The sequence below is a fragment of the Ursus maritimus genome, unplaced genomic scaffold (genome assembly GCF_017311325.1).
Source record: "Ursus maritimus isolate PB19 unplaced genomic scaffold, ASM1731132v1 scaffold_3, whole genome shotgun sequence".
NCBI lineage: Eukaryota > Metazoa > Chordata > Mammalia > Carnivora > Ursidae > Ursus > Ursus maritimus.
Genome location: NW_024425563.1, coordinates 88,690,061 through 88,746,763, shown reverse-complemented (window position 1 = coordinate 88,746,763; position 56,703 = coordinate 88,690,061). Strand labels below are relative to the sequence as shown.

The 56,703-nt window shown below is 42.2% G+C and overlaps 1 gene segment (V, D, J or C); it reads left to right on the top strand.

The window, feature by feature from the left end:
• Positions 1–13,891: 13,891 nt before the first annotated feature.
• Positions 13,892–53,813, top strand: LOC103674700. The segment is given in 7 exon segments: positions 13,892–14,289; positions 14,377–14,681; positions 36,702–36,765; positions 42,302–42,631; positions 44,153–44,281; positions 50,601–50,648; positions 53,215–53,813. Coding segments are annotated over 7 exon segments (1,080 nt in total).
• Positions 53,814–56,703: the final 2,890 nt, after the last annotated feature.

Genomic DNA, 56,703 nt, shown 5'->3' with positions numbered 1-56,703 from the left:
TGCTGGTTGGGACTCTGCAAGCAGTGACTCGGGTGTTGAAAAATGAAATAAGGACAGTTAAACCACAGCCAACTAGCTCACTTCCAAAAGGCCGCAGGTAATGGGAAGCACAGACCCATCTGCACACGAACGCTCCTGCTGTCAAACATCCTGTCAGGCTGTGGGTGGGGGTCCCCCTATTTATACCAAGTTCATTCCAGCAGCTGCTACGTGAGTTGGGGTCCTATGACCAGGACTGTGGCCGCACCCTCAGGCCACTCCAATGACACTGTTCTGAAGGAAACAGCCCGCAGGCTTGTAGCACTAGGTGGTTCCCCACATTCCACCCGGATCTGCGCTTTTCCACGGCAGGTGATTTACTGAGGCTGGGACTTTCGGTCTCATTGTGTCAGTGTAGACAGGGTGACACGAGACCCGTGCCCGTGAAGCTACCAGCACAGGTAGACCGCAGACGGCACAACAGCAGGTGCTTCTTTCCTCACAAGAACACAGACATAGGGAGGCTCTGAGTGCAACTGTGTCATTGAATGTCATAGACTGAGTCATCTCACTCCCTCTACAGGGACAGGTTACTCTAGAGTCAGTCTGAACAAGGCTCCATAGAAGACACGAACATTACATTTGATGGGGTCCAAGAGGAGGGCAGTTCAGGGATGTGAGCACAAAGAACAAGTGTCCCCGCCCCTTCCCCACCTAAGACATGACATTGACAGCCTGGGAAAGAAAGATTTGTGCAACATTTAAAGGACTTTTATCTGATAAAGGACTTTTATCTAGAATGTATAATGAACTCCCACAACTCAATAAGAAGATAAACAACATAACTTTAAAAAAATCATAAAAAGCTTAAAATACACATTGTATGATTTAGTTTATTTTAATTGTCCAGAAAGGATACATTTATAAAACAGAAATCTAATCAGTGGTTTATCTAGGACTAGAAGTAGGAGCAGGAATTATGTGCAAATAAAGGAAATTTTGGATAATAAAACTGTTCTGCAATTATACTGTAATGTTGGTTAAAAAAGTATAAATTTACTGAAAAGCATGCAATTGCACGTTTACAATGAATGAATTGTATGCTATGCAAATTACACCAAACTAAGGCTGGTTTCTTAAAAAAAATCAAGGATAGGTAATATCCTCACCTGTGATGTATCAATACTTCTCAAAATTTTTATTAAAAATTAGAAAAATTCGTTTCTAATCTACTGAGTATATATAAGGCCACTCTATAAATTGATCATGTAAGCAAGAACAGTTCATACACATTATAGGTATTCTTTTTTTTTTTAAAGATTTTATTTATTTATTCAACAGAGATAGAGACAGCCAGCGAGAGAGGGAACACAAGCAGGGGGAGTGGGAGAGGAAGAAGCAGGCTCATAGCAGAGGAGCCTGATGTGGGGCTCGATCCCATAACTCCGGGATCACGCCCTGAGCTGAAGGCAGACGCCCAACCGCCGTGCCACCCAGGCGCCCCTAGGTATTCTGATAATAATCGCATGGGGCCCCAGGGTTAGCCAGACTGTCCCAGGCAAACAGCATGTGTGTTGGTTACTTTCAGAAGGTGTCAAATTCCTATTTCAGTGCCTTCATCTAGATTTATTGGCAAAGATTATATGATGCAATTGAGCAATTCTTCATTTTCACTCTCTCCGTGACTCAGGAGGTGACAAACTACCTTTTCCTCAGCATCACGACTGGCTCACATCATGTCTGACCCCACATAACACCTTCAGCCAATCGTCCGACAGAGGACTGTGCTTCCTCGTTCCTTCCACTGAATACAGGGGAAGCAGGACACGGTGAGCAACACGCAAACCTGCAAACACACCCCCTTCATATCCTTTCAAAGTACCTCTAACAAAAAGTGCTAATTTTCCAAATCTCTAAGATTGTAAACGTCAAGCCATTCCTTTACAAGGAAAATGCTAACACTTTATTGTTGGTGCCCCCGATGTCTCTCCTTCTCTCTTCTCACCCCTTCCTTCCGCAGCCACACATCTACTCCGTGCCGGAGCCGTGCTAGGGCTGGAGAAGGACAGTCAGGAGAAGGCAGGCAGCCCCAGACGCCCGCTCCTCCCCCAGGGGCCCATCAGCCCTGGATCCGTCCCAGGGCAGCAGGAGCCCGGACGCCTGTCCTGTTGCATCTGTAGCCGCTGGCCTCACGACCCAGCTGTGCTTTAGGGTGGAATCTTCTTTTTTTCCCAGCTGTTGCTGATAACATTGCTCTTATTTATTTATTATTATTATGTCCAGTTAGCCAACATATAGTAAGTACATCATTAATTTTTGATCTTGCATTCAACGATTAATTAGTTGCATGTAACACCCAGGGCTCATCACCGCACGTGCCCTTCTTTTCTAGGCACCTTATTCCAGTAATAGTTTTTAATTTTAATTCTTTCCTGACTTGAATGTTCACACAATGGACGTATAATACAATAGTAAATCCTTTTGCACACTCCTTCTCTGCCTGCTGCTTACCTGCACTTTGTCTTGAACAAAGCAGCACCCAGCACAGCACCCTGACCCTGTTCTAGCTCAGCTCCGTCGTCCAATGAAACGGTAATGCTCCCAACCACCACTAGGTGGGGGTAAAAGTCAGAGGCGGGAAGTACAGGGATTGAGAACTGGAAGCTTGATGAAGCATTCCTCTGAAGGTATTCCTCCTGTTATTATTATCCTGTGGCTCTGAACTTCTAATTATGTAAATCATTAGTACCGGGAATTTTTATTAGTCTTACAAAATAAAGGTATGCAAGGCATGTGCTTAAATGTGAGCTTCCTTCTTTCAAAGGAACAAGTCCTATGGCATATAAAGAAAATCTCCATGAAATACCCCTCATAATAAAGTAGGCAAAGGTTTAATACTTATTTGAGTTTCTGCTGGCTGAGAAAGAGATTTTCTGCTAATCCATATGTGTATTTCATCCGATCTACCCTTTCCTGTTTTAACCTGCTTTTAGATCCAAACATGAATATTCCAGAATATTGTGTTACTTGGAGTTCCCCTGATTCACTGCCCCATTGCTGTGACTCTGATCACTAACATGAGTCTCCCTGCCTGGAATCTGATTAACTACGGGGTGTGTGTGTGTGTGTGTGTGTGTGTGTTCCATTACTTTCTAAGCTCAACGCTGGGAATACAATAACACCGTCTCTAACTCAGGTTGCTATCCCAGTGGTAGAAACAGGCCAGGTCAGGGCTGAGGGGGTGCAGCCAGCACAGATGACAGGGCTGGGGAGAGTTCCTAAGGAAATGCAGAGTACACCCTCCCAGCAGCAGGGGGCAGGGTGGGGAAGGATAGGAAAGCAAGCTGAGCAATGGCCTGAGGGTTTTGACACACAACATTTTCAGCAAAATTAAGAAGGGAACACAAGGAGACAGGACCAGGAGGTTGGAAAACTGGGGTAGGATGGCGAAAAAGGTGCTTTCTGCCAGACTAAGGACCCACGACTTCCTTAATCCTTTCTGCCAATGAAGGATGTGGGGCAGGAGAAGATGGTGATCAATGAAGCATTCCCATTAATACTGAAAGGCCCCACATGGATCAGCTGTGAGCGTGGACTCCAGCACTGAGCCGGGGTTCAAATCCTAGCTCCACCTCTTACTCTTTGTGACTTTGCACAAATTATTCCCTTCTCTGTGCCTCAATCTGCTCATCTCTGAAATGGGCTGATGAGACGTTCACCTCCTAGACGGGGTGAGGAACCCATGGAACAACGCAGCTGGTGATCCCAGGGACACGGAGGTGCTGGCTGTTTCTGCTGTTGGAATGTCCTCCCCCTCCCCCTGCCCCTGCCCCGGGGCTCACACTGTCTTCTAGGGAAGCCTGGCCTCACAGCTCGAGAGAGGAGCCACGTTCTCTCCCCATCCTGTCCTCCGCCTGCTCTGGATGTCTGCTGGGCCCACTGAGGATGGAGCCCGAGACCCACGTCACCCCCCGAGTGCAGCTCCATTCCAATCAGGACTTCCAGGGTCTTCCTTCAGCTCGGTCCCTAGCTGCTCTCAGGAGACTACCCTGGGGAGACACTTACTGGTTCCTCTTCTGCCTCTTGAGGTGACACTTTGAAATCCAGGAACCATGTCCCAGTCCAGGCAAGGAGGAATGAAATGATAGGCAGCACGTAGCCGAAAGCCCCTTGGGAGAAAAGCAGGAAGGACAGACGTGACCAGGAGAGGGAAATGCAGTTCCCAGGAGCTCACATTGGAAAACGAGGCTTCGCCATTATAGACGGTGATGGTACAGAACATGGGGGAGGCTGCACCTGTGACAGGATCACTTTGGAATAAAAGGCGCAGGTCACTGCTGTCCTCAGATGACAAACACTTAATCCAGCACCATTCGAATTAGACATTTTACGTTGGGAAGGCACCTGCTCCCAAAAGACACCCGTTTGAGCCAGAAGCTCCTAATGCCTGGAAAAGCTCTGCCAGGCCAGCTCCTGCCCACGTCACTCTGTCTCCAGCCCCTGAACGTGCACGGGGCCAGCGTGGGCTTCTCCGTGGTGCCCGATCCTTCCCTGGCTGCTGCTGCTCTCCCTCCTCCCAGGTTCTAGCAGGCTAGTGTGCTAGGAAACTAAGTTTTGTCCCCACAAGGTGCAACAGACTAAGGCACTGTCCCCACAGCAGGGACCCCTGAAATGCAGAGGCGGGGCTCCCCCTAGTGGTTGGGGAGCCCAGAGATCATCCCACAGGACCTGGGCCTTGTCCCTCACCCCCAACTAGGATTCCCAGCAACATGACACCTGCCCAGAGTGTTGCCAACAGTAGCCTGACTGACAGCATGGGGGTCAGGGGACATCGGGTGTGAAGCTCTGTAAGTATTAACATAGCTGCAGAGTCAGCATTTGTTAGCAGATCACAACACACACACATACACACACGAACACGCACACACCACAGCCACGGTGAGCTTCCTGGAAGAGGAGGCATTTTACATTCTGATACTCATTAAGTTTATATGCTGACACCAGGTGCAATGTAGTCCTAACGTCCATGCGTCACCATAAATCTGACAACCTTCATAATCAGCAATTTCCTCTCTACCAGGTACATTTTTTTGGTCAATTTTATTCTGACATTTTAATTTATAGGCATATAACACTAATAGATCACTTCACTTCTCCGCCAGCACCCCCTCGGGTTTTTACTGAATTCCGTGTAAAATCCATACAACTCCCTTCTTCATTTACCCAGTAACTGATAAAGTCTCTACCGAGCTGCTCCGTGTTCTGAGTCGGCTGCAGGGATCGTCTGTACACGTGCAAGGAGCAAATAAAGGACAGACTGAGGGATGATGGGTTCACAGAAGTCTACACACGCTGATGCAGGATCGGCCCGAACTCGAATCTCAACCTGAATATCACGAGGAATGGAGAATGCTTCCATGGGGCAGGAGAGGGGCACGTTTCTTTAACAGGACTCCGTAGTATGCAAAGTATATTGTCCACAAGAGATTGACTGCAAAATTGAGAATCTCTAGTTAATGAAAATGCTTTAGACAAAGTTCAGATAATAGAGAGATTAGCTGAGGATGTTTGTAACAGCTAAAACTCAGAAAGGATAAATACCTAATAGACATAAATTCATTTAAGTCAAGAATTAATTAATAATAATTACTATAATGTAATTAATTTTATTAATTTAATGTTATATCATTTTTCTTTATTTGTATTTATAATGTATTTGTAATAATATAACTTATATTATATATGTGTATTTATTTGAGCTTATAAGATTAATAAATTTGTGTTAATAATAATGATAATAATAACTAACCACCTTTATCAGCCGGCCCGCTCCTAAGTGTTCTGCATGTGGTACATTAGTTCATGTTCATGAGCCTGTGCGGCAGCTGCGGGTTTTCCTGTCTGCAGATGAGGAGCTGAGAAACAGCGGCGGGAGCGCTGACTCCGGGGCTCCCAGGCAGGACACGGGGGGCCGGCCACAGTGCGGGGGGCCTGGCTCTGTGGTGCGCTCCAGCCTCTGCGAGCCGGCTTCCCATCGCGGCACCCGCAGCCCACGGAGAAGCTCGTCTCCGAGGGAGACCCTCCGTGGACACCAGGGATACACAGAGACCCTCGGCTTCCTCCTCATCACCCAGGACCCCATACCCTCCTCGAACAACATGATCCCGCGTGGGAGCCGTCAGGCTGGTAAACACGTCGCTGTCGGAAAACACAGCACGGACCGTGTTTATGGAGAACGCGTGTGTGTGTTTCCTGGGACCTGCAACCCCGGGATGAGATTCCCGGGGAGCTGCTTGCTGCCCGCGTGCAGAGCCCTGAGCTGTGGGCGACAGCCTTGCTGGTGACAGCCAGCCTGGGAGCCGGACGAGTGTCTGTCACTGTCAGTGAATGAATTCATGCAGTGGCTGCGGCCAGTGGCTCCAGGACCAGCACCGAGGAGCAGTGGACTGGGGGACAGACTGATGGGCAGACATGGATTGACGGGAATGGTGTGTCATTTATATAAACGTAGATAGGCACTATTCACAAGCAAGTCTCCGTAGTTCTCACAGGCACTTAAGACACCAAGAGCATCAATCAATTCTCTCATTTGAGGCTGGGAAATGGGGGCCTTGCAAGAATGAGACGCTTACGAACAACTATCAGGCACACTGAGTACAATCAGAAGAACAGGATTCCTGCCTAATATTTCTGGGCTCTTCCATCACTAAGCTGTCTTTGCCCTAATAGACTTCACTTACCTGGGGAACAATACAGACTATAAGGTGTATGACATACCGATCCTGGCCAGCAGGGGGAGCTAGAAGTCAGTGCAGAAAAAAAGCAAAATACCAGATTTTTAAGCAGGAAGCTCATTATCAAAACAAATGAGAAGTGTACAAGATCACATTTTGCAGTCAAAACAACAGCTCTGTGAGGACAGAAATCAATCCCGAAATTACAAGCAGAGAAGCAGGTTATGTAGGACACAGCCTTCAAGAGCCTGGCTAACTTGAAATTCTTGGTGTCCTTTTTCTTAGCTGGGCAATCTCAAGTAAATTACTTGAACTGCGTAAGCCTCTGTCTCATCTACAGAATGGGATGAATATTACCTTTATGCTTGCAGGGAAAGAATCAGTATGTACCATGTCTGATAATAAAGTGTATTTGTTATTATTTAGTGGATCAATGATTTCTGTTATAACTTGAACAATTTAGTCTCTCACAAAAGGCAGCAATTATTTTTTTTAAAGATTTTATTTATTTATTTATTTGAGAGAGAGAGAGAAGGAGCAGTGGGGAGGGGCAGAGCAAGATGGAGAAGCAGACTCCCTGTTGAGCAGGAAGCCTGATGCTGGGCTCTGGGCTCTATCCCAGGACCTGGAGATCATGACCTGAGCCTAAGGCAGATGCTTAACTGACTGAGCCACCCAGGCGTCCCCAAAGGCAAGCAATTACTAGCTTACAATTGCTGAAAGAATCTCTCCCACGTTCTGCGGTCCAGCACTGTTACCTGAATGACTGCTCTCCAAGAACAGCTTCTGCTCCTTGCTCCCTGGCATGTGAGAGATTCTTGAGTTCTGCGACCTCGCTGAAAGTTTCCTCATGACCCCTTACTCTCTAGAGCTTAAAAGAAATTCTTTCTTTCTGTCTTTCTCTCTTTCTGTCTCTCACTCTCTGTATTCATATATGTTGAATACATATGGAATGGATGATGTCATGGGTTTGGGATTTTGTTAGACTTGGATTTGAATCAGGTCTCCATTACTTACTTCACCCTGAGGAGGTGAAACATTGAAATATTCTAACTAGCTGGTCTGTCAAACGTGGCTGTTTTAACTACCCTAGCATGGTATTATAAGAAACAAAAGGTTGTAAGAATCACACTGTACTTCAGGCTGACTGATAGTGTTTATTTACAAAGCAACTAGCTTGGTCCAATCCCAGGTCCATGATGGACGGTGTCTACAGAGTGAGCATTATTATTCCCATTTTCAGTGACTTTCCCAAGGACACACATCCTCCAAGTGGCAGGGCTTGGCCTGGAGCGTCATTCTGTCCTTGTCAAAGCAAGAAGTCCTCCCAGAGTTAGGAGGTATCATTCAGTCTCTCCAACGTGTCCCATTTTGGAGCTCCGGACTGAGAAGGACGTCTCCCCTCAGCGCACATTGATCAGATGACATCTTGGCTGCGTGGAGAGCTGGGCTCCCAGGCTGGGCCCCGTGACTGGACCGTTCCAGAGGCCAGCAGGTCTGGGAGGCTGGCAGGCACGTGCAGTGGGTCTGAACCTGCCGTTCCCTGCAGACCACGAGCACCTGGCAGCCGCAGGGCCTGTGGGAAAAGCAGGCAGGGTATGAAGCTCTGGTTGAGGTTCTGAGCTCCCCTGGACTCTTCTGGAAACTGTCCTGGGCCAGCCCTGCCACAGCACCAGCAGGAGATGGGGCTGCTGTCTGGGAAGCTGCGGGGCGGCACCGAGGAGCACAGGGCCCAGGAGCAGGAACTGGGCCCTTGTTTGGCTTCCTGTCTCCCCCACTATCACCCCCTATTTCAGTCCAGTGTGTTGAGTCGTGATTTGCATAAAGTCACATTCCCATCCAAGTCTCAGCCCAGACTGCGTGAAAATACTGTTCGCTGACAGTTTCTTCTTTTTTTTTTTAAAGATTTTATTTATTTATTTGACAGAGATAGAGACAGCCCACGAGAGAGGGAACACAAGCAGGGGGAGTGGGAGAGGAAGAAGCAGGCTCCCAGCGGAGGAGCCTGATGTGGGGCTCGATCCCATAACGCCGGGATCACGCCCTGAGCCGAAGGCAGACGCTCAACCGCTGTGCCACCCAGGCGCCCCAGTTTCTTCTGATCTTCATGCAGGAAAGACACACTGTGTTATTCAGTCTCAGTGACACCCCATAAGAATCTTCTAAAACCCACACCATATATGATCTTACACGTATATATTAAACAAATAGCATCTTCCAGGCCTTTGTCCTAGTGCTCTTGACACAGAGGTATGTGTTCATTATGACCACTATTGACCTGTCTGGCTGCAGTCATGAAACAACATAAAGAGAGAGACCCGTTCAGAGGTCATGAACTCGTAGGAGATTCTAATAATTCATGATAAATAGACTGTTTCTCCTACTGTTTCTAGGTAACATGTCATGACCCACTGAGATAGAAACACAAGCACTAGTGTGTATGTGATGACAGTGTCCCCAGGGCAGCAATGCTGATGACAGGTCTTCCGTCACCGCCAGCATCATTCTGATGTCATGTTGTGTGCCAGGTGCGATCATCAGGAGAAGGCGAAGGAGTAAATGTGTATCTGTGAACTTTGGACCCATCCTGTCACCATAATGAGCACAGACCCACGGGCCTCCATCCCACAGGCCCCAGAAGACGCGACAAGATGACCCGAGAGAAGAGGGACAACAGACAGAAGAGGCTCATATGAAGAGATCTCTGAGAGGAGAGAGACAGAGAAATGACACAGACAGAAAGACATAGATTTTAGTTACTGCGACCATGAAAAGAGGTAGGAAGATAGAGATAGAACGTAAAATACATAAGGGAGATGTAAATAGATGAAAGAACTATGGAGTAGAGATGGGCTGACAGATGTCAGGAGACAGAAGTACTGAGACAGACATGAGACACAGAGAGAGACACAGAGACAGAGAGATCAGGAGGAGACAGAGGAGAGATAGAGAGAAATACAGCAGGAGAAGGAGACCCAGCTAGAAGGGGAGATGAAGAGAGAAAGACGCAGGGGGACGGACAACAATAGGACAGGAGACAAAGAAAGAGTGTGGACATAGCCATGGGGACAGAGGGAGGTGAGGAGGGGGAGCAGTGCGGGGAGGGACAGAAGGGCAGCAGGAGCAGCACCAGTGCCAGTGAGGGAGCTGGGGACCCCTGGGGACAGTGTCTGATCCAGTGTCTCATTAGGGGGTGCCTGGGGGCGATTTCCTAATTCTCGAATTCTCTCTGATTCCTCCTGCACTTAGCGGTGGTAATAATTCCATGGAGAAGAGCTGTCATTCGTAAGCTCTGTGTAGCCTGAAACAGAGTCTATATGGAAATGGGCAGATAAGTGGCTGATTCTTTTATGATTGTGTTATTTCTGTTTTCAGTCATTTCTCAACTGAGCCCTGGTACTTGGAGTAAGGAGTGGCATTTGATGCCACAACATAGACATTACAAACGCTCATACTTCTGAATAATTATTGCTTTCAGTTCTTTTAGTGGTTATCGAGAAATGGAGTAATTTTTAGAGAAATGAATTCAAATTATAGATCACAAAGTTTTTACTAAGCCATAGAAATTGTATATATGCATTTTTCTCTTACACTGACATCTTTGTGCCTAACACTACTGACATGAATTTAAAAATATAAATATAAAAAAATTATAATCACCACTAACAATACTAGGCCCAGAGGATGAAAATTAAGATTTCTACCCACCCCCAACCCGCACCAGCACCTCTTAGGGTAAATTGTGCTGATTGAATAAAATCTAGTTCCAATATTATACTCCTTTCATTTGTGTAGGTTTATAGTTTCTTTACCATGCTGTTAGAGATTTCTCTTATTACATCTTTGTCTTAAGATGACTGTTTAAGTGGAATACTCTTTCCACTGTGGTGTGACGACAGTTTTTTACTTTCTTAATTTTGAAACCACGAGTCTCCTAGCCCAGCAGGGATTTTCCAGGACTGCAAGACATCGAGCTAGCCTGGGAGAGTCTGCTCTCAGAGCTGCTCCTGGGGCAGCCTCCTGGCCCCGGCACATGGGGTCCCTGAGCAAAGGACGGTCACCCCGAGTCCCTGCCCTTCCCCACCTCCCAGCTTCTGTGATGATGTTTGTTATTTGTACTTTTTGATCATAGCCAATCAAATGGGTGTGAGGTGATATCTCGTTGTGGATTTGATTCGCATTTCCCTGAACTTCGGATAAATAACAAATAATTTTGTAGTGTATGTCCAAATATTGCATAGCAATTTGTACTTTTGTTCCTAGTAAATCTGGCAACCCTATGTGAGGCTGCCATTTTACCTGAGGAGAAACAGGAATTCTCTACTAAATTAATTTACTCTGTGTGAGCCTGTACACACATACACACCTATTTAGCTTTGAGGAGAGTCAACTGTGGACCAACGTAACGCATCCTAATTCCTTCTAATAAAGCCGGTTCAATGATTATCAGATTTGCTCAGCTATTTAAAGGAGTTGGTTGTGAGGACTGACCAAGGAGACTGACTCTCATTTTCCGTTGACTGAGAAGACTAACGTGTGCCTCAGAGATTCTATTATCTTCAGGATTATGAAATCGAGGTTAGTGCTTGAAAGGGGTCTGGTCCCGTGCCTGAAATGTAGCGGGTGGTCTGCATGTAGTGACTGAGTTTGAAAGGCCAGGTCCACTCAATGACAGGTGCACACAGTACAGAGAAGGGGGTGGGAATTCTAATCCCTCCTCAGCTGCTCACGGTCCTGTCATATTCAATGAGTCACCTGCAGTCGGGAACTGTTTTCTCATCTTTAGGGATGAGGAACAATGAAACTCCAGGAATGAAGGCCAAAGAGGAAGTCCTTCCTCTGCCCTTTGGTTCTTCAGCTGGTATTAGAATCAAGTGATATGAGACCAATTTACAGGAGAAAATCAAATTTAATAGGCAAGAGGCAACAGGAAGCTTGTATGAGCTAAAGCAAGAGGCAGGGTCTGAGGACACAAAGGGGCCAGGAGCAAGAGGGTGAGAGGAGATGTTTGGAAGAACAAGGTTGCCCTATTATGCAGATGAGTTCCTTAGGCAAAGGGGAGTCTGTTAATAGCTGTCTTGCTGCCACGGGCTCTCCTTTCCAGTGTAAGTTTCTACAGTTCAGGGGGAGGCAGAAGTTTTCCTGCATCTCCTGGGTTTTGATTATTTTAACTCAGAATAATCTTTATGCTGAAGTGGTCCATCAGGAACAGCCTGCCCTGGGTCCCCTACACTTTTCTTCTTCAAGTTCTAAGTTTCTGTGAACCCATAGCAAAGTGCAATTTTCCAGTATGACACTTATGACTTGGTTTTTAAAATGGGTTACCTATCTAACAAAAAACAAATGATTTTTCTAGATTTTTAATCAACACAAAGTATTATAAAGGTGTAAGTTGAAGATTAAAGAAAGAATACTTATGCACAGTCCTCTCATCAAAATATATCAATGCCTTTATCCTGTTCTGGGTTTTCCGAGCTTGTCCTGTTCACTAAGAGTTGACATCACGTGGACTAAGGGAAGAAGTCAAACAGGATTAGATCTCAGATTCTCCATGGTCAGAAGGGAGCTGTCCCAGGTCAGGGAAAGCAAGCCAACCTCTCAGAGGTTCAGTGGAAATGTCCAAGCTTCAGCACCTGGCTCTTTGCCCAGGGTCTGCCTGAGTCCCCACCTGCTCTGGCCTCCCCGCCTCTCCCCTGGGGCCGAGGTCTGGGGCCATCAGAGCAGTTTCATTCATGGCAGGAGCAGGATGACCTGGGGGGACAGGAAGTGCTGTTCCCCCAGGAGCCACTTGATTTCTCTCTTCCTGGAGACCAGTGGGGTCTTGCTCAGAACCCTCCACTCTCCCCATGGTGGTGGTGGGGAAGCCTGGGCTACTCTTTCTGTCCCGTTCAAGAGTTTTCTCCTATTATTTTTTTAAACATGTGTCAATTTCAGAGAAACATGACCTCTCAGGACCATTTACAGAAGAGCACACAAGACCAGGGAGAGAACGAGGACCGGAAAACAGTTGTCACCTGTTGAAATGCATTTCCAGGCCCAGGACGGAGGCGCTCCTGCCCGGATGCCAAGTCAGCAAACTGAAACTTAGGTGACTCCTGTCCCTGTAAATGCTGCCCTTGACCAGAAATGCAGTATATCCCAGCCAGCCAGGCCCCAAACATCAGGAATCTGTGATAAGATCAGATATGCAACCCCAGCCAATCAACCTAAACCAGATACTCTCTCCTCATTCCCTGACTGACCCGCCAGCCTTGGAAGGAAATCCCTGACCTCCCAGCTCACCCTGCCTGTTCCCAGTTTGCTGCTTCTAAGTCTTCACAAAACTCCCTCTTGCCCTGAATCCCTGGGGCAGAGGGCTCCCTGCTTGTGAGACACTGAGCTCCCCAACCCATGGATTGCTCTCCTTTGAATAAAGGACACCACACTCTACACACTGAATTGTTTCACTTTTGTTGTTTGACACACCCAGGGGAGTATTCGTGTGGAGGTCTGGCACAGACTTCATTGCACTAAGGCTGGTCATGGCCAACAGGTGTTGAGCCTTTGATGGCAGTGTTTGAAGACAAATGGGAACAGTCATTGAGAGAAACAGAGTTTTCAGTGCTGACAATGTGAAATAAAATTTACTTTCATGAAAGAATAGATGGTTGTGGATTTTTCTCCCCAAAAGGAAGATTTTCATGTTGGTGAAAATCTAGAAAATAGAGAAAGGAGGAAGGAAAAATTTCACCCAGTTTCTCACCCCGCACATTGCTCGCCTGCTATACTAAGACGCTTTCCACCTGTTGTTTTCTTGTCACCCCCATTGTCATCTCTTTCCCACTTAACTTTGTAGCACAGCTGCCCTAGACACCTGCTGAGGGTCTGAATGAGGGGCCTGGAATATTCTTTTGACAGAGTTTGTAATCAATACCTCACCAACTCAGCACAAAGCCTGCGTTTTGAGACTCTTGAGCCTTGAATCCTGGTTATAGCTCGGCACGTCTGCCTTTCAGTGTTCGCCAAGAGGAGGAGCTCAGGAACTGGGTCTGGTAGTGGGTGTGAAGGACCCAAACCTCCCCGCCCCAGCCAAGTCCCCTTCCTGGCCATCCCCACTGCCCTCTCCCCTGAGGCTGACAGGTATCATTAGCATAACTAATCACCATAACTATATGCAGGACGCCCTGCTATACTTGGGATAACCGAAAAGGAACCTTCATTTCAATTGGAAGGCAATGCTACCTTTACTTCTCAAAGCTTCATTGCAGATGCATTTCTCAGCTGACCCTTCTTGAGACCCTGTCTTTACCACTTCTGAAGATCTGACATTTGAACTGCAGGACGTGGTCCCGCCCCCTGACCCTCACTGTCCCTGCTCTCTGGGCCCCTCCCACCCTCCCTCTCCCCTTTCTCTCAGCAGTATCTGCTGGTACCACCTGGAAGCAGCAGCTCAGCCCCTATCCTGCCCTCTGCCACCCACCCCCGTGGTCTTCTCCCAGCAGGTGCAGCCACAAGGTCACTTGGGCTTCTGACCCCATGGCAGAACTCAGAACCATGCTGGGTCTCCTTGCTATCCTGTGGGTCCTCCTGTTTCCCGGTGAGTCTTGACTCCCTCTTGCTTGCCAGGTGTGGGCGCTGCCCTGAGGCTTTGGCCACCCTGACCTCATCATGATCCCCCTTACAGGCAGACTGGCAGGGATTAGACTGGAGCAACCGGCCTTGGTCGTGGCACGCAGTGGCAGCTCGGTCACCCTGTCCTGCAGAGCAAATACCAAAGTCAGCTACATCCACTGGTACCAGCACCAGGAGGGCAACGCTCCCCGGAGGCTCCTCATAGTGGCACTATTTTCGTCTTACGTGCAAACAGATTCGGTTCTGAAAGGGGACAAGGTCACTGCCAGGAGGGGCTCAGATGGCAAGAGCTGTAACCTGTTGATGTCGAAGCTGGAGAAGAGCGACGAGGCCGTGTACTACTGCACTGCCTGGGAAGCTCACAGCCCTGCATGCCTTCCTGGTCCCAGCACAAAAAGGTCTCTGACTCCCTGGGCAATGCGTGGCTGGCACCTTCCACTGGCTCTGGGTCCCTGGGGTTGCTCTGGGGTCAGCCCTCAGCACCCAGGACTCTCGCTAACGCCCCCTCCGCAGGTCCACTGCACAGAACCCCAGAGACCCAGGGAGCTGTCCTGTCCAGAGGGACTTCTCTGAAGATCGTCCAGCGTGGATTTTCTGAAGCATCTGGAGCAGAATCTGTGCTGCTCACGGCAGGAACCATGAGCCACTAGCCACACGTGGCTCCTGAGCACGTGAAATGTAGCTAGTCCGCTAGTCCAAGCGGAGATGGGCTCTTTGTGTAACATACAAACCATTATTTTGAAGACTCAAAAAGAAGACAAACTATCTCTTTAATAGTTTCTATATTGACTGCATGTTGAAATAATATTTATGATATCTTGGACTAAGTAAAAATAGCTTTACTTGTTCTTTTAACCTTTCTTTGATGCAACAGATAGACCATTTTTAATTTGTGTCTCAAACTGATGACTTACTTTTATTTCTATTGGACAGTGCTGTTATAGACTGGTGATTTAAGATTCTGACCATGTCCCCTGAATAATGTGCAAATAAAATATTGTGTAAATGGTGTCAAGTTTGAAGGACTCTCTGGAGATTTACCACAAAATGGTTATAAGCTGAGACTGGAAGTCACCTCCTGATTCCTGTTTCTAAGTTGCTGCCCTGCCGATTTTTAATTACTTTGCAGTGAGTGCAGAGTCAGCGAGCAGAAACACAGAAAACAATCTCACTGACTTCCCAGCACCCTCACGCCCTGCCACGCCTGGCCCTTAACGCCTGTGTGGGGACATGACCCTCAGGCAGGTCGATGTATCAGCCCTGGACGAGACCTGAGTCGCTTTACCTTCTGCTTCTCCCTGAATGCTGCCCCATATGGGATTTGGGGTCCAGATTCCCTAGACCTCTGTTCTCTGACCTATAAAATAAGGTGGTTTAACTGCCACAAATATAGGACCGATTTCTGTATTAAGTTAATATTATACAAATAACATATCACTATGTTCACTACCTTCGTATAAAGTTAGTCAAATTCTTGAAAACCCTATGCTTCTATACGTGGGGAAGAAAAAAAGCTCTTCCTGGAGGTCTAAGCTGAATGAAACCCATTTTCAGTTGAAAATTCAAAGTCCAATTACAGCTTAATCACATTGGTAAAAATGATTAACGAAAGGAAAGTCTACGTGCTCGGAAGGAAATTGGTCCCTCAGACTCATTAACTTCTCATCTGTCTCCCTAAGCTTCTGTTCTTGTCGTGGGAGATTTATATTTAACACATGCCTGCTTGTGAAAAAGCCTAACACCCCTACCCTCTACTGAAGGCTGGCTCAAGGCTAAGACCTCCTATGCAGGAAGGGGTGGGGGAGGAGGGGCAGAAACTTACCTTTGCTCTGTTTGGGGGATGCTCCTTATTTATCTTCCCCATCTCCTAATACAACTGAAACTTTTCCTCTTGTTACACCCTCTCAGTGCCTGACTCCACAGAGGCGTGACTCTGAGAGCTGACTATTTTAGTTTAATTAGAGAGTAGCTAAATATTGAGGGCATTCTCATGAGAAGTCATCCCAAGTCAATGTAAATCTGAATTTTCTACATGGTTCTATATGTCTTGCTTTTGAGGTACGACCTGGAAGGACAGTGGTCTTGTGCATGGATCAAAAAGCCATTGTGGTGGTGGGGGTAAATTTGCAGTCATTTCCTCCTCCTGCCCTTGTCCTTGTGGATAAGATGAGCCTCACCAAGGACACCTGGGCCACACACAGTAAAGCCAGAGCAGCGAAACCAACCAGCCCTCCCGTCCTAAGTAAACTTTTGCCAATGAAATGTTTGTTTACATGTCTGATTCATAAAGACACTGAAAGCATCTTACTAGAATGTACAAGACCTAGAAAGCACAGTGGCCACTCCATTAATGTCTGTTGAACTGAGATTCGTATTTTGACTATTATTGAGGGGCTCCTGTTAGGGCTTGCATGTGGGATTTTACATAGATACACGCTCAACATGTCCTGATGATTTGGGCTCGACTCAGTTGTTTTCATATCTGGCGTGGATGAGACACAATAAGTTTAAATAATAGAACCAACATTATGTTATCAAATTAATGCCAAATAAAGTCTAATAACATCTTCAGAATCACAATTTTCATAGTTCCATTATCCATTACCAGCCGCCCACACATACTATTAGCATGGGAAAAGTGATGTCTCTTACCTCAGAGTCACCTTGTGAAAACCGTAATTTTAAAAATTTCCAGGCACACCTGGAAATCCATGTTGACTGTTCTGATTTCAGTCTGCTTTATGTTCTGCCTGGAGAATTAGCTCGGAGGCACAACCTGGGACAGAAGAAAGTGCACAACTTGTAGATGTCACCTCTACACATTGGGATCAGAATAGTTTTCTCTTTATCACTACTGTGGTCCCCAAGTTGTCTCATAGAAACCTTGTCTCACTTTTGAATGTTATTTTAAAATTTATTGGATACAGAATTCACACGTTTCATAATATTAAAAATCGCTGCATATTCCTGAGCGTCTAGAAACAACATGTGAAATCTGATGGTTAGAAAGGCCTGTAACTGGCTCTGTCTTGATCACTTTTCTCCCCTCTTCTCAAAAAACCTTGTCTTCTTTTATAAAACAAAATCTTACTTTCTCTCCTGATTGCCATTGACATTCTGCCAAGTTAGAGACAAGGTTCACACTTGGGAGAGCCCAGAGTAGCTTCTGGGAAGAGTGTGTCTTTTCCTCTGTGTAGGACAGATACCAGGTACTACAGAGGGCTGCACAAATCTCAGTCTTCTTGTTAACACTGTACTGTACCTTCCTTGCTGTTTTTAAGTCTCTTTTGCCCACATGCAGTTTCAGGAATGAGATCCCCTCAAGCACAATTGATTACAGAGATGCACGTTACTGTGATTTCATTCAGCAAGACGGTCTGGCACTTTTATTGGTGAAAACATGATCTGTTAGCTTTCATGGAAGGTTGCTGGCAATTAGGTTCACGTGATCTTCACCCGGAGACTGAGAAGAAGATAGATTTTCAAGTTGGATTCTGTGTGTTCCCTTCTTTGGGGGCATAGATTTTTCTCCCAGGCAAGGGCAGGAGGGGATGCTGAGGGGTATAAATGGTGGACTTTGCTGAATGCCTTCTGTTTTCCCCTCAGGATTTATTCTCCTCATTTCTCCACCTTGCTCAGTGCTCCAGGAGGCTAACCCCTATGGACTATAGTAACGGGTATCTTTGCTCTGATTTCCATTGAATGTTGGCCACTAAGAGTTGAAGTTCAAAGGAATTTGGCCTTGTTACTTGACAAAAAACATTCAATCCCTCATTCCTGGGCACTACATTTCCAGGACCCTGAATCCAGTGGATTCTCCCAGTGGATTAAAAAGGAATGGCTAATCCCACCTGCACCTCTTGGTTCCTGAGCATGAACCTCTGGCTCTGGGGTAGATGGCGCCATATGTCGGACCCAGGGAGGTTGCAGCCAACCCAAAGCCACTTGTCATAGAGGGAACCCTGAGCTCACTGCTCCCACTTCCCAGTCTCCTGCTGATGCTCCCACTGACTGCTTCCAACAGCAACCAGAAGATAAGGAAGACCACAGATGGAGTCTGTGAGGGTCTATCTAGTAATGCCCAGGGCAAGATAAAGAGAGGTGGACAGTCCATCTGCAGGAGCAAAAGGAGAAAATTAAGCAGATGGTCAAATAAGTGGTTATGCTTGTCCCCAGATTAGTCAAACAGTTTGGAATAGGGGAATAAGGGGAAGATTGTATCTAAATTGATTCATGTCACTTTCCACAAAGCCACCAAGGTCCCATCTGTAACAGAACAGCATGTGCCCTGTCCCGTCAGTAACAACACAGGAAATGGGACAGGCGTTGAAGGTTATCACTAAATTCTATGCTTAGTTGATGAACTAAGAAAAGTGCATGTAGATTATTTGTAATTTTTTTGTCCTTCAGCTAAATCAGGGATTCCCAGGTATTTGTCTACTTATTAAGTAAATCATCAACACCTAAGTAGAATTAAAAAAAATAATTTAAAAAGACCTATTTATAGATAAATGATTATACTGTTTTATGAACCAATATTACGATGAATCCAATTCTGTGTTCTTGATGTCCTTTAACGTAATAAACAGATGTACAGTAGTGAACCAATCCTAACTCTTATTAAGACACTAGAGAAATGCCTGCCACTTTCATAATGTCAGCTAAAATCCCACCTCTCACGTTTGTTATAATTAATCTATCTTTTCTGTTCTTCCTTAACCTGCTTCCTTGTACCGATGAGTCAACACTTAATTGTTTCAGTCACAAGCTGATCATTCCTATCTACTGAAGTTCTGTTGCATTTTTTTTAATTTCTAAATTGACGTTACAAACTAATTACCAAAAATCTGCAGTTACATTCTGAAAGTGGTAGAATTAGCATTTGGAGTCCACAGCTCAACAGATTTCTTTGATTTCTTTTCTTCGCTCAGCTAAAGGAAAAGAATTAATCATGTGTACAGAGTTGCATGTATAGTCATTGTCTCAAGGAGCTCAGTTCCATATGAAAATAAATACATATAATGTAATGCTCTATTAAGAAAATAATAGCAGGGACACCTGGGTGCTCAGTCAGATAAGTGACTGTTGATTTTGGCTCAGGTCGTGATCTCGGCTCCTGAGATCAAGCCCATTATTGGGCCAGTCTGCACTGAGCATGGAGCCTGCTTGAGGTTCTCTGTTTCCTTCTCCCTCTGCCTCTCCCTGCTCCCACTCTCTCTCTCTAAAAAAAGAAAGAAAGAAAGAATATAATAGCCACTTTTTAGTGAAAACTCCTTATGTCCTAGGCACTGTATTAAGCACTTTATATATTTTTAATTATGCAACGTCTCTGTATCAGAGGAAAGAGGAAAGGGAGTCTGATGCCTGACAATTGTTCTCCCACAAATGCCACTAATTGTGCCCCGGATGTCTGGTTTTACACAATCACCTATTGACTTGGTTTCCCATTTACAGACTGTGAATGTTGAAATGGTCTGATTGTCTCAGGGAGAAGAAAGATGCCCAGAGATATTCAGAATTGTGAAAAGCTCAAGCTGAGGATGCTGGCAATGATGAAAAAGGAACTTATATCCATTTATCTCCATTGGCTGCTAGAAAATGTGGAAAGTTGCTCAGAATATAAAGTAAAATGAAACAAGAAGAAAACAAAACACTAACTATATTGCACCTTTAACTTGTACTATATCCCACAAAATAATATTTATGTCCATATCTGCCAGAAGAAATCTAGAAATTCATACACGATAATGGAAAGAGTTGCTGATCGTGGCGATAGGCTCATGGGAATTTTTTTTTTTATCATCTTTATCTTTTTTCTCTAAGTTTCTTCAGGGAAGATCTTTGCCCGCATGTCCTACTTAGCAGCCCTGTGACTTTCCTTGAGTCATGCGTCACTCCTCTGTCCCTCACTGTCCTGATCTATGAAATGAAAACTACAAGCATCGATATCATGTGATTGCTGTGAAGACGGAAAAGGTGAAGGACGTTTAGAAAAAAAAAGTCTGACAAAAAATACTCATTAAATATTAGCTCTTCTGAAGGTTAATATTTATTAACAGGAAATATTTTGAACTATTATACTGAGAAAGTGTGTTCATAAAATGGTTTCTGGCACGTAGAAATCATTCCCATGTCTAGAGAAATCAAGATCCTTCCATGGTTCCTTCCCATTCATGGCAAACAGTCTTCTAAAGACCACCAGCCTATTCTGAGATGGACACAGCAAGCAAGGGACCTATAAAAGACAGTGAGTGCCTTCAGTCCCTGCAAGGCTGCCATTAGCATGATAAGGCCAACAACCCACATTCATCAACTACTTGCTTCCGCCCCCCATAAGTCAGGCCACACCCTCCTAACACTGAGCCAGGAGGCATCCTGCAATGAGGTCCCCACTGTCCTGTCTTTTCCTTTAGGACACAGCCTGGCAGACAGGATGTCACTTCTCCAGGCATTTATCTTCTTCTCCTTCTGGGCTCATGAGTCACATTCCCAGACCATTTCAGTCTAGGTGAGAGAACACGGAAATTCTGTAATGTTTCTTATATTATCAGAAGTTCATTGGAAATTCTCTTCTTTTACTTCCAGCTGGACTTGGGCTATCAAAAGTGGAGTAGTTCTAGATATCCATTTCCACAAAAATAAAGAAAAATATTGACATATATTGCAAGAAATCCAGCTTAAGTTTTGAAATGGAAGTCATTCCTTGGTAAGGGCAGAAACCAAATCAGACTTTAGGGCATCCAGTTTTTGTGAGGTTGACAAAAATCCCAGCTTAAAGTCATGTAGGTGGGAAGAACAAAGTTGAGGCAACAACGTACTCTCAAAATTTTACTTCAATTCTTAGCATAAATTTCACAGAAAAAGAAGATATGGCCATTTATTACAGGGCGGGAAGGTATCCACAGACGATGCAGACACAAGATCTCCTCCTTGGGCTGTGCCATCCACATCCTTCCCTACAGTGGCAACCACAACCAGCCCTCCAGCTGGGCTCCCAGCCTCAGCCTCCCCTGGCTTGCAGTACTTCGGAAGCTTTCTAGAAAGCCAGCTTGGAATATATCTGCACATTAGTTTAGCTGACCCCAGGAAATGTTCTTCCAAAGGGTTCTTTGACACTATTTCCCAATGAGCTAACGTCCTCTGTGGGGACAGAGAGCACACAGGCTCTACCACTGTCTATCATCTCACCATAAAGAGACTCAAGTATGTAGGTAAGGTTCAGGCTAAGAGAGGGAATCATGGGATGTCATTATTACAGCATTTAAATAAGTCCCTCTGTAATATAATCATTATTGGTCCACTTTATGACAAAAGAAATTAAACCTTAAGGAATGTAGGCTTAATGTTCAGCCATAAGGCAGTAAGTCCATGCTTTCTGACCTGAACTAAACAGTTTGAGGACTACAATTCCTTAAGTGAACTCTAGGGGACCTGGTGAATTCACACTGGAGCAAAGCCCTTTCCCTGGCAGCTGTGGGGAGGTTTGTGCCAGCATGATGCCATCAGAATAGAGCTCCAAATTCATTGAGGCTGTGAGATGGACCACCATATTGGACAAACCATTGAGTCTCCCTTTGAAAGAAGAGAGAGAACCTGGACCAGAAGAGCTAAACTGTGTGTGTGTATGTGTGTGTGTGTGTGTGTGTGTGTGTGTGTGTGTAAGTTCTCTCTCAGTGTTCTCCCTTCTGAGCACATGTTAGCTCCTGTAACCCACACCACCTAAATGTTCTGCTCCAGTGTCATCCACAAGCATGTCTGACTCCTGAGGTAACCGAAATACTAAGGGGTCAGTGACTTGTCACCCACATCAGCTGGCTCCTCTTGACTGTTGTACTAAACCACTTCTTCACTGCAGGACAACCCAGAGAACAATACATTGTCCCCCACAGGAGAGACAGACTGATATTAAACACTAACTAACACAAATTAGTATGATGTGCTCAAACACATGTTCAGGACTTGAGTGATTAGGTGTCTTCAGAGAATAAGTAAAATATCAATAAACTATCCGTTGGCTTTTCAATATGAAAGAGTGACAAGACCCTTATTTTCTATTTCTAGTAGTACTGTATGCAGTGGGCTTCTTGTAGGAATGTGGATATCTCCTTGCAACTTTCCTATATGAACTGTTCACCTTAATGATGAATTCCCCAAGGAACACGAACATATTCATCCCCTTTATCCCCTATTTCAAAGCCCCACAGGCTATTGTTCAACTTTGAGATATACTGGGGGAAAGAGGGATTTGCAGGCTGGGCAGACACAAGAGATGGAATTAGATACATGATCCTTCAGCCCTTCTTCTCCCACCTCGGGTGGACTCAGGTTCTTTGATTGTCATTTTAACTCACACTGTTCAGGACCATGACAGTTCCTTTTTGGGGGGACCACTGTCTTCTTGAGCCTGAACAGAACCTTCCTAGTCCCCTATATTTTTTATGGAAGCACATTGGAGGCTAGAACCTGAGTGGAACACACTGAGTGCAGGAAGACAAGCCTTTTTCAAAAGGAATGCATCGAAAGTGGGAATTCTGCTTGTCAAGAAATCTTAACTACAGTATTGCTTTGTTCGCAAGATGTCTTTCCTAAACTTGTTTTCTCCTGTCACATACAGAAGACCAATGTACCTCTGTAATATAGTGTTTTCAGACAAGCAGATCTCGGGAGACAAGTGTTATATCAGCTTTTCAATACGAAAGCTAAAAAAGTTAGTGAAAATTTCAATGATAAGCAAATGGATAGGGCAAATAACTTATGCTGCATTCAAGTGATGGAATACTGTGAAGTCATTGAAAATGGTATTTTTAGATTTATTAATAAAAGTGAAATGTTTCCATTCAAATATTAAAAAAATATATATAATTCAAGTAACTATACATTAAATCTCAAATCCGTAATGCCTCTCTTGGTGGAAGAAGCAAAATGAAAGGAAATATTTGGGTTTTAAAACAGCCTTTTCCTTGACAGAGAGGATGGATTATTTTCTTCCTTCCTTTCTTTTTTAGTAATTTGATATTTTCAAAACCAGGTACTATAGGAATTTTTACAATAAAAATATTATTTCACATTTCATATTATTCAATATTATTCATATTATTTCAATATTATTTCATATTTCACACAAAATATTATTTCATTTTTTCTTGTTTTTCAATATAATAAATATATGACTTGAAAGCATCAGAAAGGACTTCTTGTCATTATACATAATATACTTTCTGCTCATTATCATTTATCACGCACACATACTTCTTTTTCATTCTCATTTTTAGACTGATAATGTAACTTTTTCAAGTTTGGAAAACATTTATTTTGTCAAGTATAGATGTAGAATCTGAGACCAAAAAAAAAAAAAGATTCAATAACTCAGTTGACATCCAAAGAGTTAAGTAGTATAGGAGGGTGTCTATTTTCATAAGTCATTTAAATAATATTCACAAGAACTTTTAAGGACCTGAAAAATTTTCAAACTACAAAGTTAACTAATGGTTTAAATGGCAAAGGAGGGTAATAATTATCTCTGGCAATTAAAAACGATATTCTCATAGATTATTTAAAGACCTGCAGTATTGTTCACAGTAATAAATTAACCCAAATCAGAGAATATAAAGCCAAATATACAAAATTCACTTAAAAATGTATATTTATATATCAAATACGAAGCAATCCTATTTCTATTCATAAATACATAGAGAAAATTCAAAGTGAAAGTAAATTATGGATACCTTGTATTGTCATTTTTATATCTCAATTAATTCAGATTTTCTTTATGGAACTACTATTACTTCTATCCATTCTCATATTTATAGGCTCTGTGTCCTTACATGAGTCTCTTCTCTTTGTCACTGTCCTCATTTGTGAAATGGAGATTAATCATAACAGCTATTTCATGGGACTGTGGAAAGGAGTAAATAAAATAATGCAAGAAAACATTTAGAACATTGCCTGACAAATAGCAAGTCTAGAATGGACAGAGGATGGGTATTCATTGTCAAGCTTATCATGACATATTACACATAACACTGCTTTGAAGATGACCATCTTCATCACGTGACATCACGCTCATGAGACAGTAGCAAGGCCCAGGGTGAGTAGAAGCTGGTTTCCAGAGACGGCTCTGACCCATGTATGCCCAGCAATTGCAGCCTCGTCCCTTCTTGGAGGGACCCAGATTATAAATGAAATCTGATTTCTCTGAGTCCTAATCTGCATGGTAACATCTCAATTAACTTTACAAACACCACAATACTCCAGTGCTTGTGCACATGGCATATTCAGTAACATCAATGAGATATTTCAAGGTCTTATTGTTGTTTTGTTGTGCTGTGTTAAGAAGAGTAAAGGTCAGGTTTCTTATCCAAACCCTGAATCACTATCAAATCAGAGACAGATAGATATTGGGGCTGATCCCAGGAGGCCTGTCCTCCTGTTCTGAGCAATGTTTCTGCGGCATGGGATTCCAGGGGGAGTGGCTGAGTGGGTGTGAGAATCATCCTGCCAAACCCAGACAGACACATTCATACCAGGAATTTCTTTCCAGATTGGAAACACTCTCACCCCATCTGCCCAGCACTCACAAGGCACAGGAAGCCCCAGACCTGCTCATATCTGTGGCAGATCATAAAGAACCCCAGGGAACTATCTAAGCCACCGCTTCTTCTAAGAAATCAACCCCCACCCCTCCTGTCACTGGCCTGACAAGTCCTGCTACCAAGTACCTCACCTCTTACCTTGTCACTGGGAACCCAGCCAGGACAATGAGATGCCACTGATGGGAACAGTCAGTTCTCATCCCTTTGCATATGAGTGCCCCAGTCACTTCACTCTACAAGATATACTACCAAAATTATTATTATTATTATTTAAAGATATATATATTTATTTTAGAGACACGGGGGGAGGGCTAAAGGAGAAAGAGGATCCTTAGGCAGACTCCCTGCTGAGCATAGAACCCTACCTGAGGTTTGATCCTAGGACCCTGAGATCATGACCTGAGCCGAAATCAAGAGTTGGCTGCTTAACTGACAGAGCCACCCAGGGACCTCAAGAAATTCTTTAATGTTACCTTTTCCATTATCATTTGTTCATGGGAATTTCTTTTCTTTACTTGGAGTTGACCTTGGGCAAGTAAAGTTAGAACAACCTGAAATATCAAATTAGAGGGCCCACATATATTGGAAAGTATGCACTGAGCATATTAACAAAGCAGCCATGCACTTGTTCTGGCAGAAACCAGACCAGGGATAGAATAGCTAACATTTGCCTTGACAAACCTTGGTCAAGGTTGCTTAGGTGGGAGGACAACAAACTTCTACTTTAACCTTGAAAATAAATTTCTTAGTGCAAGGAGACGAGGCCGTGTACGACTGTGGCTGCTGGATTTGGACCCACAGCATCAGCGTTGCCAAGAGAAGCTGCACAAGAACCATCTTCAGGTCTGACCCACCCACATCCTGCTCCATGCGGGCGACCACGGAGGCTGCGCAGCTGGGTGGCAGCCTGAGCCGCTCCCTCTGCGGTATTTCCTGAGCATGGCAGGCAGACATCGTAGATTCTGCTCACACAGTGAGCCACATTGAATTCAGCAATTATGTCCCGAATTAAAGCAATTTGATATCATTTCCCACTAAACTGAACTGTCGAGGACCTCTGAAATAATAGGGTGGATATTTCAGACAAAAATCCATTTGTCTCCTAGAGTCAGAGAATTCTAGTATCTGAATGGTTCAGAATGAAGACAGGAGAGGGGTATACATTTTACATAAATATTTCTTGTTATTATGACATTCCAAATTTACTCATGGGCATTGTAGTTTTTAGACGTAGAAAGATCTTTCACACATAAAAACTCCATGCCTTTATTAGTAACCTGTGGCCATGCTAAAGGAATCTCCTAACCCTCATATCTGTAACTAAACAATCAGCTATTTGGGAAGTGGGAGAGGCTGAGGTATAAATCCTGTACCCTAGAGGTAGAAGCAGTGCCTCACTCCACATTCAGGGCTCAATGCTAGGAGAAAACCAGCACTGCTCCAATGGAACAGGCCCCTGAGCATATCAGGTGTCTCCAACATGGTGGATATGCCTCTAAGACTTTGTTTTCTGGGGTTCTTCAAAGAAAACTGAAGATCCTGCATAAGGATCAGGTGGTTAAAAAGAACGATAATACATGCTCCCTTTATAAAGAAAAGGAAGACAATACTTCTCACAAATTAATAAAATAAAAAATAATGATTGATAATTGCATTCTGTGATTAGTAGGTGGGTGGCTGCCAGTTTTCAAGGAATAATGAAACAAAGTGTAACACGTGAAACTATAAAAACTCCTCTCCTACCTCTTGGAGTCCACTTTCCAACCACAGGAAAAACAATTACTTCAGAAAATGTTCTAATATTGGAACCTTTGGTAACATGGATATCTGATTACATCCTGCCTTTTACCCCTGGTTCCTGATATAAGGACAACACACTCATTCTCTGTTTCTCCTTCTAAGAATCAGGCAGTGCTATCAAGAGCAAAGACGCCATGGAAATAGAATGAATTCCTCCCACAACCGTGTCAGCTCTTTCCAGGGCAGCCTCAGGATCTTGTGTCCCACACCCTGTCCATCGTGATTCCTGACTGTCGTGGATTCCAGTGGGAGGAACCTGAGGGCCTGGGTCTCAACAGGGTCTCGCCTGTCCCCTAACACATCTACAGAAACAAAGGTAAGACCCCTGGATGAAATATGGAGTCAGAGAACAATGAACCCTTTCCAGAAAGAGGGGAATGAAGAGGGATCAAGCTTCTCATAGTATCTGTGCTAAATTCTTTGCACAGATTATTTCATTTAACCCTCAAAAGAGCAGAGCAGAATTCAGCTGAAGTGTCTGCATGGGGACTGATCTCACGAGTTGGAGCCACCGTGACTTTTCAACACACAGCAACCATGAAACACTATAGTGACGAATAGGAGGGAATGAGTAACCTTATCTGTGTGGCTTTGATGTGATAAGATACTATGTAGCTGTTACAAAGATGTTTTTTGAAGAATTGTAAGTAAAATTTACAAATTTATTGAGGACGAAAGCAAGTCTCCCCAGATCTGGCCTTGGCGGGCATTTCTAAGGTGTGCAGATTAAGCTCCAAGGGGCCCAGAACATGCCGCAAGAGAGGACTTGTTCAAGATGGAGGGCCAAAGGTGGAGTCAGTATTTTCAGCACTCCTGAGGTCAATTTTTCTTTTGCTTTTACATTTAATAATGAGATTATTTATATAACAATAAAAAATATAATTATATATATGACTTACTTAAAATGATTATATATTTAATTTTCCCACCTAATACTATTACTACTCTTTAATTTCCAAGAAAAACAAAAACTAAAAAACTACAATTAGCCATAATGATAATGGTTACCATGATACGGGCGTCTGCAAACCACGTATATGCCCAGCAACCCCCAGTTTTATAATTAAGTTTTATTGAAATACAACCTTGACCATAGGTTTACAAATTGTCTATAGCTGGTTTTGCAGTACACCAGTAGAGTTGAGTGGTTGCAACAGAGACCTACAAATGTTAAAATATTTACCATTTGGTCCTCACAGAAAACCTTTGTCAATCAGTACCCTGCGATGATTTCTGAGGATTGACATTTATTTTTANNTTCTTTCCCTATTTCTCAGTGTTTCTTCAATGACCCTTTGTTACACAGCCACTCTCCCTATACTGAGTGCCTTACTTTGCATAAATTGCTTAACATCTGTTTGATTCATTTGCATCATTTGAAAATGGAAAACATCATTATATTTATCCGAAGGAACTGTGGAGAGGACCAACTTCAATAAGAAGTATCGAGTTCTTACACGTGCTTGGAGCATGCCTAACGTTCATTATATTGAGGCATGCCTTTGATTATATGAGTTGTTACTGCATATTCTTAAAGGAAATTATTCTGATGAGTACACTAAGTCCTTGGTACTCAGAGTTTGATTCATGGACCAGCAGCAACGACTTCACCGGGAGCTTGTTACAAATGGGGAAAATCAAGCCTCAGCCAGGCTTACCGAATCAGAATCCCACTGCACAATATTCTTTACAGTCTGAGAAGCCAGAATCTAAAGGTAGAGAATCAAGTGAGAGTAACACAAAACAACACAAGACCATGAACGCTTCCCTGGAAAGAATGAATGGAAAGTGTGCGTGAGGGCTCTCTGAGGGCTCATTGCTGCTCTTAAATCATTTCCACTTCTGATGAGAAAGCAAAGAGATTCCTTGATGGTGCATCTTTAGAGATCAGGTGTTCACACGAATTTCTCTTTTTTTGCTTACAGTTTGTTTTTCCAGTTAAGGTTGGAGCATCCTGAAATGTTAATTTCCAGAGAAATATATAGAAAGTCCAAGTACTGTAGAAGATGATATCTAGCAAACTTGCAGTGGTTGAAGCATAGCCTGACTCGTCTTTGCCAACAGTGTCACCTGCTCAAGTTCAATGAGGTTCTCTAGCCAAAAACACCGTCCCCGGGCCCATTTTGACCTTGAAAATGAATTCACAGGAAAAGGAAATGTGGGTATTTACTACTGCGCCTGCTGAAAAGGTAGAACAAGAGGTGCCCAGACAACCCACACAGAGCCCCTTCTCAGGTCTGTGTCTACCCACATCCTTCCCTACGTGAGCACCAGGGGCAGCTCCTTGACTCGTTCAGGGCTGGCCTCCACTTCCCAGGACTGCTTCCTCAGTCTCTGAAACCTCCAATTCTAGTCACACATTAGGACCTACATTTACTCTTTTACACACACACACACACACACACACACACCCCGTCTAGAGATTACCTGAACGTTTATATGGCTCAGATCCAAAGAGGAAATCACTGAGTTCTAGGAAACATGTTGCTGATAATATATCACAAAACTTTGCAATGTAATATTCATTTTTTCCACTGTAATATGAATAGTTTGAAACTTAGAGAGATGAAATAACTTTCAAATCTTTCATCCCATCCTCCTTCATTTCCATCAGGTTTTCTGAAGCAGTTCAGCACTTATTGCTCTGTACACACTGGGGGAGAATGTGGACAGGAGCTCACACCCTCTCCTACTGTGAGAATTATAGATCATTCCACACTGTAGGATCCGGGTACAGCCCCAGCAGCACACTTCCTTCTGCACAAGCCTCAGATTCTCTGGGGCAGGGAGGGGAGCATTAGTGATCACACAGTAAGGTGGAAAATCCTGTCAGGCCCCCTTCCCCTCCCACCCCCGGGTTCTGCTGTGAACCTAGGGACGATTGAAGGGGCCATTTAATCAGAGCTGCTGCTCTTTCTTAGGCACTGTTCCAAATCCCTTAGATATAATCTAGCTCATCCCGTGGCAATCCTGGGACACTGGCACTATCACGATTCACATTTTACAGATGAGGAGACAAAGGCATAAGGGCGTTATTTACTTTGTGGTCACAGAGTTACCAGGTGGGGGTAGAGGCTTCAGGGTCTGCCCTTGTACCAGGTACTGTCCTGCCTCTGAAACACAAGCAGTAGAAATGGCGTTTACTCTGTGCTTCCTACAGCCAAAGAGAAGACAAACTGTTATTCACAAAATAATTCCTGAAACAAATAGGTGACTATTCTCCGCTGAGTCTGAATTCAAGTGTTGTCCTCCTAGCACAAGTATAAATACCATGGCAGTCTGTGGACTCTGGGAAACAAACTGAGGGCTTCAGAGGGGAGTGGGGTAGGGCATTGGAATAGGCTGGTGATGGGTAGTAAGGAGGGCACATACTGCATGGTGCACTGGGTGTTATACGCAAATAATGAATCACTACATCAGAAACTAATGAAGTACTGTATGGTGACTAATACAACAAAATAGAAATTATTTAAAAAAAAGTTTTTGAAAAGGAAGTTGAAAATAATAAATAAATAAATAAATACATACATACATACATACATACATACCATGGCAGATTTACTTTCAAAATATAAAGCTAAAATAAAATATAAAAGCAAAATAAAGCAATATAAAACATCAACAAATATATAAAACAAAACCCGTAACATATTATTTTCTTTTCTTCTTATTTTAAATAATAGAAACGAATGAAAAAAGAAACCTTTCCTTTCAGAGATGTCTAATAGAACACTTAATGCTCACATTCCTGGAATACAGCCATGTATCTTCATTTCCTACCTGTCTATGATTGCTTTCGAGCTACATGGTAGAGGTGATTAATCGTAACTTAGGGCCCAAAAGCCTAAATAAAATATTTTTTATCTGGTCTCATACAGAAAAAATTTGACAGCCCCTCCTGTGCAACAGGGTGTTAGGGATGCATTTGTAACTAGAACTAAAATTCAAGATGTAGTAAGGGAAAATATCAATGAATTTACTATATGAAAATAAAAACAAATCTTGCATGGCAAAAAAAACAGCATAAGTTAAATCGAAGGACAAATGACAAACCATTAGGAAATATTTGCAACCTATATTACATATAAAAGCCAACTGCCTCTAACATAAAATACATTTTTAAAATGGAGGTAAGCCATTTAAAAAAAATCCTGTAGGAAAATGCAAAAGACATGAGAACCAATTCATGAAGAAAAATACAGAAATTGCTCTTAAACATGTAAAAAATGCTTAACTTTACTTATAATAGATCAAGATGAATTAAAACCGTATTAGGATAGCATTTCTCAACCAAAAGATTGAGAAGAATGAAAGTTTGACAGTACACTGTGATGGTGAAGCTGTGAGGGGATATAGGCACTCTTAATCATTGCTGAAAAGGATGCAAATTATAACCATTTTGTAGGAGATTTTAGAAATATCCAGAAAACTTAATATCCATTCACCTTTCAAGCTAGCAAAACTACTTTTAGAATTTTTACTCTGATTGCACAGTTTCAACATTATGAAAACATATATGCAGAAAGGTAGTCATTGGGTAGTTACAAAATGTTGGAAATTACATAAATATCCAGACATAGGACAGATGAGGAGGTTGAATAAATGATGGCACATGCACACGATGGAGGACTATATACCATAAAATAAAATGTAAGATGTAAAATCAATTATACTTTATATACTGGCAATTCACAATTGCTAGTTGGAATTTACAAGCTGAACCATATACAATAGCAAAAACAACATCAAAAACTTACATTTAAAAAAATATATAATAGAGATTAAATTTAACCAAAAATGTGAAGGATTTCTATGCTGAAAAGAATAAAATTTTAATGACAGAAGTTGAAGAAGAACTAAAAAAATGGAGAGATACACCATGTTCATGGATTAGAAGACTCAATATATTTAAGATGTCAAAAGTTTCCCATAGTGATAAGTAGATTCGATGTAATCTCAATCAAAATTCAAGGAGGACTTTTGCTAGAAATCAACTACAATGGGCACAGCTCCCATGTTACAATAACATGCAAAAAAGTGGGACAAAGTGAAATGTAATGACTAATTTGAACACATGGGAGAATGAGGTTTCAGGAAACATGACTTAGTCAAACACTGGAGACAGACAGGCACTTCCAAGGAGAAACAGGATGTGAGCATTTGTTCTCCTTGGGAAGATGTTGTCAAACACATTCAGCTGGTGACGGGTTAAAGTAGGTACTTTTAATGAAAGAATAAGAGCTGAGTATAGACTAGTGGGAGAGCGTGATACCTGGGGAACCATGAACAGTGTATTACTCATCAACTTTGAAACATCTTTCAGTAACTGTGCAAAATTTTTGCAAGGAAGATGAGAGACAATCCAAAGGAGGCTTCTCCCTTGGTGCTGCAGGATTCTTGCTCATTTCCAAGCATAAAATATATTTACCCCAGAAATTATACCATACGTGTCGAGCTTCCAATCAAAAACGTCAGAGGCATACAAAAAGGGAAGAGGAAACACAGTCTGAGGACACAAAGCAATCTTCAGAACCAGACAAAGACATGACACAGGTGTTTCAGAATTCTGAAAAGGTAAGAATTGTGAATAGGAAAAGAGTAAAGGGTAATAAACCAAAGGACTTTTCTCCTCCAAGATTTTCTTTCATTCACAGCAGGGTATAGTGACATCATAGCACTTAAAGCAATAATTATAGTCTTTGCTAATATTCCTCCAAATTTGTGAACTTTCCACAAACTACTGATCTATAAAATGTATGTATTTCTACATGATGTTTGTTATTACAGACAGTAACATGACTTTTCTTCCAATTCTCATGAGAGCCATATACCTTGGCATGGTCTGACAAAATATGGTGAAAAATCTATAACTCAAGGAGTGACAAAGAGCACAAGGTTGGCTGTTTTTGAAGTAAAACTTAAAGGAAAAATGCAAGGGTGTTGTTCCCAAGGGGAATATAACACTGAATAATTATAACATGGGGTTTAGGTGAGGTCTTCTGGGAGCTGATAGTTCTTTATACCAGGAACAAAATAAATAACATTGAGACAGATCTTACTAGAAGATCGTTCATTGGTTCTAAAGCAAACCTTCCTCCCCCATCCCTGCTTCTGAAGAACTGGCCTACCACTGCCTGATTCATGCCCCCTTTCGGAGCCCATTCTGATCAGTCCCTGGCAATGCCAACCCCATGGATTTATTTGTGTCTTTGGTTTGGGTTTCTAGGTTGACTATGCTCCTTCCTTGCCTGTTCACTGTTTTTATGTCCACTGTCAACTTGTTCAAGTATCTCTGATTTCCCTCCTTTGCTTTTTAAAAGGAGACAAAAAAATGAGAATCTCTCAGGATCAACTCTCCTTTACCTGAACACCAGACAGAACATTAAACATACATTGCAAGCTTTCTGGGGTTTCCCTGGAGAAGGTCATTGTCCGTAGGTACCAACTAAAAGAAGGGGAGTCCCTGAAATGAATCCCATATGGCTCAAACAATATCAACTGTAAGACAAACTCGATTCCAGTTTGGACACAGGTAAGAAAGACAACAGAGTCTTTTACCTGATAATCCTTAATGTCCTGAAGTCTGATGAATTCACCTGCTATTGTGCCTGCTAAGATCTCATAATGTCACAAAGTCGGAAGGCACCTGTAAGAATACATCTCTATGACTAACCCTCAACTCCTTTCTCACTTGAGCAACCACAGCAGACCCTTTCCTGCTCTTCATCGCAGGTTCATAAGCTGTTGGAACAGGAAGGGCCCTTTGGACATACGTAGCCCAATGCCCGCACAGCAAATGGGATATGGAGGTCCGGGGATGGTAAACGCCTTGTCCAAAGCTAGTTATCCACAGAGGCAGGGCTACACGTGCATTTCTGAAGGTCACAGAATAGCTTCCGAGAGACCTCCTCTTTCAGCATATCAAAGAACTGGGTTTGTTTTCCAATTTGAGCTTTAATAAGGAATCTATTTTTCTATGAGAGATGGAATTCTACAGATTTCTTTTCATTCCAGGAATTTATTGTCATCAAGGAAATTATTCTCTCATTTTGCTTTGCCTCATAAAGACTAGTATTTCCAAATGGTTAAAGTGGCTTACTAAAAGGTGGAGAACACTGTTCGCATTTCTCAAATATATTTCTGTTGGCACGTTCGATTGTTCAGTTACTGAGGCATATCCTCTTTCAGAAATACAGTCCCAAACGGGTGACACCGGAGGTCTGGTGTGCGTGAGAACAGAAGGGCTTTTCCTTTGATCCATTTCTGAGCAGTTTCACACACTTGAGCACCTGGAAATCAAAACCTCTTAATACTTGAACATTTTCCTGGAAATTTAGAGAAGTCGTTGGTTGACCATTAAGTCCCCATCTTCTCTCTCTCTCTCTTTTTTTTTTCTTTTTCTTGTCTTCTTTTATTTTTTTTCCCTAGCATTTCTATTCTCTATAAGCACTTTTCTGTGACTACTGCCTCCTTGGAAAACAGACATTTTTGTCAACTAATCGGAGGAAAACTTATAAAATATCAGATGTCATGAAGCCTATAATCAAGGAATTCCTAGGGAACCCAGAAGGTCAAATTGCCAGTAAAGGTTTCTACCTGCTGGCCCTGCCATGAAGCTCAGGAGAAGGCTGGCATTTTTGTAGAAGCTCTAACCAGTGTGATAACATCTAACCAGGCTGGATCAAGGTATTTGCAGAAGGAACTAGGCTCATAGTAACTTTCCTGGTAAGTAACTTTGTTCTTTTTTCATCCTATGAATGAAAAACTGATAGATGCTTTTTTAGGAAAAAAATGTGGGGTCACCTTAGCATTTGGACAGCAATTTTGCTGCTACTGACCACTGTATATGGAAACAAAACTCCTTTGTAAATGGTTTCTTACTTTCCTGCTTACAAGCAGATTATAATTCTATTTTAGACTACACACATATACACAAGTATAGATTTAGGCTTGAAATTAGATTTTTAGGACCGTGTCCATAAACCATTGGTGTAAATTAATAGTTCAAGATCCTTTCCTTGTAAATGATCTTTTAAGCGAGAAACTCTTTGATGAATACCTCTAGTATTAATAGTGCTGCTTTCTCTAATATCCTGCTAAATCTCTATGATTGCTTTTGATCTCATCTTTAACAGCAGTGCAAACAATTAACTCTTACAGGAAATGACTACAGAACATCAATAAATCTCACTTATTCTTATTACTCTAGCTCCTTAGAGGGTAGGCTGAGACTAGTCAACATTTGTACCATTGTGACTCTTAATGATATTGCCTAGAGATGGACCAGTTTAATGGAATTTGTGAGCTCAGTAAACCACTTCGGCTCAAGAGTTCATGAAAAGAGCCTGTCTGCCTGGCTTTACACACTCGTTTGTTCATTTATTGTCTCATCAAACATTTATTGAAGACAGTTTCTGTGCTGGACGCTAGAGATAAAAGGGTGAACAAGATACAATCCCAACACTCAAAAAGCTTCTAGTCTAGTGGATAAATACTCTAGATTGTGGTTTGATTGGATCTCATGGTTTTCAGCCTGTGGCTGACAGAGATACAGAAAGTCTCTTTGGCTTTCTTAATTTATCTAATACTTATGTCTTATAAAACCCATAAATTTTGTTTGGTTGAAAATTTGATCAGGTGGCCCCAAGCCATCTCATTATAGAAAATAATAATATTAGCTAATATTTATTGTGGGCCAAATACCATGTTGGATAGTTTCAATCCCTTATCTCTATAGTCAACAGCCCTGTACAGGAGATCCTCTATTCCAGTTTCACAGATAAAGAACCCGAGGCTTAGAGAAGTTCAGTTATTTGCCTAAATACACATGGCTAGTTACTGGAGAAAAGTTTTGGACCCAACAGAGACTTGTTTGTTCCAAAGTGCATTGTCTAGACCATTATATGTAGAAACGTTAAGCCATATTTTTTAATTCTGAAAATATTCTGTAGCCTGACCGTTTGTGTCATCTCTTCAGTTGAATGTTAACTAGTAATAGGTCATAACTTGTATTACTACTCATGTTAAAAACACTGCTTCTGCTTCTAAGTATGATATTCAAATTGCCGCTCTTCCCCGGAAAGATCGAGTAAGTCATATTGAATACACATTTATTATATTCTCTCAGTGTGATACTTAAGAGTATTTCTATAAAATGACAAGTCCTTCTGACACCGTTCTATCCAACCTTCTTTCTGTATTGGCGTCAGATTTGCCGGAAATATGGAAGCAGACAGAAGAACGGGAGCAGTTGTCCTACATGCAGGACTCAGCTGCAGGACTCAGAGCTGCATTTGCACTCCTGCTGGGCCAGCTGCAGAGAGACCAAGCCAAACAGGATCCTCTGATGAGCAGCTCAGGATTGTAAGTCAATGCCCTGGAAACTGTTGGGGAATTTCAAATCCAAAAGAGCAGTCTCCCAGGAATAAGTAAGTTAAGAGATCATCATTAAGATTTCAGACTCCGTAACAACTCGTCTGGCCCACTCTCAGTGGGAACTGGATTGTGGAAATAACTTATTTTATAATCAAACCAGATACTCATCCTTCAATATATAGAAAAATCAAATTCTAGACAAACATTAAATATTCATTTATTAAATAATCAATTATATTATTTTTATTTCTGTCCTCTTGAAAAATTATAGAAATAATAACAGTAAAGTACACTCCAGGAAAAGAACTGATATGATATGTGAAAACCTTTCAAGAAAAAAGATGTAGAAGGTTCAGGAAATGGTGAGGAAAGGTCAAATCAGATTCTCCGATGCGTGTGAGTGAGATGGGAAAGGCAGAACCAATCTGTCCAGCCAGACAGGGTCAGTTCATCTATTCTTGACTATGATCATATCTAATGTGATTTTGCTGGAGCTTTACCTTTGTTTAATGTGGGCAAGGCCCACTTTTTTTATTTATATAAATATTGAGAAACTATGGGCACAATTTTGTAAGGGGCAGAAAGGAAGATTTCTGTAAAAGCTTTTCAGACGGTGTAATTGTATGACTGGAACAACAAAGTGTTTGGTCCCGGCACACACCTCAGGGTTACAGGTAAATACTCTTTAATTCTTCTGTATAAGTAGGGAGGGACGGCAGGTTTTGCAGGGGCTGCAGGCTATGTGCTTCTGCTGGCTCAGAATTCCAAGATTTCATCCAACTTGGGCACAAATAGCATTGGGATCCTTGGAGAACTTGGTGACTCTGTCCCAGTCCTTTGAGTAGTTGCTGCCCGAGCTGGCATGGGGGACATTAACAAGAAGCTAACTGACAAGAGAAACTGGGAATACCTAAGGGGTGGAGATGTTAGGTCCCTTTGGGATTTCTGTGTTGAAAGATTTGTAAAGAAATTTGTGTCTCTTATTTATTTGATTCTGGAAATAATCAGTGGAGAAGAACGGACCAAAATTTGATAAACTTGTCATGTGTCAGAAGGTGATTCATATCAGGTCCCGACATACTTAACTGTGCAAACATATCTAAGAATGTCATAAGCTGGTAAATTGTTCATTCTTCATTAGCGTTAGAGATGAAATTTTGCCTGGATGAGGGAGAACATCTCACAGGGATGTTTGTAGCAGGCTAGATCTAGTCAAATAGAAGTTTTCAAAGAAGTTTCACAAAGCAGGTAAAACTTTGGAAAAATAAGAGAAATGATTGATTTTGGTTTCCTTAAAGGTTATGATCCCAGGCACAAACAAATTCATAAACCAAAAAGCAACTTTCTGGTCTTCTTTTTTCCCCACTGACTACAAACTCAATATAAATTCTAGCAGTGCAATTAAATAATGGCGACACTGTTCTAATTCAAGAGGTCTTGAATAATAATTTTTAGGAGAGTGAGGTACAGAGAAAAATGTGGATCGTGATTCTGGATCTATCACTTTCTGTATAATCATCCTTCAAAAAATAAATTTTGAGTCACTGCTTATTGCTTTCTTAAAATTATAAAAAATAATACATGCCCAGTATAGAAAAAATTGGAAAGTAGAAAAAACAAAGAAAAAATTACAATTGTATCTGACGCTTATTACTGTTAACATTTGCTGTATTTCCATCCATTCATTCTGTCCATGTAACAACCGTTTCAAGTGGACAAGATGAGGACTTCGCAAATTTAAGTATGGAAGTAGCTATGACATAGGTTGTGACATGTAGGTGATTAAAAAGGTCAATTCTGTAGATTTCAAATAATCACCTATTGGCGTACTTTATGAATCAGGAGTACAGAAAAATGGATTAATTATGATCTAGTCTACAGGTCACTTTAAAACAATTAGTCAACATTTGCAAAATAGTTTCAATTTCTAAGACTCATTGTTACATGTTTCTAAAAATAATGAGAATGTAATAAGCATTTCCTGAAGTACTGTTACCTGAGCATACGATGATCTCTCGTTTTCAGGGGAAACATCTGGATGTAAAAGAGGAGGGTTTTACAACTTGAATATATACAATTACACTGATACGCATGTGAAGTCAAATATTCACTTGTATTATTTAGTATATTCTTTGGGTTATACCTACAGATTAAAAATTATATCATACACATTTCACTTGATAAATACTGCTTTTTTTTCCTCTCATTTCACTAAATATTTTATTCAGACTCTTCCCATGAATATAAAATGTATAATCTAAGGAAAATTGCTGAATCATTGCAAGGTCTGGGTGTCTGTTCTGGGATCCTCCTATGATGACGTCACTGGATATTTTATGAGAACAGACAATTACACACTTATGAAATAAAAGCATTTTTTTCCATTTATTCTGTCATCATATGTACAACATAAGCGTTAAAGTATAGAGACTTTAGTCTCAGGTAATATTTACCAAATCCTCATTAAACTTTTCTTGTCTTCTACCAGCGCTACCTCTAAACTGGATTTAATTGAGTTTATTTCAGGTCGATATCCTGTCCAGGCAGTATTGTTTGTTCGAAGTAGAGTATTGGAAGAGAAATCAGAGGTTGCCCCCGCTGAAACATAAGGCAAACTTTATTTCATGAGGCATAATTTTGGGAACAAAAACTTCACCTTATGTTCTAGAATTTCAGTGTGTTTAAATTCTGCATATTTTGCATCTATATTGCGGAGTGGGATTTGCAAATATCTTCTCCCATTTTTCATGTCACCTTCGAGGTAGACCTGACTAAAATATCAAGCTCTGGGGCAGAAAAAGAAACAAGGTTTAACGCACGAACTCTTTCTCATTTATTTATACTGCCTATTTCCGAAATCTATTTGAGAAGACCTAAAAAAAAATACACAAGTAGATTTAGGCCATGTGATAAAAATAAAAGATCAAAAGCACTAAGGAAAGCAGAAGAAAAAAGGCCTGCGATTTTCTAACAAGAAACACAGAGTAAAATTTTATGTTCAAAGGGAGGAGAAAAATGTAGTGCAGTACGTAGGTTTTATTAGCTGAGCACACCAAGTTTTCAAGTATGTTATGTTTTTGTCACCATAAAATGAGAAAAGGACTGCAATGCATGAGTCCTTTAGGAGAAATGTGAAGAGAAACCGTGGGCATTGGCTTCCACATCCACTTTATAAAATGGAAGAAATGGTCTTTAACAAACACGTTTCATGCTCCCACTGCATCATTACTATGGGCACCATGACATTTAATGTCATTCACAGATGATGGCCTTCAGCAGTCTTGGTCAGGCAGGTGACAATCTAGTGATTTAACGTGATAATAGAAGGTTTGCAGGATCAGCCAACTGACCATTGCTCTAGTCATTCTGCCATGAAGACCCACTGTAGGAGTTTCAAGGCAAACTTGGACAATTATTCTCTGGCCTCAGTTTCCTAATCTATAAGCTGGGATAACAGTATGTATCCAGTAATGGTCATATAAAAATTGAATGAGAGACTGTGAGTAAAGTACTTGGCACATTGTCTAACACATAAGAGGTGCTTCAGAGCTACTGCCCTTTCGAACAAAAGCAAGCATTATATGCAGAGTGGAGAGTGGTTTGTAGCCAATCATATTGACGGAGCAGAAATCCTCCAGGAGAGTCAGCTCGACTTGTAACTGCCCCAGTGGAAAGTTACCTTACTGTCCACCGATACACAGAAAACTTGAATTTAGCATTTGTTTCTGTTCAGTGGATTTTTCCCTCCCTTGGCAACAAAAATGATATTAAACTGTGTGGGTTTTTTGTGGGGTTTTTTTGTATTTTTGTAGTTCTTTTCTGTATGTTAATCTTAATCCTTTATGTTAATTGATATCATCTCTAAAACCAACAAATTTGAGCTTCCTATGTGTATTTAGTAGAAAAATAATTAAGCTTTTAAAATACAGTTAGAAAGTACTTAGAAATATAGTTAGAGATACAGTTAGTACTTGTAAATATACTTAGAAAGTCTTGAATTTGAAATTCATATTTACATATGAAATAGCTATAATTATTTACTTAATAAAAGAAAAATGAGAAGAATAAAATAAAGAACTTTGGAATCAAGATGAACATCCAAGTTTGAAATATCATGCTTAGATGAAAATGTGGTGGCATTTGGTTAATTTATATAGAATTCATACTGTTTCATTTTCATAAGAAAACTCAGGCAATTCATCTCCATGTTTTATTATGAATGTATATAAATGGATTTGAAGAACATATTTATTTTGTAAACTGATTTCCATTTTATGCATCCATAAAATGATTTGAGCCATAAAAAACAGTTAATATATTTTTAAAAAGAATGTTGAGACAAAAATCATGTAATATAATCACCCCAAATTAGGCACTCATATATAATCAAGTTCCCTATTTAATGCTCAGTTAATTATCACATTGAGAAAGTTATGGAAGTTCGAGATTCATTCTACTCAGAAAAGAATGAAACTTCAGGAATCTAACTAAGGAAAAGGGACAGGAGGTAAGCATAGTGTCTTACTGTACAGAAATTTTCTTTTACAATGATGAATCAGAAATATTCCTATGGAAAAGCAAACTTCCCAAGATGAAAACTAGATTATTTAATGTATTGAGAAGAGGCTAAAATTATATAAATATCATGTACAATTAAAACATTAACTTTGTTTCAAATAACATACTTTTAAATTAAAAACAAAGTAGATCGTAGGAGAAATAACAGTGTCTTACTATTATTATCAATAAAATACTATTGCCCTACAAGCAAGATGTACAAAGTTAAAACAAACACATTATGATCTAATTCTATTTACAGCATGAGTAAAAACTCATCATTGCTTGCTTACTGATTTAGTGTAAAAATCAGGAGCTTTGCTACACACAGAAATTCTCAAGAATATTTTTCCCTTTTCTTCTCAAAAGAGAAATCCAATTCTTCTTTTCTCAGGAAATGCCTATTTAATTATTATTCTAACTCCAAGCTAGTCGAAAATGAGTAAAACATTTATGTTTCAGCTGGTAATCAAATTGGAATGGTTTCTACTATTTCTACTAAATTAACAATAAATGTATAATTTGGTAACATTCCAGCATTCAAGTGACACGCCCTTGAAAACCGTGATGTTTCATTATATATTTTGACGTATGTCTGCAAGAAATCCTGGAACCATAACTTTAAACATTACACCAGTTACATAGAACTTTATTCAGCAGGTGGAATCAAAGAAAATTGAGGGGTACTACAACAAATTCAGCAGACTTGTAGGGCAGATTCAAATTTGGGGAGAGGTGCTGAGTCAAAATATGGTGTCTTCTTCGTCGTGCTTCAACTTCAAATGAAATTCCAATATAAAATGAGCTTTTAGTGAACATGTTCTTTTTCTTTTTTTTTTTAAGATTTTATTTACTTATTTGAGAGGGAGAGAGAGAGAGCACACAAGCAGGGGGAACAGTGGAGGGAGAGGGGAAAGCAGACTCCCCACTGAGCAGGAAGCCTGGCACAGGGCTGGATCCCAGGACCCCGGGATCAGGACCTGAGCCAAAGACAGACACTCAACCTACTTAGCCACCCAGGAACCCCACTTTTAGTGAACATTTTTAAAGCAAAACTAAATTGCGATCAGTGCATTATTTGATAAGATTAAAATAAGAACATATCTGAAAATAATAATTTTTTTAAGTAAAAGTTTTGGGAATATTGCCACTTTGCTTCTAAATTCAAATCATTTCAAATAATTTGGAGGTGCAACTTTAAACATTGCCCTAATCAAAATCCTAGCATGGTTCAGTTGTAAGAGCAAGATGTTCTATAAAATCAGAAATCAAAGAGAAGACCTCCAGTATCAGAAGTGGACATGGGATCCATATTTGAAGCTAAAAGTTCAACTTGATAGATTGTCAAGTATGCCTGGAAATAGATTCCCATTCAAACAAGGGACTATGTTTTGTTTAAAATTATTACACTACTTAATCCAGGCCTGCCACTGAATAGCGGTGACTTTGGGCAAGTTACAAAACCTCTTGAGCTGCTTTTCCCATGGAAACTAAGAAACTAAGCATCTCATAACCCACTGTGGATGAAAAGCTCTGGTAGGCACTAATTCTATAACAACCTTTCCTTCTTTTTACTATATGCTAGGTGTTTCCAAACCCTACTATGTTTGTGTTTCTCTCAGGTTTTAAATGTCATTCCATTTTCTCCCACAGATAAAAGTCCTAATGAAGACATTTCCCCCAAGCCCACGATTTTTCTTCCTTCAGTTGCTGAAAAAAGACTCCATGATGCTGGAACATATCTTTGTCTTCTGGAGGATTTTTTCCCTGACATTATTAAGATAGATTGGCAAGAAAAGGATGGCAAAAGAATTCTGACATCCCAGCAGGGAGACACCATGAAGACTAAGGACACATACATGAAATTCAGCTGGCTGACCGTGACTGGAGCGTCCCTGGATAAAGACCACAAATGTATCGTCACACATAAAAATAATAAAGGAGGGGTTGATCAAGAGATTCTGTTTCCTTCAATAAAAAAAGGTATGTTATAAACATAATTATAACCTCCCAGAACCCTTATTTTCAGAGGGAATATCTTACCTTTCCTGTGGTTTTAATGGAAAACAAACAAATAGACACCTTCTTTTAATGTTACTTTTAACGGTAGCATAAATGTCCTATATCCCCATTAAATTAAATTAGTACGAGCTTTGGAACATACCAAGAAAAAGAAAGAGACAAATTCCCTTACCCTTTCCTGTCTCAGTTTCCTCATTCAAAATATGAAGGTCACAGTGATGTGTCTGAAGGTCACTGTATGGGTTAAATGAAACAATACACATGAAAGCGTGGGCAACCTCACACCGCATAAACGCTCAAGAAGAGAACCCCCTTGGATGATCTTACTTGATCAGGAAGTAAGAACAATTACACATCTTTCAGGAATGTTCTACTCAGCAGTCAAGTCCCTCTCATTTCAATCTTGCTCTACTCAAAGTATAACCCATGAACATGAGTTACAAGGAACAAAATGCTTTTCATTTGATGGACCCAGATCACAGCTCAACCAAAATAGTAATGTGGTTGCTGAGGTTTTAGTATGGTCTTGGGTTTCTCAGATTTGAATTTTACATACCGCTCTAAGGTGAAATTGGTAAGTAAAGATTGGGTGAGGCTACTGTCCACAAACATTCTTCCATTCTACACAGTGAATGTATTTCTTACCACTGGTAAATGCGGCTCAGCAAACACTATTGCGGTCCTAGTGTGTGCCGGGCCTGGAAGGGAGAAGGAGAAGACCTACAGTAGAGAGAATATACTTTTCCCGACCACTCAGGGTCAGTCATGTTTCAGGCATGGTGACCCAAATGAACCTCATTGGGGCAGACCCTGGTCGTATTCAGACAGTGTGGGCAAACGGCTGAATGTGCCCTGGCCCCGCTGTGAGCCAGTAACTCACTAGCTCAGAAGTCAAGTCCTGAGCATGAACCTCACAGACCAAGGCCCCAGAGGGCCCCTAAGAAGAAACCAGTTTGTACTTTTCCCTGTGGTTCACAAGAACTTTTTAATCAGTGGGGAACAAACACATAACAAGACCTGTGAAGAGCTTTCTGGACACAAGTCTAAATTTCTGAAATCTTCACCTTTGGGGTCTGTTAAAACAAAAACCACAGACCTAAATGGCAACACTTAGCTTAAGTCCCCAAGTCACTAAACCAAAACTTAACACCTAACCCAAGTGCAATGTCAACCCCCACCCCCACCCCCGGAACAGTGACCTTTAACCAGTCAACATGGGGATTTCCTGATGCACTAAGGAGTTTACTGATTGACTCCTTCCATTCCCCTTTGGAGGGCAACCTTGCTGTAAACAATGGATTCTTTGCTAATAATTTCCTTTTCTCCACTCCCTCTCTATTTTTAATAACATTTCCTCTGCTGTAGTCTTTTGGAGCTCTCCTCTGCTTGTTAGATATGCTGCCCGACTCATAAGTCCACTGATGAGTACAGTTGTTAGATCTAGAACATTTATTTACTTGGTTGAATTTTTGTATTTAACAGGTTTGGTGGCAATGATGGGATCCAAAGTGGACTTTCAGGGGCATCCAGAGACAAGGGCACCCAAGACAGGGGTGGTTACTGTGAGCCCACTGAGGTCGCTGTCTCTCTCACCATTCTCAAGGGCTATCGGTGAGTGCTTCTTGTTTCTAAGCTCCACTCTCTGCCTCTGGGCTCCTGATGTACTTGGCTTTCCTACAGGTGGGTCAGCTCGGGCTGGCAGGTTTTGCCCAGAGCCTAGTCGAGCGGGCACATTTGTAGGAGCCCAGCTGAACTGTCAGAAGGGTCTCCCCGAAGCCAAGCCTCTTACCTTTCAGACCAAGTTCCCCAGGTGGAAATCTCAGCAAGGCTCCAGGAGAACTGTCGGCGGTGCACACAGAGCTTTTTTGAGACCAGGACGCAGTAACATCTCTGAGATACCACCCATGCACTCGTGTGCATGTCACCGTTTGTCTTGGTTCATCTAGGTAAAGGCTACTGCTAACAGGGGTCTCAGAAACGGGAAAAGCGCAAAAACCTTTTAAAGGCTTTCAAAATACTCACCACCTTAGGAACAGTCCTGTGATAGTACAAGTTTGTCGGGGAATGGGTTGGATCAGCACTAGGTCACCCATCGGTCTCAAGAAAACTTCCCTGCAAGGTGCTACTCTGGAAAACAGACACAATTCCTAACTCAGGGCACATCCCTTACAGGTGTTAGTTCTGCTCCAAGAAGCCCAGAATTTTAGCTAATGGGATCCTTAAATTCTAAAGAGTCAAGTGCACCACATTCTACTAGACCTGCTTATTTTACTTCTAAGAACCGTAGTTCCAGAAGTTACAGATATCAAGCAAAAATGGCAAAATCTTACTAAGCTTGTTTTGTGTCCTGAGGACCTGGCTTGGTAACCATCAGATTGGAGACCCCAAGTAAGGCTGGAAAGAAATGTGTCTACACCTTATTTGTGACTACTCATGGCTGGAGAAAAGTGTGGGTTAACTCCATTCAACTCTAGGGTCCCATGGAACTTCCACCAGTCCTCTGGGGAATGACAACCTAGAAATACAACGACATAATGAGGAACTTTTCAATTAGATAAGATCATTTGAGAAGTGCACTTAAAAGCAAGGGTTCTCCAATTAAACAAGATGGGACATCTCTGTTAATCGGCAAGCAGAAGCCTCCAAAAGGTTTTAAAATTCAAAGGTAGTTTCATCGAAACATTTACTGCAAAGGCTAATGAGAAATTAACGTTGGAAGAGGTACATAAACAAAAGACTATAAAACTGACATAAGTCCCCCTGCTCCCCCTTTGCTCCTCTGAGCACTCATTTTTGTCTGAATTTTTTCCACTCTGAAAAGACTATGCAGCCATAAACAGAAGTCTGCCAAGTTCATGGCCTTAGAGACACCCCCATATCCGCCTTCAAATGTGGGCTCCCAAATGAGCCCCTCCCAGAGTTGATGAAACTGGGTGGTTTCTGGCAAACTGGCACATTGTTCCCTTACAGCCAAGTGGAAATTCTGGTAAATAACAGGGCCTACAGAAGGGGTCCTGAAAAACTGGCCAAAGCCAGGGAGGGTGGAAACCCTCAGAGGAATCAGGTCCTTCTGAATCTCTCTGTTCACCTTGCCTTGTCCAGAGAGGAAATAAAATTTCACATTGTCCCACCTTTCCAAATCCAGACCCATTGCTATTGATCCTTTCTCTGGCAGAGATGGCCATTGTCTTCCTGTTGGTGGCATCCCGCATGACTGCTCTTAGCTTTCTGCCCGCCAGGGACATGCGGCCGGTTGGTTCTTCCTTTGGCTCTCACTGTGAGTGACTCTGGATCTCGGAGAGTGATATCCTTTGCACCTCTTTGAGGACCCGTCATACACCCCAGGGAAGTTCTGGTGCCAGAAATCCTTAAAATCAAACCTACGCACCCAGAGGGAAGGAAGCACTTTGAGGCTCATGTGCTTGGATCGGTTGGAGCAACGTGTGATGTCATTTCACGTAAATTCGGGTCTTTGAGAAAACAAGAGCAACTGTCCTCACAAAATTTAACAGAACTAGAAATGCAGCCCTTGAGGCAATTTGGAGTCCACCTAATCCTTTACCCTTCCCCAAACTTCTCCTATTTATGGAAAAGGGCTTATAAATACTGGCTTTAGAAAAACAAAGTCCTTCTTGGAGGAACTAGCTTTCTTTCTCTGAACCATGAGAGACTATGGACTCTGGGAAACAAACTGAGGGCTTCAGAGGGGAGGGGGTGAGGGAATGGGATAGACTGGTGATGGGTAGTAAGGAGGGCACGTATTGCATGGTGCACTGGGTGTTATACGCAAGTAGTGAATCATCGAGCTTTACATCAGAAACTAGAGATGTACTGTATGGTGACTAACATAATATAATTAAAAAATAAAATTAAAAAAAATAAAGTTAAAAAAATAAAAATAAATTTTAAAAAATCTTAAAAAAATAAAGTAAAATTTTAAAAATAAATAAATAAATAAATGCCAGAATTTCAAACTCCCTAAAAAAAATAAATAAAATAAAATAAAATAAAATAAAATACAAACTGTTAAAGGGCTCTTGTACCTAACCTCTAGCAGTCTCCTTAATCATTTCAGGGACACATACAAATCTGTACATTTTCTCCAGACATGTTAGTGACTCTAGGGTCCGTGCAGAGGCCTGTGTGTCCACAAATATACATTGTCAGTGTGAGATATTTTTCTCTTTGGATGGTATTGTCAACATTAATTTCTTTTTTTTTTTTTTAAGATTTTATTTATTTATTCGACAGGATAGAGACAGGGAACACAAGCGAGAGAGGGAACACAAGCAGGGGGAGTGGGAGAGGAAGAAGCAGGCTCATAGAGGAGGAGCCTGATGTGGGGCTCGATCCCATAACGCCGGGATCACGCCCTGAGCCGAAGGCAGACGCTTAACCGCTGTGCCACCCAGGTGCCCCCTCAACATTAATTTCTAAAGAGCTCTATAGCCTTGGTTTGAAGATGAGCACTTGAAAGGATTGGGCATTCTAAAACTCTCAGAAAGATTAGAAACTAACCCAAATGTGTTTCAATATCATATTGTGGGACAAATATTTGGTTGTTGGTTTAAGTAAAATAGATTTATCTTAAGAGTTATTTATCTTAAGAGTTATTATCCCTTTGTGGGACACAAAGGCAAAAGAGTGACATTCCTCTAGGAACTCAGCTGCCTTCACGTTAATACTTTGCTTAAGGCTAAAAGTAATCTTAGCCTGATAACCTCTCGCCGCCCCCCCAAACCCAATCCTGTGAGTCTACTTGAACATATAAAAATTCCTTTGGAGATTTCCTTTATCTATACCCTCAAGATGTATGTTGGCACTCATCCCCCAAGCATATGACCCAGGGATACACATCTGAAGGTTCTCACGACTGAGGTATTATTAGACAGTAGTAAATGACCATTTCCTAACAACAGCTAACCCTCTCAAGGTCCTGGAAACCTTGCTTCCAAAATTACTTAGAGACTTAGGCTACCCCTAATCCCCTCCCATCATGAAAGTATATAATTGGCCACACTTCATGACCCCAGCACAACCCTTTCTACCCTTAGGTCCTGTAAAGCATACAGTGCTTGAATAAAACCACCTTTTTTGCACCAAAGACATCTCAAGAATTTTTTCTTGGCCGTCAGCTCTGGACCCCAACACTTCAAATCACATCATTATCAGCACTGAAGTTAAAAACCTTTCATGTGCTTGGGTTTACTATTACTCCAATAAGTAGGTTGGACCTCTTCTACAAAATATTAAAAGAAATCGTTTGAGGAAAATGACAGACTTTGATGTTTCATAAAGTTTTTTTTAAAGTTTTTTAATTGCAGTTAGTTAACATACAGCGTTATATTAGTTTCAGGTGTACAGTATAGTGATTCAACACTTTCATACATGCCCCTGTGCTCATCAGGACAAGTGCCCTCCTTAATCCTGATCACCTTTATAACCCATCCTCCCCCACGTCTCACCAAGGTTTTATGGGTAATCTCTGCAAAACTGCTAAGAACCATTAAATTGAATATGATGTGGTTTGGAGTGTTGGGGTTTGGACTCAATGGCTAAGAAAGAATTCTTGAGTTGTCTTCGTGCAAAAAAGTGGTTTTATTAAAGTACAGGGACAGAACCCGTGGACAGAAAGAACTGCTGCACCTGGATTGTGAGAAGCAACTGATTATATACAACGGAGTTTGGGGAAGTCAAGACAAGGGGAAGTTTCCAAAAGGATTTTCATATGTTGAAGAAGACTCACAGGAAACTGGAGGCCTGGCTGTTGTCAAGCTAAAGTTGTATTCCCCCCTCCCCCACCCCACTCCCGGACAGCAGGCATTAACATTAAGACAGTGGGGAGTTCCTTTGAGGGGTATTACACTCTGCCTGCCTCAAGTATCTGTCAGTGGGCTGCAGGAAATTTAATTTTATCTACATTTCTTTGCCTTTGCTCCCTACATCAAATATATGGAAATAAAACGAGAAACTTTAAATATATTTTAAAATAGTCTCCCAAATCTTTTTGGTAACCTAAAACCTTAAAATTCTGCTGAGTTAGGTCAAATGTTAAATTAAGTTACACTCACTAAATATCTAGAGGATAAAATATTAAATTATTAGTTAATGAACATGGGTTTATCTACTTTCGGTTTCCTTATGGCAGAGAAACTAAAGATAAATTTGGGAGTGTTTGTAAATGTATTTTGTGCTTTACTAAGTGATTGTTTTATGAAGAAGCACACATTTCTAGAACTTTTGAAATGTATTCATGAATTTGCGCATCTAAGGAATGCTGGTATAACTGTTCACAATTGTTTACTTATTAGCTTTCATTAAAAATGAAGATTTTGGGGGTGCCTGAGTGGTGCAGTTGGTTAAGCTTCAGACTCTTGGTTTCTGCTCAGGTCAAGATCTCATGGGTCTTGATGGAGCCTGCCTGCATTGGGCTGTGGGCTCAGTGGGAGTCTGCCTGAAGATTGTCTCCCTCTCTCTGTCTCTCATTCTTTCCCTAAAAATAAAACCAAAAACCAAACCAAATCAAAAACACAAAAAAACTTTGCAACTCTATTTTCTGGAATCCCACCATCAGTGATCTTTTTAAGGATTTTTTTTTTTTTTTTGGTATATATGTTGGGCTTTTTTTGTTGTTTTTATTTTTTTTTTTTAAAGATTTTATTTATTTATTTGACAGAGAGAGAGACAGCCAGCAAGAGAGGGAACACAAGCAGGGAGAGTGGGAGAGGAAGAAGCAAGATCCCAGCGGAGGAGCCCAATATGGGGCTCGATCCCAGAAAGCTGGGATCACGCCCTGAGCCGAAGGCAGACGCTTAACAACTGAGCCACCCAGACGCCCCTGTTTTTTTTTTTTTAAACACTACAGATAAATATAGCCCTCACCTCAGGTTTTATATATTCAGATAGGTATAAATGTGATTTGACCTGTCACTGTATCCTTGCAAAGAAGTGCACTGAAACACTGAGACTCTAATAAAAAGGTGACTTGCTAAGAACAATTAAAATATCTGGAAAAGATGATGTCTGAGAGCCCACAATGGTGGAGTTATATTCTATGTCTATGGATTGCTTTACAAGGGACTTTCCACGTGCTCTGGGTCATCTAAACCCCTACAATGGTCATTTGGGTGCTGGCTCTGCCCCTTGCTGGTATGACTCTTGGCAAGTTACTTGGACTCTTTCTGCCTTATTTCCTCTTGTCTAACATAGAGTCCTCAAAATATAGCTCACATGATTGTCACTGGTGGATCAGATGACTTAATACACCTGAACCTTCCCCATAGTGTCTGACACAGTAATAATCGCTCAATAAGTACTGGCTTTCATTTGGTTTCTTATCATGTCTACAAATACCACCCACCATTCCAAAAATCATGTGTAGGAATTGGGGACCCTGGGGCGTGCATGATTTGGAAGCTAGGGCTGCTTTCTTTGCTTAGATGGGAAATTTACCTAAAATAGACTCCTTCCAACATGTAAGATTCTGCGGTGGATTCTAGGATTGGATGAATTTATTTTGGTAACAACCCTTCCTGTTGGTGGCAGGTATTGAGGACCAAACAGCAGCCCCTGTTTCTGGCTATTTTTTTATTGAACAAGTATTTATAGATCACCCACTGTGCGGCACGCTCTGTGCTGAACACAGAAGGAAAACAAGATCTTAGATATTATCCTCCACTTGTGAGAAAAAAAATGCATCCTTCATGACCTTCAAAATCTTCGTGTGCAGAAATGCAATATATGAACCAATCTACTGAATTACATAGAAGCAGACTGACCATTTCTGGAATTGTGGGGCTTATATTTCTAATGCCTCTCTCCTCTTTGCTGACAAATTATATCTATCTATCTATTTATCTATCTGCAAAACAGACACACATCAAATAATGGATATGAACAACTGAATAATATCTGCTCTCATTTCTTTTAGAGCGCACTGCGATTAACTTCACAAAAGATTCTCTGAAAGAGGAGAAAGGTAAGTGTCTATGTTTGCCTTTATGTTATGTCATAGCATTTTTTCTGTTGGGGTTCCTGTAGAGCATGAAATCAGCCATAATAGCTGGCTCGCTAAAATGTAACACAGAGGCCGCGGAGGGCAGGGAAGGTTTCGGAGAAGGGCCTACGCCTTTGGAATGCCGAGGTCTGTGTGGCCACTCTGCCCTTGGAATGCCGCGGGGAGTTGCCTTCGCGAAGCTTTCCTAGCCCAAACTGTCGCCTGTGATCTAAGAGGTGTAGGCATTGTCCCCTGGGCTATGTTTAATACAACACGCCCAAATTAGCATATAGTACCTTTCAGTCCACAGATCCTCCCTGTTGCAGTACGACCCCTTGTCACGCATCAGGTGCTTGCGAAACAGTGATAAGGATTTGTGATTATCAGGAAGGACCAATAAAAGCGGGAGCAAAGAAGAGCAAAGGGTCTTCACCTCTGAGCGTTGACCCCCTTGATTATTCCTCTTTCAAGGCTAAGTTTGGAGTCATCTTTCATCCCTCGGTACAGGGATTGCTGGCCATTCCCAGGGTTTTCCTCCTATCACCTTAACTTTTGAACTTGCCTGGCTTCAGGGAGAAAGCTCAGAACGGCTGGAGCTTGCAAAATAGACTGAGCGATATTTTAAGTCAATCCATCATTTCTCAGGAGTCATCTTTGCACAGTAAAGGCTTGTTTGGGTGGGAGAGGACTATTAACTAGGGCTGCAGTGACGTCCTTTGAATTCTTTCAACAATGGACTTCTTTTTCTGCAGCCTTTGTTTCTACTGACTGAGGAAAACATGGTATCAAGTTGCTTCTAGATTTTTTTTTAAAGTCTTTGTTCTTGCCGGTAGTTAATAACATGAACTGACACTGAGAGCTTCTCATCCAGAAGGCGTTGTGCTGCACTGTGGGTGCATTTGTGTAATTCTCTTAATACTCACTGTGAAGGATTTTATTCCCATTTTACACGTGAGGGCAATGAGCTAAAATAATTCAGCCCCTTGCGCCACACCACACAGCGAGATCTGGGGCTTCAACCCAGACCATCTGAATCAAGAGTTCACACACTTACTTGGTTTTTATTCTTCCTCTAAATCCCAAAGCCAAAGCCCTGAGACAGGTGCATACATGGGGAGGGGGTGTGAACGCAGGGCTTCAAGTGCCACAGACTGGACTTAAACCCCAGTCTTTTAATTATCAGTTGCATGAATATGGGCACATTACTTACATTTTCTGAGCCAACCAGGCATAACACGAATGACGTCTCACTCAGTTACTGAAGACATAAGGTCACTATGTGGACTGTATAGCATAGGCTATCTCATTTAGCTGACACATCGTTAGTACATATGTACCAAGAAAGTGACGAGGAGCATTGACCCTGGCCCTGCTGATCTGCCCTCCATGTCCAATCTCAAGGGGCCTCTGGACCTTACCTAACGTATTACCTGGCCCAGGGCAAGGAGCTATGAGCACAGCACCACTCGATGTCCCTTTCCACGCCAGGAGCCAACAATTCTGCAGTTCTGATTCTTTGGAGGTCAAACCAGTAAGGGAAATTTCCACGGCAACAGACTTGGCCTTGTGGTTCCTTGAGTAGCCAGGCTCGCCCACCTTGGTTGTCATTATTTCTTGACATCATGTCTTTCCTGCAAAATGTCAAAGGATAATATATGCTATTGTCCTATGACATCATAGATACAATGAGAGATACTCAAGAAGGACAGGTGGATAAGCCACGACCTCCTAAAGTTTCAGAGAATTTTGATAAATCCCTTTCTTCTATTTTATATAATGCCATCTTAACAAAAACACTCTCACCCACCCCATTGTCAACACCACCAAACTTCGATAGATCGTACCATTCCTAGGGATCTCATTGAATGCATAGCATGTAATGGCTAAGATGCTTCTAAATTAGTAATTCCACCTGATATTTATGCTTAATCATTTGATGTCTTGGATACTTAGTGCATGTGGAGATGCAAAGTCCCCGAGAATATGTGATTGAGTGTCTGATTCTGGGATTGAAATCTGGCTTCTAGTACTTACTAGTGGTATAACAACAGGCAAATAATTTCTCTGATCAGTTCATTTGTAAAATGGGAATGAGTATAATAATCTCATAGGTTGTTGAAAATTAAATAAGATTAAAGCATTGCATTCAAAACTCTGAGCTAAGTGGTGGTTAGTTTGTGGTTAATGAATATTGGCTCTTAACCTTACTTAGGGACACGGTAGGGGTGAAGAAATGCTAACAACTATTTATCACCAATGCTTCTTTTCTCATTGGATTCATTCAATAAAAATGCAACTTTACCTTTTAAGACTTTGGAATGTTAGAAGTGAATTTTGCCGAGGTTGTTGATTGACTTGGCCTGCAAACTGGGTTCTGAGTTGTCTCGGTGGTGGTGGTGGTGGTGGTGGTGGTGTCCACTATCCAGCTGTGCAGATGTGAGAGTGTCACTTCAACCTGAGTAAGCAGAAATGTATGCTGTCACCTCTCTCCCATTAAAAGTCCTAGCCTTTCAAACTACACGTGAAACTCATAAATGACTTCTTTTAGCCGCCCTGCAGCTGCAGCTCACGAACACGTCTGCCTACTACACCCACGTCCTCCTTCTTGTGAAGAGCCTGGTCTACTCCGCCATCATGGCCGTCTGTCTGCTCGGGAGACCAGCGCTGTGTGGCAGTGGGACGAGTTCCTAACACATCGTGCGTGGCACCAAGGGTCCACTTTTCTCCATTGGCTATTGTCCCTAAAAGTGTCTGCTGAGGATCTGGCAGGCTTGCTTTCTGGGTTTGGGTTACTTCAGTTCACATGTGTCTCTTTCTATTGTGTCATTTCCGCAGAACAGGTTAACACACCCCTGGGCCAACAGAAACTTTCACTCTGCAACAAGAATAAATGTTGTCATGACTCAGGGGTGGGAGCAGGAGACCATCTACAGGGGCCTCAGCACCGCTCTCTCCTTAGTGTCCACCAGCCCCTCAGCCACCCAGACCCCACGCCTCCGAGCACAGCCAGCATGCAGCTTCTAGTCGTGTCCCCCGGGACTCTTTCACCAGAAAGACTTTTCTTTTACATACCTGGAAGCTGTCATCCTTGCTACCTGAACGTTGTAGTGTTTTTCATAATAGACACAATAAAAACAAGCAAAAGTCTGCGTAGGCCTCTGTGTGCTTTCACTTGGTGCAATCTGAGTGTTCAAGTAAGGGTCAGCATGACACCTGAGCCTACAATTCAGTGTTGGTTGTAATTTCCATCAGTTCCACATTTCTAATTCTTTCCTGAGTTAGTCCTTATGATGACTACTTTGGGGCACTGACCCCAGGGGAGCCACAGCCAGTGAAGGGGCCCAGGCTATTTCTCCTTCAACGGTGAACAGATTCAGACTCATTTAGTGTGAGACACTCCGGTGACGAAAGCGTAATGTCGTAGGACAGGCAGGGGTGCTCAGACCTATCCCAGTGTGTCCTGGGCACCATGTTTTCTGATCTCACAAGAATCCCATGACACCTGCACTAACACCGGAAAGTAAGGTGGTAGAGGGGTTAAGTGTTTGGACTCCGAACCCCAAGCACCAGGGTTTAAATCTTGGGTCTATAGCTACTTGAACTCTCGGTGCCACAGTTTTCTCATTTGTAAAATAAAGTGACAGTTCTTATTTCTGGAGTTGTGTGGATGAAATGAATTAATTACGCTGGGTACACGGAAGTCGTCAACAGTATTAGCATCTACTGTTGGCAGCTCTAAGTTAGAAATCATAGATAATATACCCGCCCATGCACATACACTAACACGTAGGACACTCATTTACATGTGTGTGTATATTTCTGAAACAAAGACGTAAAACAAAACGTTCAGTGGGTGGTAGGTGGGTGAAAATATAGGGGAATATATTTTTCTTCTTTTGCTAATGAATAAATTTAAAGTAAAAACCTTTATATATTAGAAATATAACAATGTCTCACTTAAAACTGGGAAAGAATTTTTGTTTATTATAATCAGTTTCAGTTTCTGTGAAACAGGTGCTTTTGGAAACCAGGTAGAGGTTCTCGTGTGGAAACAATATAAGACCCAGCAAATATAAGAAAGAGGAAATTTAATTTCCATCTACACCTGGATTTTTAGGAATTTGGAAAAACGTCTGGGCCTCTACTTAGAGATCTGGAATTGTTTCTGCACATGGAAAACATAGGAAGCACAGGGGGGAAACTAGCAAATGATGGAAAGCTGTGTGGGCTGATGTCACTACCGGAGCTCCTGGGCAGTGTCTCCCATGGCTTCCAACTCCTTAGCACCTTCCTTCCCCAACTGGACCTGGGCTGCTCTGGACGGGGAGATGCAGAGAGGGGGAGCGTGGTGGTGCAGGAGACAGTGTGGGGGGCAGGAGGGCGCTGGTGTGGTCATGGTGTTTTATATTCTCAGGCTTGTTTTGTCCACGTGCTCTGTCAAATGTGGTCGATTTGTGGAAAATGCTTGAAGTCAAAACGGCCCCTACTCGTTAGGGCTGTGTGAGTGGTGGCTTGGGTGTTGAAAGATGAAATAGGGACAGTTAAACCACAGCCAACTAGCTCACTTCCCAAAGGCCACAGCTAATGGAAGCACAGACCCATCTGCACACGCACGCTCCTGCTGTCAAACATCCTGTCAGGCTGTGGGTGAGGGTTCCCCTATTTATACCAAGTTCATTCCAGTAGCTGCTACGTGAGTTGGGGTCGTATGACCAGGACCGTGGAGATGCCGCACCCTCAGGCCACTCCGATGACACTGTTCTGAAGGAAACAGCCCGCAGACTTGTAGCACTCGGTGGTCCCCCACATTCCACCCAGATCTGCGCTTTTCCACGGCAGGTGATTTACTGAGGCTCAGACTTTCGGTCTCATTGTGTCAGTGTGGGCAGGTGACATGAGACCCGTGCCCGTGAAGCTACTAGCACAGGAGGACTGTAGACGGCACACAGCAGGTGCTTCTTTCCTCACAAGAACACAGACACATGCAGGCCCAGAGTTCATCTGTGTCATTGAATGTCATAGACTCAGTCATCTCAGTCCCTCTAAAGGGACAAATGACAGTAGAGTCCAGCTGAGCCAGGCTCAGCAGAAGACATGCACATCAGATATGTTTGATGGGGTCCAAGAGGAGGGCAGTTCAGCGATGTGAGCACCAAGAACAAGTGTCCCCACCCCCACCCTATCCAAGCAGAGTACAGAAAAGGTTCCCCGTCCTGGGACCCAATCTGTCCAGTCTTTGGGGAATCAAAACTTAATTTCTAAGATCACTGCATTAGGGTTTCACGGTCTGACTTCACAGCACATTCTCACCATGGACTTCCCTCCTCTTACTCTGTGCATGGAGCCAACTTCTGGGTGCGCCTTGGCTTCCGTGAGCCTGGGCTACATGCTACCGCTTCAGCTCAGCACGTGTGGGAAAGAGCTCTTCCTCAGGGTGATTTGTACACTGACATCCAGCTTAGGCATCCTCAGTGGGCCTGGTGTACATGTGACTCCCCTCCTGAGACAGGACATTCTGTGATCACAGCACCGAGTTCTTGAGATTTGGGTGCTAAGGCCTGAATCTGCAGACCCTCTTTGCCCCTTTCTCCACCTTAAGAAACTCTTCCTGGTGAAGCCTCAGCCTCCCACACCCCTCCTGGTGGCACTTCTGTCATTTGGTCCGTTCTCAGAACAGCACAGATGGAGCTGATCTGACCTGGACAAATGCACTTTGGACCCTGTCATGACATTCTTAGTTATTTCTTCAGGAACTATCTCTGATGAAATAATACTTGTTTTTCATTATGTCATACATACTCCCTCTAAAACTCAGGAAAAAGGTCTAAATGTGTGGGAGTAGAAGAAAAGTTAGATAATTATTGTATTTCCACTTAAAATTATATCATTTATAACAGCGTGGAAAATATATATGCTATCACGCAAAAGCAAATATATAATGAAAAAAGCTATATTCCATAGGATCATATTAAGAAAAATAAAATCCTAATTACATATGCTCAAATCAGAAAAACTTTAAGAAAATAACCAGACAACT